The sequence below is a fragment of the Coregonus clupeaformis genome, unplaced genomic scaffold (genome assembly GCF_020615455.1).
Source record: "Coregonus clupeaformis isolate EN_2021a unplaced genomic scaffold, ASM2061545v1 scaf0108, whole genome shotgun sequence".
In the NCBI taxonomy this organism is placed as follows: Eukaryota; Metazoa; Chordata; class Actinopteri; order Salmoniformes; family Salmonidae; genus Coregonus; species Coregonus clupeaformis.
Window position 1 is genome coordinate 73,209 of NW_025533563.1, and position 72,089 is coordinate 145,297.

Below are 72,089 nucleotides of genomic sequence, written 5' to 3' on the forward strand. Positions count from 1 at the left end.
AAAAAACTGTGTATCCCTTCATATGCCGAACTAGTTGCATTGTGGATTTAGCCTAAAACATGATTTTAGAAAATATTCATTGAAAAAAGCTTTTTAAAAAATCACATTTGAAAACCCTTGTATATTGTATTCTACATATGTCCTTCTAGTGCTGAACGTAAAAAAAATATTTTAGACCCTTTTCATGCAAAATGTATAAAAATATTTTTCACGTTTGTTATAAAAAAACTGTGTATCCCTTCATATGCCGAACTAGTTGCATTGTGGATTTAGCCTAAAACATGATTTTAGAAAATATTCATTGAAAAAAGCTTTTTAAAAAATCACATTTGAAAACCCTTGTATATTGTATTCTACATATGTCCTTCTAGTGCTGAACGTTAAAAAAAATATTTTAGACCCTTTTCATGCAAAATGTATAAAAAATATTTTTCTCGTTTGTTATAAAAAAACTGTGTATCCCTTCATATGCCGAACTAGTTGCATTGTGGATTTAGCCTAAAACATGATTTTAGACAATAATCATTGAAAAAAGCTTTTTTTTAAATCACATTTGAAAACCCTTGTATATTGTATTCTACATATGTCCTTCTAGTGCTGAACGTAAAAAAAATATTTTAGACCCTTTTCATGCAAAATGTATAAAAAATATTTTTCTCGTTTGTTATAAAAAAAACTGTGTATCCCTTCATATGCCGAACTAGTTGCATTGTGGATTTAGCCTAAAACATGATTTTAGAAAATATTCATTGAAAAAAGCTTTTTTTTAAATCACATTTGAAAACCCTTGTATATTGTATTCTACATATGTCCTTCTAGTGCTGAACGTAAAAAAAATATTTTAGACCCTTTTCATGCAAAATTTATAAAAAATATTTTTCTTGTTTGTTATAAAAAAACTGTGTATCCCTTCATATGCCGAACTAGTTGCATTGTGGATTTAGCCTAAAACATGATTTTAGAAAATATTCATTGAAAAAAGCTTTTTAAAAAATCACATTTGAAAACCCTTGTATATTGTATTCTACATATGTCCTTCTAGTGCTGAACGTAAAAAAACATATTTTAGACCCTTTTAATGCAAAATGTATAAAAAATATTTTTCACGTTTGTTATAAAAAAAACTTTGTATCCCTTCATATGCCGAACTAGTTGCATTGTGGATTTAGCCTAAAACATGATTTTAGACAATATTCTTGGAAAACAGGTTTTTTTTAAATCACATTTGAAAACCCTTGTATATTGTATTCTACATATGTCCTTCTAGTGCTGAACGTTAAAAAAAATATTTTAGACCCTTTTCATGCAAAATGTATAAAAAATATTTTTCACGTTTGTTATAAAAAAAACTGTGTATCCCTTCATATGCCGAACTAGTTGCATTGTGGATTTAGCCTAAAACATGATTTTAGAAAATATTCATGGAAAAAAGGTTTTTTTTAAATCACATTTGAAAACCCCTTGTATATTGTATTCTACATATGTCCTTCTAGTGCTGAACGGAAAAAAAAATATTTTAGACCCTTTTCATGCAAAATGTATAAAAAATATTTTTCACGTTTGTTATAAAAAAACTGTGTATCCCTTCATATGCCGAACTAGTTGCATTGTGGGTTTAGCCTAAAACATGATTTTAGAAAATATTAATTGAAAAAAGCTTTTTTTTAAAATCACATTTGAAAACCCTTGTATATTGTATTCTACATATGTCCTTCTAGTGCTGAACGTTAAAAAAAATATTTTAGACCCTTTTCATGCAAAATGTATAAAAAATATGTTTCTTGTTTGTTATAAAAAAACTTTGTATCCCTTCATATGCCGAACTAGTTGCATTGTGGATTTAGCCTAAAACATGATTTTAGAAAATATTCATTGAAAAAAGCTTTTAAAAAAATCACATTTGAAAACCCTTGTATATTGTATTCTACATATGTCCTTCTAGTGCTGAACGTAAAAAAAATATTTTAGACCCTTTTCATGCAAAATGTATAAAAATATTTTTCTCGTTTGTTATAAAAAAACTGTGTATCCCTTCATATGCCGAACTAGTTGCATTGTGGATTTAGCCTAAAACATGATTTTAGAAAATATTCTTGGAAATAGGTTTTTTTTAAATCACATTTGAAAACCCTTGTATATTGTATTCTACATTTGTCCTTCTAGTGCTGAACGTTAAAAAAAATATTTTAGACCCTTTTCATGCAAAATGTATACAAAATATTTTTCACGTTTGTTATAAAAAAACTGTGTATCCCTTCATATGCCGAACTAGTTGCATTGTGGATTTAGCCTAAAACATGATTTTAGAAAATATTCATTGAAAAAAGCTTTTTAAAAAATCACATTTGAAAACCCTTGTATATTGTATTCTACATATGTCCTTCTAGTGCTGAACGTAAAAAAACATATTTTAGACCCTTTTAATGCAAAATGTATAAAAAATGTTTTTCTCGTTTGTTATAAAAAAAACTATGTATCACTTCATATGCCGAACTAGTTGCATTGTGGATTTAGCCTAAAACATGATTTTAGAAAATATTCATTGAAAAAAAGCTTTTTTAAAATCACATTTGAAAACCCTTGTATATTGTATTCTACATATGTCCTTCTAGTGCTGAACGTTAAAAAAAATATTTTAGACCCTTTTCATGCAAAATGTATAAAAAATATTTTTCACGTTTGTTAAATAAAAAACTGTGTATCCCTTCATATGCCGAACTAGTTGCATTGTGGATTTAGCCTAAAACATGATTTTAGAAAATATTCATTGAAAAAAGCTTTTAAAAAAATCACATTTGAAAACCCTTGTATATTGTATTCTACATATGTCCTTCTAGTGCTGAACGTAAAAAAACATATTTTAGACCCTTTTAATGCAAAATGTATAAAAAATGTTTTTCTCGTTTGTTATAAAAAAAACTATGTATCACTTCATATGCCGAACTAGTTGCATTGTGGATTTAGCCTAAAACATGATTTTAGACAATATTCTTGGAAAACAGGTTTTTTTTTAATCACATTTGAAAACCCTTGTATATTGTATTCTACATCTGTCCTTCTAGTGCTGAACGTAAAAAAAATATTTTAGACCCTTTTCATGCAAAATGTATACAAAATATTTTTCACGTTTGTTATAAAAAAACTGTGTATCCCTTCATATGCCGAACTAGTTGCATTGTGGATTTAGCCTAAAACATGATTTTAGAAAATATTCATTGAAAAAAGCTTTTTTTTAAATCACATTTGAAAGCCCTTGTATATTGTATTCTACATATGTCCTTCTAGTGCTGAACGTAAAAAAAATATTTTAGACCCTTTTCATGCAAAATGTATAAAAAATATGTTTCTCGTTTGTTATAAAAAAAACTGTGTATCCCTTCATATGCCGAACTAGTTGCATTGTGGGTTTAGCCTAAAACATGATTTTAGATAATATTAATTGAAAAAAGCTTTTTTTAAAATCACATTTGAAAACCCTTGTATATTGTATTCTACATATGTCCTTCTAGTGCTGAACGTTAAAAAAAATATTTTAGACCCTTTTCATGCAAAATGTATAAAAAATATGTTTCACGTTTGTTATAAAAAAACTTTGTATCCCTTCATATGCCGAACTAGTTGCATTGTGGATTTAGCCTAAAACATGATTTTAGAAAATATTCATTGAAAAAAGCTTTTTAAAAAATCACATTTGAAAACCCTTGTATATTGTATTCTACATCTGTCCTTCTAGTGCTGAACGTAAAAAAAATATTTTAGACCCTTTTCATGCAAAATGTATAAAAAATATTTTTCACGTTTGTAATAAAAAAAACTGTGTATCCCTTCATATGCCGAACTAGTTGCATTGTGGATTTAGCCTAAAACATGATTTTAGACAATATTCTTGGAAAACAGGTTTTTTTTAAATCACATTTGAAAACCCTTGTATATTGTATTCTACATCTGTCCTTCTAGTGCTGAACGTAAAAAAAATATTTTAGACCCTTTTCATGCAAAATGTATACAAAATATTTTTCACGTTTGTTATAAAAAAACTGTGTATCCCTTCATATGCCGAACTAGTTGCATTGTGGATTTAGCCTAAAACATGATTTTAGAAAATATTCATGGAAAAACAGGTTTTTTTTAAATCACATTTGAAAACCCTTGTATATTGTATTCTACATATGTCCTTCTAGTGCTGAACGTTAAAAAAAATATTTTAGACCCTTTTCATGCAAAATGTATAAAAATATTTTTCACGTTTGTTATAAAAAAAACTGTGTATCCCTTCATATGCCGAACTAGTTGCATTGTGGATTTAGACTAAAACATGATTTTAGAAAATATTCATTGAAAAAAGCTTTTTAAAATCACATTTGAAAACCCTTGTATATTGTATTCTACATATGTCCTTCTAGTGCTGAACGTTAAAAAAAATATTTTAGACCCTTTTCATGCAAAATGTATAAAAATATTTTTCACGTTTGTTATAAAAAAACTGTGTATCCCTTCATATGCCGAACTAGTTGCATTGTGGATTTAGCCTAAAACATGATTTTAGAAAATATTCTTTGAAAAAAGGTTTTTTTTAAATCACATTTGAAAACCCTTGTATATTGTATTCTACATATGTCCTTCTAGTGCTGAACGTTAAAAAAATATTTTAGACCCTTTTCATGCAAAATGTATAAAAAATATTTTTCACGTTTGTTATAAAAAAACTGTGTATCCCTTCATATGCCGAACTAGTTGCATTGTGGATTTAGCCTAAAACATGATTTTAGAAAATATTCATTGAAAAAAGCTTTTTTAAAATCACATTTGAAAACCCTTGTATATTGTATTCTACATTTGTCCTTCTAGTGCTGAACGTAAAAAAAAATATTTTAGACCCTTTTCATGCAAAATGTATACAAAATATTTTTCACGTTTGTTATAAAAAAACTGTGTATCCCTTCATATGCCGAACTAGTTGCATTGTGGATTTAGCCTAAAACATGATTTTAGACAATATTCATTGAAAAAAGCTTTTTTAAAATCACATTTGAAAACCCTTGTATATTGTATTCTACATATGTCCTTCTAGTGCTGAACGTAAAAAAAATATTTTAGACCCTTTTAATGCAAAATGTATAAAAAATATTTTTCACGTTTGTTATTAAAAAAACTTTGTATCCCTTCATATGCCGAACTAGTTGCATTGTGGATTTAGCCTAAAACATGATTTTAGACAATATTCATTGAAAAAAGCTTTTTTTAAATTACATTTGAAAACCCTTGTATATTGTATTCTACATCTGTCCTTCTAGTGCTGAACTTTAAAAAAAATATTTTAGACCCTTTTCATGCAAAATGTATAAAAAATATTTTTCTCGTTTGTTATAAAAAAAACTGTGTATCCCTTCATATGCCGAACTAGTTGCATTGTGGATTTAGCCTAAAACATGATTTTAGAAAATATTCTTGGAAAAACAGTTTTTTTTAAAATCACATTTGAAAACCCTTGTATATTGTATTCTACATATGTCCTTCTAGTGCTGAACGTTAAAAAAAATATTTTAGACCCTTTTCATGCAAAATGTATAAAAATATGTTTTCACGTTTGTTATAAAAAAACTGTGTATCCCTTCATATGCCGAACTAGTTGCATTGTGGATTTAGCCTAAAACATGATTTTAGACAATATTCATTGAAAAAAGCTTTTTAAAAATCACATTTGAAAACCCTTGTATATTGTATTCTACATCTGTCCTTCTAGTGCTGAACGTTAAAAAAAATATTTTAGACCCTTTTCATGCAAAATGTATAAAAAATATTTTTCTCGTTTGTTATAAAAAAACTGAGTATCCCTTCATATACCGAACTAGTTGCATTGTGGATTTAGCTTAAAACATGATTTTAGACAATATTCATTGAAAAAAGCTTTTTTTTAAATCACATTTGAAAACCCTTGTATATTGTATTCTACATATGTCCTTTTAGTGCTGAACGTAAAAAAATATTTTAGACCCTTTTAATGCAAAATGTATAAAAAATATTTTTCTTGTTTGTTATTAAAAAAACGGTGTATCCCTTCATATGCCGAACTAGTTGCATTGTGGATTTAGCCTAAAACATGATTTTAGACAATATTCTTGGAAAACAGGTTTTTTTTCAATCACATTTGAAAACCCTTGTATATTGTATTCTACATATGTCCTTCTAGTGCTGAACGTTAAAAAAAAATATTTTAGACCCTTTTCATGCAAAATGTATAAAAAATATGTTTCACGTTTGTTATAAAAAAACTGTGTATCCCTTCATATGCCGAACTAGTTGCATTGTGGATTTAGCCTAAAACATGATTTTAGACAATATTCATTGAAAAAAGTTTTTTAAATCACATTTGAAAACCCTTGTATATTGTATTCTACATATGTCCTTCTAGTGCTGAACGTTTAAAAAAAAATTTTAGGACCCTTTTCATGCAAAATGTATAAAAAATATGTTTCACGTTTGTTATAAAAAAACGTTGTATCCCTTCATATGCCGAACTAGTTGCATTGTGGATTTAGCCTAAAACATGATTTTAGAAAATATTCATTGAAAAGAGCTTTTAAAAAAAATCACGTTTGAAAACCCTTGTATATTTTATTCTACATATGTCCTTCTAGTGCTGAACGTTAAAAAAACATATTTTAGACCCTTTTCATGCAAAATGTATAAAAAATATGTTTCACATTTGTTATAAAAAAACGTTGTATCCCTTCTACATTGTGGATTTAGCCTAAAACATGATTTTAGAAAATATTCATTGAAAAAAGCTTTTTAAAAAATCACATTTGAAAACCCTTGTATATTTTATTCTACATATGTCCTTCTAGTGCTGAACGTTAAAAAAAATATTTTAGACCCTTTTCATGCAAAATGTATAAAAAATATTTTTCTTGTTTGTTATAAAAAACTGTGTATCCCTTCATATGCCGAACTAGTTGCATTGTGGATTTAGCCTAAAACATGATTTTAGAAAATATTCATTGAAAAAAGCTTTTTTTTAAATCACATTTGAAAACCCTTGTACATTGTATTCTACAATGTCCTTCTAGTGCTGAATGTTTCAAAAAAAAATGTTTACCCTTTTCATGCAAAATGTATCAAAAATATTTTTCTCGTTTGTTATATAAAAACGGTGTATCCCTTCATATGCCGAACTAGTTGCATTGTGGATTTTGCCCAAAACATGATTTTAGAAAATATTCATTGAAAAGAGCTTTTAAAAAAAATCACGTTTGAAAACCCTTGTATATTGTATTCTCATATGTCCTTCTAGTGCTGAACGTTAAAAAAATATTTTAGACCCTTTTCATGCAAAATGTATAAAACAATATTTTTCTTGTTCGTTATAAAAACACTGTGTATCCCTTCATATGCCGAACTAGTTGCATTTTGGATTTTGCCTAAAACAATTTTAGATAATATTCATGGAAAACAGTTTTTTTTATCACATTTGAAAACCCTTGTATATTGTATTCTACATCTGTCCTTCTAGTGCTGAACGTAAAAAAAATATTTTAGACCCTTTTCATGCTAAATGTATAAAAAATATTTTTCACGTTTGTTATTTAAAAAACTGTGTATCCCTTCATATGCCGAACTAGTTGCATTGTGGATTTTGCCCAAAACATGATTTTAGAAAATATTCATTGAAAAGAGCTTATAAAAAAAATCACGTTTGAAAACCCTTGTATTTCCTTCTAGTGCTGAATGTTTAAAAAAATATTTTTGACCCTTTTCATGCAAAATGTATAAAAAATATTTTTCTTGTTCGTTATAAAAAAACTGTGTATCCCTTCATATGCCGAACTAGTTTTATTTTGGATTTTGCCTAAAACAATTTTAGAAAATATTCATGGTAAAAACAGTTTTTTTTTTATCACATTTGAAAACCCTTGTATATTGGATTCAACATCTTTCCTTCTAGTGCTGAAGGAAAAAAAAATATTTTAGACCCTTTTCATGCAAAATGTATAAAATATATTTTTCACATTTCTTATTAAAAAACGGTGTATCCCTTCATATGCTGAACTAGTTGCATTGTGGATTCAGCCTAAAACATGATTTTAGAAAATATTCATTGAAAAAAGCTTTTTTAAAAAATCACATTTGAAAACCTTTGTTTATTGTATTCTACAATGTCCTTCTAGTGCTGAATGTTTCAAAAAAAATGTTTACCCTTTTCATGCAAAATGTATCAAAAATATTTTTCTCTTTTGTTATTAAAAAAACTGTGTATCCCTCCATATGCCGAACTAGTTGCATTGTGGATTTAGCCTAAAACATGATTTTAGAAAATATTCATTGAAAAAAGCTTTTTAAAAAATCACATTTGAAAACCCTTGTATATTGTATTCTACAATGTCCTTCTAGTGCTGAATGTTTCAAAAAAAAATGTTTACCCTTTTCATGCAAAATGTATAAAAAATATTTTTCTTATTCGTTATGAAAAAAACAGTTTATCCCTTCATATGCCGAACTAGTTTTATTTTGGATTTTGCCTAAAACAATTTTAGATAATATTCATGGACAACAGTTTTTTTTTATCACATTTGAAAACCCTTGTGTATTGGATTCTACATCTGTCTTTCTAATGCTGAACGTTAAAAAAATATATTTTAGACCCTTTTCATGCAAAATGTCTAAACATTTTTTTTCTTTTTGTTATAAAAATCTGTGTATCCCTTCATATGCCGAACTAGTTGCATTGTGGATTTAGCCTAAAACATGATTTTAGACAATATTCATTGAAAAAAGCTTTTTTTTAAATCACATTTGAAAACCCTTGTATATTGTATTCTACATATGTCCTTCTAGTGCTGAACGTAAAAAAAATATTTTAGACCCTTTTCATGCAAAATGTATAAAAAATATGTTTCACGTTTGTTATAAAAAAACGTTGTATCCCTTCATTTGCCGAACCAGTTGCATTGTGGATTTAGCCTAAAACATGATTTTAGAAAATACTCATTGAAAATAGCTTTTTAAAAAATCACATTTGAAAACCCTTGTATATTATATTCTACATATGTCCTTCTAGTGCTGAACGTTAAAAAAAATATTTTAGACCCTTTTCATGCAAAATGTATAAAAAATATTTTTCTCGTTTTTTATAAAAAAAACTGTGTATCCCTTCATATGCCGAACTAGTTGCATTGTGGATTTAGCCTAAAACATGATTTTAGAAAATATTCATTGAAAAGATCTTTTTAAAAAATCACATTTGAAAACCCTTGTATATTGTATTCTACATATGTCCTTCTAGTGCTGAACGTTAAAAAAAATATTTTAGACCCTTTTAATGCAAAATGTATAAAAATATTTTTCTCGTTTGTTATAAAAAAACTGTGTATCCCTTCATATGCCGAACTAGTTGCATTGTGGATTTAGCCTAAAACATGATTTTAGAAAATATTCTTGGAAAAAGGTTTTTTTTAATCACATTTGAAAACCCTTGTATATTGTATTCTACATCTGTCCTTCTAGTGCTGAACGTAAAAAAAATATTTTAGACCCTTTTCATGCAAAATGTATACAAAATATTTTTCACGTTTGTTATAAAAAAACTGTGTATCCCTTCATATGCCGAACTAGTTGCATTGTGGATTTAGCCTAAAACATGATTTTAGAAAATATTCATTGAAAAAAGCTTTTTTTAAATCACATTTGAAAGCCCTTGTATATTGTATTCTACATATGTCCTTCTAGTGCTGAACGTTAAAAAAAATATTTTAGACCCTTTTCATGCAAAATGTATAAAAATATTTTTCACGTTTGTTATAAAAAAACTTTGTATCCCTTCATATGCCGAACTAGTTGCATTGTGGATTTAGCCTAAAACATGATTTTAGAAAATATTCATTGAAAAAAGCTTTTTAAAAAATCACATTTGAAAACCCTTGTATATTGTATTCTACATATGTCCTTCTAGTGCTGAACGTAAAAAAAAATATTTTAGACCCTTTTCATGCAAAATGTATAAAAAATATTTTTCTCGTTTGTTATAAAAAAACTGTGTATCCCTTCATATGCCGAACTAGTTGCATTGTGGATTTAGCCTAAAACATGATTTTAGAAAATATTCTTGGAAAACAGGTTTTTTTTAAAATCACATTTGAAAACCCTTGTATATTGTATTCTACATATGTCCTTCTAGTGCTGAACGTAAAAAAAAATATTTTAGACCCTTTTCATGCAAAATGTATAAAAAATATTTTTCACGTTTGTTATAAAAAAACTGTGTATCCCTTCATATGCCGAACTAGTTGCATTGTGGATTTAGCCTAAAACATGATTTTAGAAAATATTCATGGAAAAAAGCTTTTTTTAATCACATTTGAAAACCCTTGTATATTGTATTCTACATATGTCCTCCTAGTGCTGAACGTTAAAAAAAAATATTTTAGACCCTTTTCATGCAAAATGTATAAAAAATATTTTTCTCGTTTGTTATAAAAAAACTTTGTATCCCTTCATATGCCGAACTAGTTGCATTGTGGATTTAGCCTAAAACATGATTTTAGAAAATATTCATTGAAAAAAGCTTTTTTAAAAAATCACATTTGAAAACCCTTGTATATTGTATTCTACATCTGTCCTTCTAGTGCTGAACGTAAAAAAACATATTTTAGACCCTTTTCATGCAAAATGTATAAAAAATATTTTTCACGTTTGTTATAAAAAAACTGTGTATCCCTTCATATGCCGAACTAGTTGCATTGTGGATTTAGCCTAAAACATGATTTTAGAAAATATTCATTGAAAAAAGCTTTTAATAAAATCACATTTGAAAACCCTTGTATATTTTATTCTACATATGTCCTTCTAGTGCTGAATGTTAAAAAAAATATTTTAGACCCTTTTCATGCAAAATGTATAAAAAATATTTTTCACGTTTGTTATAAAAAAACTTTGTATCCCTTCATATGCCGAACTAGTTGCATTGTGGATTTAGCCTAAAACATGATTTTAGACAATATTCATGGAAAAACAGCTTTTTTAAATCACATTTGAAAACCCTTGTATATTGTATTCTACATATGTCCTTCTAGTGCTGAACGTAAAAAAAATATTTTAGACCCTTTTCATGCAAAATGTATAAAAAATATTTTTCACGTTTGTTATAAAAAAACTGTGTATCCCTTCATATGCCGAACTAGTTGCATTGTGGATTTAGCCTAAAACATGATTTTAGAAAATATTCATTGAAAAAAGGTTTTTTTTAAAAATCACATTTGAAAACCCTTGTATATTGTATTCTACATATGTCCTTCTAGTGCTGAACGTTCAAAAAAAATTTTAGACCCTTTTCATGCAAAATGTATAAAAAATATTTTTCACGTTTGTTATAAAAAAACTGTGTATCCCTTCATATGCCGAACTAGTTGCATTGTGGATTTAGCCTAAAACATGATTTTAGAAAATATTCATTGAAAAAAGCTTTTTAAAAAAATCACATTTGAAAACCCTTGTATATTGTATTCTACATATGTCCTTCTAGTGCTGAACGTAAAAAAATATTTTAGACCCTTTTCATGCAAAATGTATAAAAAATATGTTTCACGTTTGTTATAAAAAAACTGTGTATCCCTTCATATGCCGAACTAGTTGCATTGTGGATTTAGCCTAAAACATGATTTTAGAAAATATTCATTGAAAAAAGCTTTTTTTTAATCACATTTGAAAACCCTTTTATATTGTATTCTACATATGTCCTCCTAGTGCTGAACGTAAAAAAAATATTTTAGACCCTTTTCATGCAAAATGTATAAAAAATATGTTTCACGTTTGTTATAAAAAAACTTTGTATCCCTTCATATGCCGAACTAGTTGCATTGTGGATTTAGCCTAAAACATGATTTTAGAAAATATTCATTGAAAAAAGCTTTTTTTTAAATCACATTTGAAAGCCCTTGTATATTGTATTCTACATATGTCCTTCTAGTGCTGAACGTTAAAAAATATATATTTTAGACCCTTTTCATGCAAAATGTATAAAAAATATGTTTCACGTTTGTTATAAAAAAACTTTGTATCCCTTCATATGCCGAACTAGTTGCATTGTGGATTTAGCCTAAAACATGATTTTAGACAATATTCATTGAAAAACAGCTTTTTTAAAATCACATTTGAAAACCCTTGTATATTGTATTCTACATATGTCCTTCTAGTGCTGAACGTTAAAAAAAATATTTTAGACCCTTTTCATGCAAAATGTATAAAAAATATTTTTCTTGTTTGTTATAAAAAAACTGTGTATCCCTTCATATGCCGAACTAGTTGCATTGTGGATTTAGCCTAAAACATGATTTTAGAAAATATTCATTGAAAAAATCTTTTTAAAAAATCACATTTGAAAACCCTTGTATATTGTATTCTACATATGTCCTTCTAGTGCTGAACGTTAAAAAAAATATTTTAGACCCTTTTAATGCAAAATGTATAAAAAATATTTTTCTCGTTTGTTATAAAAAAAACTGTGTATCTCTTCATATGCCAAACTAGTTGCATTGTGGATTTAGCCTAAAACATGATTTTAGACAATATTCATTGGAAAACAGGTTTTTTTTTAATCACATTTGAAAACCCTTGTATATTGTATTCTACATCTGTCCTTCTAGTGCTGAACGTAAAAAAAATATTTTAGACCCTTTTCATGCAAAATGTATAAAAAATATTTTTCTCGTTTGTTATAAAAAAACTGTGTATCCCTTCATATGCCGAACTAGTTGCATTGTGGATTTAGCCTAAAACATGATTTTAGACAATAATCATTGAAAAAAGCTTTTTTTTAAATCACATTTGAAAGCCCTTGTATATTGTATTCTACATATGTCCTTCTAGTGCTGAACGTAAAAAAAAATATTTTAGACCCTTTTCATGCAAAATGTATAAAAAATATGTTTCACGTTTGTTATAAAAAAACTGTGTATCCCTTCATATGCCGAACTAGTTGCATTGTGGATTTAGCCTAAAACATGATTTTAGACAATATTCATTGAAAAAAGCTTTTTAAAAAATCACATTTGAAAACCCTTGTATATTGTATTCTACATATGTCCTTCTAGTGCTGAACGTAAAAAAATATTTTAGACCCTTTTCATGCAAAATGTATAAAAAATATGTTTTCTCGTTTGTTATAAAAAAACTGTGTATCCCTTCATATGCCGAACTAGTTGCATTGTGGATTTAGCCTAAAACATGATTTTAGAAAATATTCATTGAAAAAGGGTTTTTTTTAAATCACATTTGAAAACCCTTGTATATTGTATTCTACATATGTCCTTCTAGTGCTGAACGTAAAAAAAATATTTTAGACCCTTTTCATGCAAAATGTATAAAAAATATGTTTTCTCGTTTGTTATAAAAAAACTGTGTATCCCTTCATATGCCGAACTAGTTGCATTGTGGATTTAGCCTAAAACATGATTTTAGAAAATATTCATTGAAAAAAGCTTTTTTTAATCACATTTGAAAACCCTTGTATATTGTATTCTACATCTGTCCTTCTAGTGCTGAACGTTAAAAAAAATATTTTAGACCCTTTTCATGCAAAATGTATAAAAAATATTTACACGTTTGTTATAAAAAAACTGTGTATCCCTTCATATGCCGAACTAGTTGCATTGTGGATTTAGCCTAAAACATGATTTTAGAAAATATTCATTGAAAAAAGCTTTTTTAAAAAATCACATTTGAAAACCCTTGTATATTGTATTCTACATCTGTCCTTCTAGTGCTGAACGTAAAAAAAATATTTTAGACCCTTTTCATGCAAAATTTATAAAAAATATTTTTCTTGTTTGTTATAAAAAAACTGTGTATCCCTTCATATGCCGAACTAGTTGCATTGTGGATTTAGCCTAAAACATGATTTTAGAAAATATTCATGGAAAACTGTTGTATAAATTAAGCCGAACTAGTTGCATTGTGGATTTAGCCTAAACATGATTTTAGAAAATATTCATTGAAAAAAGCTTTTTATTTAATCATATTTGAAAACCCTTGTATATTGAATTGTACATATGTCCTTCTAGTGCTGAACGTAAAAAAAAATATTTTAGACTCTTTTCATGCAAAATGTATAAAAAATATTTTTCACGTTTGTTATAAAAAAACATGTATCCCTTCATATGCCGAACTAGTTGCATTGTGGATTTAGCCTAAAACATGATTTTAGAAAATATTCATGGAAAAAACTTTTTAAAAAATCACATTTTAAAACCCTTGTATATTGTATTCTACATATGTCCTTCTAGTGCTGAACGTAAAAAAAATATTTTAGACCCTTTTCATGCAAAATGTATAAAAAATATTTTTCACGTTTGTTAATAAAAAAACTTTGTATCCCTTCATATGCCGAACTAGTTGCATTGTGGATTTAGCCTAAAACATGATTTTAGAAAATATTCATTGAAAAAAGCTTTTTAAAAAATCACATTTGAAAACCCTTGTATATTGTATTCTACATATGTCCTTCTAGTGCTGAACGTAAAAAAATATTTTAGACCCTTTTCATGCAAAATGTATAAAAAATATTTTTCTCGTTTGTTATAAAAAAACTTTGTATCCCTTCATATGCCGAACTAGTTGCATTGTGGATTTAGCCTAAAACATGATTTTAGAAAATATTCTTGGAAAAAAGGTTTTTTTTAAATCACATTTGAAAACCCTTGTATATTGTATTCTACATATGTCCTTCTAGTGCTGAACGTAAAAAAAATATTTTAGACCCTTTTCATGCAAAATGTATAAAAATATTTTTCACGTTTGTTATAAAAAACTGTGTATCCCTTCATATGCCGAACTAGTTGCATTGTGGATTTAGCCTAAAACATGATTTTAGAAAATATTCATTGAAAAAAGCTTTTTTTTAAATCACATTTGAAAGCCCTTGTATATTGTATTCTACATATGTCCTTCTAGTGCTGAACGTTAAAAAAAATATTTTAGACCCCTTTCATGCAAAATGTATAAAAAATATTTTTCTCGTTTGTTATAAAAAAACTGTGTATCCCTTCATATGCCGAACTAGTTGCATTGTGGATTTAGCCTAAAACATGATTTTAGAAAATATTCTTGGAAAAAATGTTTTTTTTTAAATCACATTTGAAAACCCTTGTATATTGTATTCTACATCTGTCCTTCTAGTGCTGAACGTAAAAAAAATATTTTAGACCCTTTTCATGCAAAATGTATAAAAAATATTTTTCACGTTTGTTATAAAAAAACTGTGTATCCCTTCATATGCCGAACTAGTTGCATTGTGGATTTAGCCTAAAACATGATTTTAGACAATATTCATGGAAAACAGGTTTTTTTTAAATCACATTTGAAAACCCTTGTATATTGTATTCTACATCTGTCCTTCTAGTGCTGAACGTAAAAAAAATATTTTAGACCCTTTTCATGCAAAATGTATAAAAAATATTTTTCACGTTTGTTATAAAAAAACTGTGTATCCCTTCATATGCCGAACTAGTTGCATTGTGGATTTAGCCTAAAACATGATTTTAGAAAATATTCATTGAAAAAAGCTTTTTTTAAATCACATTTGAAAGCCCTTGTATATTGTATTCTACATATGTCCTTCTAGTGCTGAACGTTAAAAAAAATATTTTAGACCCTTTTCATGCAAAATGTATAAAAAATATTTTTCACGTTTGTTATAAAAAAACTGTGTATCCCTTCATATGCCGAACTAGTTGCATTGTGGATTTAGCCTAAAACATGATTTTAGAAAATATTCATTGAAAAAAGCTTTTTAAAAAATCACATTTGAAAACCCTTGTATATTGTATTCTACATATGTCCTTCTAGTGCTGAACGTTAAAAAAAATATTTTAGACCCTTTTCATGCAAAATGTATAAAAAATATTTTTCACGTTTGTTATAAAAAAACTGTGTATCCCTTCATATGCCGAACTAGTTGCATTGTGGATTTAGCCTAAAACATGATTTTAGAAAATATTCTTGGAAAAAAGTTTTTTTTAAAATCACATTTGAAAACCCTTGTATATTGTATTCTACATATGTCCTTCTAGTGCTGAACGTAAAAAAAATATTTTAGACCCTTTTCATGCAAAATGTATAAAAATATTTTTCACGTTTGTTATAAAAAAACTGTGTATCCCTTCATATGCCGAACTAGTTGCATTGTGGATTTAGCCTAAAACATGATTTTAGAAAATATTCATTGAAAAAAGCTTTTTAAAATCACATTTGAAAACCCTTGTATATTGTATTCTACATATGTCCTTCTAGTGCTGAACGTTAAAAAAAATATTTTAGACCCTTTTAATGCAAAATGTATAAAAAATATGTTTCTTGTTTGTTATAAAAAAACTGTGTATCCCTTCATATGCCGAACTAGTTGCATTGTGGATTTAGCCTAAAACATGATTTTAGAAAATATTCATTGAAAAAAGGTTTTTTTTTAATCACATTTGAAAACCCTTGTATATTGTATTCTACATATGTCCTTCTAGTGCTGAACATAAAAAAATATTTTAGACCCTTTTCATGCAAAATGTATAAAAAATATTTTTCACGTTTGTTATAAAAAAACTGTGTATCCCTTCATATGCCGAACTAGTTGCATTGTGGATTTAGCCTAAAACATGATTTTAGACAATATTCATTGAAAAAAGCTTTTTTTTTAATCACATTTGAAAACCCTTGTATATTGTATTCTACATATGTCCTTCTAGTGCTGAACGTTTAAAAAAATATTTTAGACCCTTTTCATGCAAAATGTATAAAAAATATTTTTCACGTTTGTTATAAAAAAACTTTGTATCCCTTCATATGCCAAACTAGTTGCATTGTGGATTTAGCCTAAAACATGATTTTAGAAAATATTCATGGAAAACAGGTTTTTTTTAAAATCACATTTGAAAACCCTTGTATATTGTATTCTACATATGTCCTTCTAGTGCTGAACGTGAAAAAAATATTTTAGACCCTTTTCATGCAAAATGTATAAAAAATATTTTTCACGTTTGTTATAAAAAAACTTTGTATCCCTTCATATGCCAAACTAGTTGCATTGTGGATTTAGCCTAAAATATGATTTTAGAAAATATTTATTGAAAAAAGCTTTTTTAAAAATCACATTTGAAAACCCTTGTATATTGTATTCTACATATGTCCTTCTAGTGCTGAACGTTAAAAAAAATATTTTAGACCCTTTTCATGCAAAATGTATAAAAAATATTTTTCACGTTTGTTATAAAAAAACTGTGTATCCCTTCATATGCCGAACTAGTTGCATTGTGGATTTAGCCTAAAACATGATTTTAGAAAATATTCATTGAAAAAAGCTTTTTTAAAAAATCACATTTGAAAACCCTTGTATATTGTATTCTACATATGTCCTTCTAGTGCTGAACGTAAAAAAAATATTTTAGACCCTTTTCATGCAAAATGTATAAAAAATATTTTTCTCGTTTGTTATAAAAAAACTGTGTATCCCTTCATATGCCGAACTAGTTGCATTGTGGATTTAGCCTAAAACATGATTTTAGACAATATTCTTGGAAAACAGGTTTTTTTTAAATCACATTTGAAAACCCTTGTATATTGTATTCTACATCTGTCCTTCTAGTGCTGAACGTAAAAAAAATATTTTAGACCCTTTTCATGCAAAATGTATACAAAATATTTTTCACGTTTGTTATAAAAAACTGTGTATCCCTTCATATGCCGAACTAGTTGCATTGTGGATTTAGCCTAAAACATGATTTTAGAAAATATTCATTGAAAAAAGCTTTTTTTTAAATCACATTTGAAAACCCTTGTATATTGTATTCTACATATGTCCTTCTAGTGCTGAACGTTAAAAAAAAATATTTTAGACCCTTTTCATGCAAAATGTATAAAAAATATGTTTCACGTTTGTTATAAAAAAACTGTGTATCCCTTCATATGCCGAACTAGTTGCATTGTGGATTTAGCCTAAAACATGATTTTAGAAAATATTCATTGAAAAAAGCTTTTTAAAAAATCACATTTGAAAACCCTTGTATATTGTATTCTACATATGTCCTTCTAGTGCTGAACGTTAAAAAAAATATTTTAGACCCTTTTCATGCAAAATGTATAAAAAATATTTTTCACGTTTGTTATGAAAAAACTTTCTATCCCTTCATATGCCGAACTAGTTGCATTATGTATTTAGCCTAAAACATGATTTTAGAAAATATTCATGGAAAAACAGGTTTTTTTTAAATCACATTTGAAGACCCTTGTATGTTGTATTCTACATAAATCCTTCTAGTGCTGAACGTTAAAAAAAATGTTTTAGACCTTTTTCATGCAAAATGTATAAAAAATATGTTTCACGTTTGTTATAAAAAAACTGTGTATCCCTTCATATGCCGAACTAGTTGCATTGTGGATTTAGCCTAAAACATGATTTTAGACAATATTCATTGAAAAAAGCTTTTTAAAAAAATCACATTTGAAAACCCTTGTATATTGTATTCTACATATGTCCTTCTAGTGCTGAACGTTAAAAAAAATATTTTAGACCCTTTTCATGCAAAATGTATAAAAAATATTTTCTCGTTTGTTATAAAAAAACTGTGTATCCCTTCATATGCCGAACTAGTTGCATTGTGGATTTAGCCTAAAACATGATTTTAGAAAATATTCATTGAAAAAAGGTTTTTTTAAAAATCACATTTGAAAACCCTTGTATATTGTATTCTACATATGTCCTTCTAGTGCTGAACGTAAAAAAATATTTTAGACCCTTTTCATGCAAAATGTATAAAAAATATTTTTCTCGTTTGTTATAAAAAAACTGTGTATCCCTTCATATGCCGAACTAGTTGCATTGTGGATTTAGCCTAAAACATGATTTTAGAAAATATTCTTGGAAAAAAGGTTTTTTTTTAATCACATTTGAAAACCCTTGTATATTGTATTCTACATATGTCCTTCTAGTGCTGAACGTAAAAAAAATATTTTAGACCCTTTTCATGCAAAATGTATAAAAATATTTTTCACGTTTGTTATAAAAAACTGTGTATCCCTTCATATGCCGAACTAGTTGCATTGTGGATTTAGCCTAAAACATGATTTTAGAAAATATTCATTGAAAAAAGCTTTTTTTTAAATCACATTTGAAAGCCCTTGTATATTGTATTCTACATATGTCCTTCTAGTGCTGAACGTTAAAAAATATATATTTTAGACCCTTTTCATGCAAAATGTATAAAAAATATCTTTCACGTTTGTTATAAAAAAACTTTGTATCCCATCATATGCCGAACTAGTTGCATTGTGGATTTAGCCTAAAACATGATTTTAGAAAATATTCATTGAAAAAAGCTTTTTTTAAAATCACATTTGAAAACCCTTGTATATTGTATTCTACATCTGTCCTTCTAGTGCTGAACGTAAAAAAAATATTTTAGACCCCTTTCATGCAAAATGTATAAAAAATATTTTTCACGTTTTTAATTTAAAAAACGGTGTATCCCTTCATATGCCGAACTAGTTGCATTGTGGATTTAGCCTAAAACATGATTTTAGAAAATATTCATTGAAAAAAGCTTTTAAAAAAATCACATTTGAAAACCCTTGTATATTTTATTCTACATATGTCCTTCTAGTGCTGAACGTAAAAAAAATATTTTAGACCCCTTTTCATGCAAAATGTATAAAAAATATTTTTCTCGTTTGTTATAAAAAAACTGTGTATCCCTTCATATGCCGAACTAGTTGCATTGTGGATTTAGCCTAAAACATGATTTTAGAAAATATTCATTGAAAAACAGTTTTTTTTAAATCACATTTGAAAACCCTTGTATATTGTATTCTACATATGTCCTTCTAGTGCTGAACGTAAAAAAAATATTTTAGACCCTTTTCATGCAAAATGTATAAAAAATATTTTTCACGTTTGTTATAAAAAAACTGTGTATCCCTTCATATGCCGAACTAGTTGCATTGTGGATTTAGCCTAAAACATGATTTTAGAAAATATTCATTGAAAACAGCTTTTTTAAAATCACATTTGAAAACCCTTGTATATTGTATTCTACATCTGTCCTTCTAGTGCTGAACGTAAAAAAAATATTTTAGACCCTTTTCATGCAAAATGTATACAAAATATTTTTCACGTTTGTTATAAAAAAACTGTGTATCCCTTCATATGCCGAACTAGTTGCATTGTGGATTTAGCCTAAAACATGATTTTAGAAAATATTCATTGAAAAAAGCTTTTTTTTAATCACATTTGAAAGCCCTTGTATATTGTATTCTACATATGTCCTTCTAGTGCTGAACGTTAAAAAAAATATTTTAGACCCTTTTCATGCAAAATGTATAAAAAATATGTTTCACGTTTGTTATAAAAAAACTTTGTATCCCTTCATATGCCGAACTAGTTGCATTGTGGATTTAGCCTAAAACATGATTTTAGAAAATATTCATTGAAAAAAGCTTTTTTAAAAATCACATTTGAAAACCCTTGTATATTGTATTCTACATATGTCCTTCTAGTGCTGAACGTTAAAAAAAATATTTTAGACCCTTTTCATGCAAAATGTATAAAAAATATGTTTCTTGTTTGTTATAAAAAAACTGTGTATCCCTTCATATGCCGAACTAGTTGCATTGTGGATTTAGCCTAAAACATGATTTTAGACAATATTCTTGGAAAACAGGTTTTTTTTAAATCACATTTGAAAACCCTTGTATATTGTATTCTACATCTGTCCTTCTAGTGCTGAACGTAAAAAAAATATTTTAGACCCTTTTCATGCAAAATGTATAAAAAATATTTTTCACGTTTGTTATAAAAAAACTGTGTATCCCTTCATATGCCGAACTAGTTGCATTGTGGATTTAGCCTAAAACATGATTTTAGACAATATTCATTGAAAAAAGCTTTTTAAAAAATCACATTTGAAAACCCTTGTATATTGTATTCTACATATGTCCTTCTAGTGCTGAACGTTAAAAAAAATATTTTAGACCCTTTTAATGCAAAATGTATAAAAAATATGTTTCTTGTTTGTTATAAAAAAACTGTGTATCCCTTCATATGCCGAACTAGTTGCATTGTGGATTTAGCCTAAAACATGATTTTAGACAATATTCATGGAAAACAGGGTTTTTTTAAATCACATTTGAAAACCCTTGTATATTGTATTCTACATCTGTCCTTCTAGTGCTGAACGTAAAAAAAATATTTTAGACCCTTTTCATGCAAAATGTATAAAAAATATTTTTCACGTTTGTTATAAAAAAACTGTGTATCCCTTCATATGCCGAACTAGTTGCATTGTGGATTTAGCCTAAAACATGATTTTAGAAAATATTCATTGAAAAAAGCTTTTTTTTAAATCACATTTGAAAGCCCTTGTATATTGTATTCTACATATGTCCTTCTAGTGCTGAACGTTAAAAAATATATATTTTAGACCCTTTTCATGCAAAATGTATAAAAATATTTTTCACGTTTGTTATAAAAAAAACTGTGTATCCCTTCATATGCCGAACTAGTTGCATTGTGGATTTAGCCTAAAACATGATTTTAGAAAATATTCATTGAAAACAGGTTTTTTTTAAATCACATTTGAAAACCCTTGTTTATTGTATTCTACATATGTCCTTCTAGTGCTGAACGTAAAAAAATATTTTAGACCCTTTTCATGCAAAATGTATACAAAATATTTTTCACGTTTGTTATAAAAAACTGTGTATCCCTTCATATGCCGAACTAGTTGCATTGTGGATTTAGCCTAAAACATGATTTTAGAAAATATTCATTGAAAAAAGCTTTTTTTTAAATCACATTTGAAAGCCCTTGTATATTGTATTTTTATAAATACATTAAGCTGAAAAGGGTCTAAAATATTTTTTTATGTTCAACCATATGTGAATACAATACAGGGTTTTCAAATGTGATTTAAAAAAACTGTTTTTATATGCGAATATTGTCTAAAATCATGTTTTAGGCAAAATCCACAATTTAACTAGTTCGGCATATGAAGGGATACAAAGTTTTTTTTTAACAAACAAGACATATTTTTAATACATTTTGCATGAAAAGGGTCTAAAATAAAAAAAGTTACGTTCAGCACTAGAAGGACATATGTAGAAACAATATACAAGGGTTTTCAAATGTGATTTTTTAAAAAGCTTTTTACAATGAATATTTTCTAAAATCATGTTTTAGGCTAAATCCGCAATGCAACTAGTTCGGCATATGAAGGGATATAAAGTTTTTTTATAACAAACGAGAAAAATATTTGTTATATATTTTGCATGAAAAGGGTCTAAAATATTTTTTTTTACGTTCAGCACTAGAAGGATATATGTAGAATACAATATACAAGGGTTTTCAAATGTGATTTTTTAAATAGCTTTTTTCAATGAATATTTTCTAAAATAATGTTTTAGGCAACATCCACAATTTAACTAGTTCTTTATATGAAGGGATAAAACTTTTTATTATAACAAACGTGAAATTTTTTTTTTTTACATTTTGCATTAAAAGGGTCTAAAATATTTTTTTTACATTCAGCACTAGAAGGACATATGTAGAATACAACATACAAGGGTTTTCAAATGTGATTTAAAAAAAGCTATTTTCAATGAATATTTTCTTAAATCGTGTTTTAGGCTAAATCCACAATGCAACTAGTTCGGCATATGAAGGGATACACCGTTTTTATAACAAACAAGAAAAATATTTTTATACATTTCGCATGAAAAGGGTCTAAAATATTTTTTCTAACATTCAGCACTAGAAGGACATATGTAGAATACAACATACAAGCGTTTTCAAATGTGATTTTTTAAAAGCTTTTTTCAATGAATATTTTCTAAAATCATGTTTTAGGCAACATCCACAATATAACTAGTTCGGCATATGAAGGGATAAAACTTTTTTTTATAACAAACGTGAAAAAAAAAATGTTTTACATTTTGCATGAAAAGGGTCTAAAATATTTTTTTACATTCAGCACTAGAAGGACATATGTAGAATACAACATACAAGCGTTTTCAAATGTGATTTAAAAAAAAGCTATTTTCAATGAATATTTTCTAAAGTCATGTTTTAGGCTAAATCCACAATGCAACTAGTTCGGCATATGACGGGATACAAAGTTTTTTTATAACAAACGAGAAAAATATTTGTTATACATTTTGCATGAAAAGGGTCTAAAATATTTTTTTTAAGGTTAAGCACTAGAAGGACATATATAGAATAAAACATACAAGGGTTTTCAAATGTGATTTAAAAAAAAACTGTTTTACATAAATATTGTCTAAAATCATGTTTTTGGCAAAATCCACAATGCAACTAGTTCGGCATATGAAGGGATACACCGTTTTTTTTATAACAAACAAGAAAAATATTTTTTATACATTTCGCATGAAAAGTGTCTAAAATATTTGTTCTAACATTCAGCACTAGAAGGACATATGTAGAATACAACATACAAGGGTTTTCAAATGTGATTTTTTTAAAAGCTTTTTTCAATGAATATTTTCTAAAATCATGTTTTAGGCTAAATCCACAATGCAACTAGTTTGGCATATGAAGGGATACAACGTTTTTTTTATAACAAACGTGAAAAATATTTTTTTGACATTTTTATGAAAAGGGTCTAAAATATTTTTTTTACGTTCAGCACTAGACGGACAGATTTAGAATACAATATACAAGGGTTTTCAAATGTGATTAAAAAAAAAGCTGTTTTCCATTAATATTGTCTAAAATCATGTTTTAGGCAAAATCCACAATGCAACTAGTTCGGCATATGAAGGGATACACCGTTTTTTTATAACAAACAAGAAAAATATTTTTTATTCATTTCGCATGAAAAGGGTCTAAAATATTTGTTCTAACATTCAGCACTAGAAGGACATATGTAGAATACAACATACAAGGGTTTTCAAATGTGATTTTTTTAAAACCTTTTTTCAATGAATATTTTCTAAAATCATGTTTTAGGCTAAATCCACAATGCAACCAGTTCGGCATATGAAGGGATAAAAAGTTTTTTTCATAACAAACAAGAAAAATATTTTTATATATTTTGCATGAAAAGGGTCTAAAATATTTTTTTTTACATTCAGCACTAGAAGGACATATGTAGAAAACAACATACAAGGGTTTTCAAATGTGATTTCATAAAAGCTATTTTCAATGAATATTTTCTAAAATCATGTTTTAGGCAACTCCACAATTTAACTAGTTCGGCATATGAAGGGATAAAAAGTTTTTATAACAAACTTGAAAAAAAAATTTGTACATTTTGCATGAAAAGGGTCTAAAATATTTTTTTACATTCAGCAGTAGAAGGACATATGTAGAACACAACATACAAGGGTTTTCAAATGTGAATTTCTAAAAAGCTATTTTCAATGAATATTTTCTAAAATCATGTTTTAGGCTAAATCCACAATGCAACTAGTTCGGCATATGAAGGGATACCCAGTTTTTTTATAACAAACGAGAAAAATATTTTTTATTCATTTCGCATGAAAAGGGTCTAAAATATTTGTTCTAACATTCAGCACTAGAAGGACATATGTAGAATACAACATACAAGGGGTTTTCAAATGTGATTTTTTTAAAACCTTTTTTCAATGAATATTTTCTAAAATCATGTTTTAGGCTAAATCCACAATGCAACCAGTTCGGCATATGAAGGGATAAAAAGTTTTTTTCATAACAAACAAGAAAAATATTTTTTATATATTTTGCATGAAAAGGGTCTAAAATATTTTTTTTTACATTCAGCACTAGAAGGACATATGTAGAAAACAACATACAAGGGTTTTCAAATGTGATTTCATAAAAAGCTATTTTCAATGAATATTTTCTAAAATCATGTTTTAGGCAACTTCCACAATTTAACTAGTTCGGCATATGAAGGGATAAAAAGTTTTTTTATAACAAACTTGAAAAAAAAAATTTGTACATTTTGCATGAAAAGGGTCTAAAATATTTTTTTTACATTCAGCAGTAGAAGGACATATGTAGAACACAACATACAAGGGTTTTCAAATGTGAATTTCTAAAAAGCTATTTTCAATGAATATTTTCTAAAATCATGTTTTAGGCTAAATCCACAATGCAACTAGTTCGGCATATGAAGGGATACCCAGTTTTTTTATAACAAACGAGAAAAATATTTTTTATACATTTTGCATGAAAAGGGTCTAAAATGTTTTTTTTTTTAACATTCAGCACTAGAAGGATATATGTAGAATACAATATACAAGGGTTTTCAAATGTGATTTTTTAAAAAGCTTTTTTCAATGAATATTTTCTAAAATCATGTTTTATGCTAAATCCACAATGCAACTAGTTCGGCATATGAAGGGATACCCAGTTTTTTTTATAACAAACGAGAAAAATATTTTTTATACATTTTGCATGAAAAGGGTCTAAAATATTTTTTTTAACATTCAGCACTAGAAGGACATATGTAGAATACAATATACAAGGGTTTTCAAATGTGTTTTTTTTAAAAACTTTTTTCAATTAATAATGTCTAAAATCATGTTTTAGGCAAAATCCACAATGCAACTAGTTCGGCATATGAAGGGATACAAAGTTTTTTTATAACAAACGAGAAATATATTTTTTATACATTTTGCATGAAAAGGGTCTAAAATATTTTTTTAAAGGTTAAGCACCAGAAGGACATATGTAGAATACAACATACAAGGGTTTTCAAATGTGATTTAAAAAAAAGCTTTTCTCAATGAATATTGTCTAAAATCATGTTTTAGGCAAAATCCACAATGCAACTAGTTCGGCATATGAAGGATACAAAGTATTTTTATAACAAACGAGAATTTTTATAAAATACATTAAGCATGAAAAGGGTCTAAAATATTTTTTTTATGTTCAGCACTATACGGACATATGTAGAATACAATACACAAGGGTTTTCAAATGTGATTTTAAAAAAAAACTGTTTTATATGAATATTGTCTAAAATCATGTTTTAGGCAAAATCCACAATTTAACTAGTTCGGCATATGAAGGGATACACAGTTTTTTTTATAACAAACAAGACATTTTTTTAATACATTTTGCATGAAAAGGGTCTAAAATAAAAAAAAGTTACGTTCAGCACTAGAAGGACATATGTAGAAACAATATACAAGGGTTTTCAAATGTGATTTTTTAAAAAGCTTTTTTCAATGAATATTTTCTAAAATCATGTTTTAGGCTAAATCCGCAATGCAACTAGTTCGGCATATGAAGGGATACAAAGTTTTTTTTCATAACAAACAAGAAAAATATTTTTATATATTTTGCATGAAAAGGGTCTAAAATATTTTTTTTTACATTCGGCACTAGAAGGACATATGTAGAATACAACATACAAGGGTTTTCAAATGTGATTTTATAAAAAGCTATTTTCAATGAATATTTTCTAAAATAATGTTTTAGGCAACATCCACAATTTAACTAGTTCTTTATATGAAGGTATAAAACGTTTTTTTATAACAAACGTGAATTTTTTTTTTTTTACATTTTGCATTAAAAGGGTCTAAAATATTTTTTTTACATTCAGCACTAGACGGACATATGTAGAATACAACATACAAGGGTTTTCAAATGTGATTTAAAAAAAAGCTATTTTCAATGAATATTTTCTTAAATCATGTTTTAGGCTAAATCCACAATGCAACTAGTTCGGCATATGAAGGGATACACCGTTTTTTTATAACAAACAAGAAAAATATTTTTATACATTTCGCATGAAAAGGGTCTAAAATATTTTTTTCTAACATTCAGCACTAGAAGGACATATGTAGAATACAACATACAAGCGTTTTCAAATGTGATTTTTTAAAAAGCTTTTTTCAATGAATATTTTCTAAAATCATGTTTTAGGCAACATCCTCAATATAACTAGTTCGGCATATGAAGGGATAAAACTTTTTTTTATAACAAACGTGAAAATTTTTTTTTTAACATTTTGCATGAAAAGGGTCTAAAATATTTTTTTACATTCAGCACTAGAAGGACATATGTAGAATACAACATACAAGCGTTTTCAAATGTGATTAAAAAAAAAAGCTATTTTCAATGAATATTTTCTAAAGTCATGTTTTAGGCTAAATCCACAATGCAACTAGTTCGGCATATGACGGGATACAAAGTTTTTTATAACAAACGAGAAAAATATTTGTTATACATTTTGCATGAAAAGGGTCTAAAATATATTTTTAAGGTTAAGCACTAGAAGGACATATATAAAATAAAACATACAAGGGTTTTCAAATGTGATTTAAAAAAAACTGTTTTACATAAATATTGTCTAAAATCATGTTTTAGGCAAAATCCACAATTTAACTAGTTCGGCATATGAAGGGATACACAGTTTTTTTTATTACAAACAAGACTTTTTTTAAAATACATTTTGCATGAAAAGGGTCTAAATTAAAAAAAATTACGTTCAGCACTAGAAGGACATATGTAGAAACAATATACAAGGGTTTTCAAATGTGATATTTTAAAAAGCTTTTTTCAATGAATATTGTCTAAAATAATGTTTTAGGCAAAATCCACAATGCAACTAGTTCGACACATGAAGGGATACAAAACATTTTTCAACAAACGTGAAACATATTTTTTAGATGATTTGCATGAAAAGTGTCAAAAATATTTTTTTTAATATTCAGCACTAGAAGGACATATGTAGAATAGAACATACAAGGGGTTTTCAAATGTGATTTTTTAAAAACCTTTTTCTCAATGAATATTTTCTAAAATCATGTTTTAGGCTAAATCCACAATTCAACTAGTTCGGCATATGAAGGGATACAAAGTTTTTTTCATAACAAACGAGAAAAATATTTTTATACATTTTGCATGAAAAGGGTCTACAATATTTTTTAAGGTTAAGCACTAGAAGGACATATGTAGAATACAACATACAAGGGTTTTCAAATGTGATCAAAAAAAGCTTTTTCTCAATGAATATTGTCTAAAATTATGTTTTAGGCAAAATCCACAATGCAACTAGTTCGGCATATGAAGGATACAAAGTATTTTTATAACAAACGAGAATTTTTATAAAATACATTAAGCATGAAAAGGGTCTAAAATATTTTTTTTATGTTCAGCACTATACGGACATATGTAGAATACAATACACAAGGGTTTTCAAATGTGATTTTAAAAAAAAACTGTTTTATATGAATATTGTCTAAAATCATGTTTTAGGCAAAATCCACAATTTAACTAGTTCGGCATATGAAGGGATACACAGTTTTTTTTATAACAAACAAGACATTTTTTTAATACATTTTGCATGAAAAGGGTCTAAAATAAAAAAAAGTTACGTTCAGCACTAGAAGGACATATGTAGAAACAATATACAAGGGTTTTCAAATGTGATTTTTTAAAAAGCTTTTTTCAATGAATATTTTCTAAAATCATGTTTTAGGCTAAATCCGCAATGCAACTAGTTCGGCATATGAAGGGATACAAAGTTTTTTTCATAACAAACAAGAAAAATATTTTTTATATATTTTGCATGAAAAGGGTCTAAAATATTTTTTTTTACATTCGGCACTAGAAGGACATATGTAGAATACAACATACAAGGGTTTTCAAATGTGATTTTATAAAAAGCTATTTTCAATGAATATTTTCTAAAATAATGTTTTAGGCAACATCCACAATTTAACTAGTTCTTTATATGAAGGTATAAAACGTTTTTTTATAACAAACGTGAAATTTTTTTTTTTTACATTTTGCATTAAAAGGGTCTAAAATATTTTTTTTACATTCAGCACTAGACGGACATATGTAGAATACAACATACAAGGGTTTTCAAATGTGATTTAAAAAAAAGCTATTTTCAATGAATATTTTCTTAAATCATGTTTTAGGCTAAATCCACAATGCAACTAGTTCGGCATATGAAGGGATACACCGTTTTTTTTATAACAAACAAGAAAAATATTTTTTATACATTTCGCATGAAAAGGGTCTAAAATATTTTTTCTAACATTCAGCACTAGAAGGACATATGTAGAATACAACATACAAGCGTTTTCAAATGTGATTTTTTAAAAAGCTTTTTTCAATGAATATTTTCTAAAATCATGTTTTAGGCAACATCCTCAATATAACTAGTTCGGCATATGAAGGGATAAAACTTTTTTTTATAACAAACGTGAAAAAAATTTTTTTTAACATTTTGCATGAAAAGGGTCTAAAATATTTTTTTACATTCAGCACTAGAAGGACATATGTAGAATACAACATACAAGCGTTTTCAAATGTGATAAAAAAAAAAGCTATTTTCAATGAATATTTTCTAAAGTCATGTTTTAGGCTAAATCCACAATGCAACTAGTTCGGCATATGACGGGATACAAAGTTTTTTTATAACAAACGAGAAAAATATTTGTTATACATTTTGCATGAAAAGGGTCTAAAATATATTTTTTAAGGTTAAGCACTAGAAGGACATATATAAAATAAAACATACAAGGGTTTTCAAATGTGATTTAAAAAAAAAACTGTTTTACATAAATATTGTCTAAAATCATGTTTTAGGCAAAATCCACAATTTAACTAGTTCGGCATATGAAGGGATACACAGTTTTTTTTATTACAAACAAGACTTTTTTTTAAATACATTTTGCATGAAAAGGGTCTAAATTAAAAAAAATTACGTTCAGCACTAGAAGGACATATGTAGAAACAATATACAAGGGTTTTCAAATGTGATATTTTAAAAGCTTTTTTCAATGAATATTGTCTAAAATAATGTTTTAGGCAAAATCCACAATGCAACTAGTTCGACACATGAAGGATACAAAACATTTTTTCAACAAACGTGAAACATATTTTTTTAGATGATTTGCATGAAAAGTGTCAAAAATATTTTTTTTAATATTCAGCACTAGAAGGACATATGTAGAATAGAACATACAAGGGTTTTCAAATGTGATTTTTTAAAAACCTTTTCTCAATGAATATTTTCTAAAATCATGTTTTAGGCTAAATCCACAATTCAACTAGTTCGGCATATGAAGGGATACAAAGTTTTTTTCATAACAAACAAGAAAAATATTTTTTATATATTTTGCATGAAAAGGGTCTAAAATATTTTTTTTTTACATTCGGCACTAGAAGGACATATGTAGAATACAACATACAAGGGTTTTCAAATGTGATTTTATAAAAAGCTATTTTCAATGAATATTTTCTAAAATAATGTTTTAGGCAACATCCACAATTTAACTAGTTCTTTATATGAAGGTATAAAACGTTTTTTTATAACAAAGCGTGAATTTTTTTTTACATTTTGCATTAAAAGGGTCTAAAATATTTTTTTTACATTCAGCACTAGACGGACATATGTAGAATACAACATACAAGGGTTTTCAAATGTGATTTAAAAAAAGCTATTTTCAATGAATATTTTCTTAAATCATGTTTTAGGCTAAATCCACAATGCAACTAGTTCGGCATATGAAGGGATACACCGTTTTTTTTATAACAAACAAGAAAAATATTTTTTATACATTTCGCATGAAAAGGGTCTAAAATATTTTTTCTAACATTCAGCACTAGAAGGACATATGTAGAATACAACATACAAGCGTTTTCAAATGTGATTTTTTAAAAAGCTTTTTTCAATGAATATTTTCTAAAATCATGTTTTAGGCAACATCCTCAATATAACTAGTTCGGCATATGAAGGGATAAAACTTTTTTTATAACAAACGTGAAAAAAATTTTTTTTTAACATTTTGCATGAAAAGGGTCTAAAATATTTTTTACATTCAGCACTAGAAGGACATATGTAGAATACAACATACAAGCGTTTTCAAATGTGATTAAAAAAAAGCTATTTTCAATGAATATTTTCTAAAGTCATGTTTTAGGCTAAATCCACAATGCAACTAGTTCGGCATATGACGGGATACAAAGTTTTTTTATAACAAACGAGAAAAATATTTGTTATACATTTTGCATGAAAAGGGTCTAAAATATATTTTTTAAGGTTAAGCACTAGAAGGACATATATAAAATAAAACATACAAGGGTTTTCAAATGTGATTTAAAAAAAAACTGTTTTACATAAATATTGTCTAAAATCATGTTTTAGGCAAAATCCACAATTTAACTAGTTCGGCATATGAAGGGATACACAGTTTTTTTTATTACAAACAAGACTTTTTTTAAATACATTTTGCATGAAAAGGGTCTAAATTAAAAAAATTACGTTCAGCACTAGAAGGACATATGTAGAAACAATATACAAGGGTTTTCAAATGTGATATTTTAAAAAGCTTTTTTCAATGAATATTGTCTAAAATAATGTTTTAGGCAAAATCCACAATGCAACTAGTTCGACACATGAAGGGATACAAAACATTTTTCAACAAACGTGAAACATATTTTTTAGATGATTTGCATGAAAAGTGTCAAAAATATTTTTTTTAATATTCAGCACTAGAAGGACATATGTAGAATAGAACATACAAGGGTTTTCAAATGTGATTTTTTAAAAACCTTTTCTCAATGAATATTTTCTAAAATCATGTTTTAGGCTAAATCCACAATTCAACTAGTTCGGCATATGAAGGGATACAAAGTTTTTTTCATAACAAACGAGAAAAATATTTTTTATACATTTTGCATGAAAAGGGTCTACAATATTTTTTTAAGGTTAAGCACTAGAAGGACATATGTAGAATACAACATACAAGGGTTTTCAAATGTGATCAAAAAAAAAGCTTTTCTCAATGAATATTGTCTAAAATTATGTTTTAGGCAAAATCCACAATGCAACTAGTTCGGCATATGAAGGGATACAAAGTTTTTTTATAACAAACGAGAAAAATATTTGTTATACATTTTGCATGAAAAGGGTCTAAAATATTTTTTTTTACGTTCAGCACTAGAAGGACATATGTAGAAACAATATACAAGGGTTTTCAAATGTGATTTAAAAAAGCTATTTTCAATGAATATTTTCTTAAATCATGTTTTAGGCTAAATCCACAATGCAACTAGTTCGGCATATGAAGGGATACACCGTTTTTTTATAACAAACAAGAAAAATATTTTTATACATTTCGCATGAAAAGGGTCTAAAATATTTTTTCTAACATTCAGCACTAGAAGGACATATGTAGAATCCAACATACAAGCGTTTTCAAATGTGATTTTTTAAAAAGCTTTTTCAATGAATATTTTCTAAAATCATGTTTTAGGCAACATCCACAATATAACTAGTTCGGCATATGAAGGGATAAAACTTTTTTTATAACAAACGTGAAAAAAATTTTTTTTACATTTTGCATGAAAAGGGTCTAAAATATTTTTTTACATTCAGCACTAGAAGGACATATGTAGAATACAACATACAAGCGTTTTCAAATGTGATTTAAAAAAAAGCTATTTTCAATGAATATTTTCTAAAGTCATGTTTTAGGCTAAATCCACAATGCAACTAGTTCGGCATATGACGGGATACAAAGTTTTTTTTATAACAAATGAGAAAAATATTTGTTATACATTTTGCATGAAAAGGGTCTAAAATATTTTTTTAAGGTTAAGCACTAGAAGGACATATATAGAATAAAACATACAAGGGTTTTCAAATGTGATAAAAAAAAAAAACTGTTTTACATAAATATTGTCTAAAATCATGTTTTAGGCAAAATCCACAATTTAACTAGTTCGGCATATGAAGGGATACACAATTTTTTTATTACAAACAAGACATTTTTTAAAATACATTTTGCATGAAAAGGGTCTAAAATAAAAAAAATATGTTCAGCACTAGAAGGACATATGTAGAAACAATATACAAGGGGTTTTCAAATGTGATTTTTTAAAAAGCTTTTTTCAATGAATATTTTCTAAAATCATGTTTTAGGCTAAACCCACAATGCAACTAGTTCGGCATATGAAGGGATACAAAGTTTTTTTATAACAAACAAGAAAAATATTTGTTATACATTTTGCATGAAAAGGGTCTAAAATATTTTTTTTACGTTCAGCACTAGAAGGATATATGTAGAATACAATATACAAGGGTTTTCAAATGTGATTTTTTAAAAAGCTTTTTTTCAATGAATATTTTCTAAAATTATGTTTTAGGCTAAATCCACAATGCAACTAGTTCGGCATATGAAGGGATACAAAGTTTTTTTCATAACAAACGAGAAAAATATGTTTTATACATTTTGCATGAAAAGGGTCTACAATATTTTTTTTAAGGTTAAGCACTAGAAGGACATATGTAGAATACAACATACAAGGGTTTTCAAATGTGATCTAAAAAAAGCTTTTCTCAATGAATATTTTCTAAAATCATGTTTTAGGCTAAATCCACAATGCAACTAGTTCGGCATATGAAGGGATACAAAGTTTTTTTCATAACAAACGAGAAAAATATTTTTTATACATTTTGCATGAAAAGGGTCTACAATATTTTTTTAAGGTTAAGCACTAGAAGGACATATGTAGAATACAACATACAAGGGTTTTCAAATGTGATCTAAAAAAAGCTTTTCTCAATGAATATTGTCTAAAATTATGTTTTAGTCAAAATCCACAATGCAACTAGTTCGGCATATGAAGGGATACAAAGTTTTTTTCATAACAAACAAGAAAAATATTTTTTATACATTTTGCATGAAAAGGGTCTACAATATTTTTTTTTACGTTCAGCACTAGAAGGATATATGTAGAATACAATATACAAGGGTATTCAAATGTGATTTTTTTTAAAGCTTTTTTCAATGAATATTTTCTAAAATCATGTTTTAGGCTAAATCCACAATGCAACTAGTTCGGCATATGAAGGGATACAAAGTCTTTTTTCATAACAAACAAGAAAAATATTTGTTATACATTTTGCATGAAAAGGGTCTAAAATATTTTTTTAAGGTTAAGCACTAGAAGGACATATATAGAATAAAACATACAAGGGTTTTCAAATGTGATTTAAAAAAAAAACTGTTTTACATAAATATTGTCTAAAATCATGTTTTAGGCAAAATCCACAATTTAACTAGTTCGGCATATGAAGGGATACACAGTTTTTTTATTACAAACAAGACATTTTTTTAAATACATTTTGCATGAAAAGGGTCTAAAATAAAAAAAAATTATGTTCAGCACTAGAAGGACATATGTAGAAACAATATACAAGGGTTTTCAAATGTGATTTTTTAAAAAGCTTTTTTCAATGAATATTTTCTAAAATCATGTTTTAGGCTAAACCCACAATGCAACTAGTTCGGCATATGAAGGGATACAAAGTTATTTTATAACAAACAAGAAAAATATTTGTTATACATTTTGCATGAAAAGGGTCTAAAATATTTTTTTTTACGTTCAGCACTAGAAGGATATATGTAGAATACAATATACAAGGGTTTTCAAATGTGATTTTTTAAAAGCTTTTTTCAATGAATATTTTCTAAAATTATGTTTTAGGCTAAATCCACAATGCAACTAGTTCGGCATATGAAGGGATACAAAGTTTTTTTCATAACAAACGAGAAAAATATGTTTTATACATTTTGCATGAAAAGGGTCTACAATATTTTTTTTAAGGTTAAGCACTAGAAGGACATATGTAGAATACAACATACAAGGGTTTTCAAATGTGATCTAAAAAAAAGCTTTTCTCAATGAATATTTTCTAAAATAATGTTTTAGGCTAAATCCACAATGCAACTAGTTCGGCATATGAAGGGATACAAAGTTTTTTTCATAACAAACGAGAAAAATATTTTTATACATTTTGCATGAAAAGGGTCTACAATATTTTTTTAAGGTTAAGCACTAGAAGGACATATGTAGAATACAACATACAAGGGTTTTCAAATGTGATCTAAAAAAAAAGCTTTTCTCAATGAATATTGTCTAAAATTATGTTTTAGTCAAAATCCACAATGCAACTAGTTCGGCATATGAAGGGATACAAAGTTTTTTTCATAACAAACGAGAAAAATATTTTTATACATTTTGCATGAAAAGGGTCTACAATATTTTTTTAAGGTTAAGGACATATGTAGGATACAACATACAAGGGTTTTCAAATGTGATCTAAAAAAAGCTTTTCTCAATGAATATTGTCTAAAATTATGTTTTAGGCAAAATCCACAACGCAACTAGTTCGGCATATGAAGGGATACAAAGTTTTTTTATAACAAACGACAAAAATATTTGTTATACATTTTGCATGAAAAGGGTCTAAAATATTTTTTTTACGCTCAGCACTAGAAGGATATATGTAGAATACAATATACAAGGGTTTTCAAATGTGATTTTTTAAAAAGCTTTTTTCAATGAATATTTTCTAAAATCATGTTTTAGGCTAAATCCGCAATGCAACTAGTTCGGCATATGAAGGGATACAAAGTTTTTTATAACAAACAAGAAAAAATATTTGTTATACATTTTGCATGAAAAGGGTCTAAAATATTTTTTTTACGTTCAGCACTAGAAGGATATATGTAGAATACAATATACAAGGGTTTTCAAATGTGATTTTTTTTAAAGCTTTTTTCAATGAATATTTTCTAAAATCATGTTTTAGGCTAAATCCACAATGCAACTAGTTCGGCATATGAAGGGATACAAAGTCTTTTTCATAACAAACAAGAAAAATATTTTTTATATCTTTTGCATGAAAAGGGTCTAAAATATTTTTTTTACATTCAGCACTAGAAGGACATATGTAGAATACAACATACAAGGGTTTTCAAATGTGATTTTATAAAAGCTATTTTCAATGAATATTTTCTAAATTCATGTTTTAGGCAACATCCACAATTTAACTAGTTCGGCATATGAAGGGATAAAACGTTTTTTTATAACAAACGTGAATTTTTTTTTTTTACATTTTGCATTAAAAGGGTCTAAAATATTTTTTTACATTCAGCACTAGAAGGACATATGTAGAATACAACATACAAGCGTTTTCAAATGTGATTTAAAAAAAAGCTATTTTCAATGAATATTGTCTAAAATCATGTTTTAGGCAAAATCCACAATGCAACTAGTTCGACACATGAAGGGATACAATTTTTTTTTTAACAAACGTGAAACATATTTTTTTGATGTTTTGAATGAAAAGGGTCAAAAATATTTTTTTAACATTCAGCACTAGAAGGATATATGTAGATAACAATATACAAGGGTTTTCAAATGTGATATTTTAAAATGCTTTTTCAATGAATATTGTCTAAAATCGTGTTTTGGCAGAAAACCACAATGCAACTAGTTCGACACATGAAGGGATACAAAAAAAAATTAACAAACGTGAAACATATTTTTTAGATGTTTTGCAAGAAAAGGGTCAAAAAATATTTTTTTAACATTCAGCACTAGAAGGACTTATGTAGAATAGAACATACAAGGGTTTTCAAATGTGATTTTTTAAAACCTTTTTCAATGAATATTTTCTAAAATCATGTTTTAGGCTAAATCCACAATGCAACTAGTTCGGCATATGAAGGGATAAAACGTTTTTTTATAACAAACGTGAATTTTTTTTTTTTTTTACATTTTGCATTAAAAGGGTCTAAAATATTTGTTTTACATTCAGCACTAGAAGGACATATGTAGAATACAACATACAAGGGTTTTCAAATGTGATTTTAAAAATCTATTTTCAATGAATATTTTCTAAAATCATGTTTTAGGCTAAATCCACAATGCAACTAGTTCGGCATATGAAGGGGATACAAAGTTTTTTCATAACAAACGAGAAAAATATTTTTTATACATTTTGCATGAAAAGGGTCTACAATATTTTTTAGGTTAAGCACTAGAAGGACATATGTAGAATACAACATACAAGGGTTTTCAAATGTGATCAAAAAAAAAGCTTTTCTCAATAAATATTGTCTAAAATTATGTTTTAGGCAAAATCCACAATGCAACTAGTTCGGCATATGAAGGGATACAAAGTTTTTTTATAACAAACGAGAAAAATATTTGTTATACATTTTGCATGAAAAGGGTCTAAAATATTTTTTTTTACGTTCAGCACTAGAAGGACATATGTAGAAACAATATACAAGGGTTTTCAAATGTGATTTTAAAAAAAGCTATTTTCAATGAATATTTTCTTAAATCATGTTTTAGGCTAAATCCACAATGCAACTAGTTCGGCATATGAAGGGATACACCGTTTTTTTTATAACAAACAAGAAAAATATTTTTTATACATTTCGCATGAAAAGGGTCTAAAATATTTTTTCTAACATTCAGCACTAGAAGGACATATGTAGAATCCAACATACAAGCGTTTTCAAATGTGATTTTTTAAAAAGCTTTTTTCAATGAATATTTTCTAAAATCATGTTTTAGGCAACATCCACAATGTAACTAGTTCGGCATATGAAGGGATAAAACTTTTTTTTATAACAAACGTGAAAAAAATTTTTTTTTACATTTTGCATGAAAAGGGTCTAAAATATTTTTTTACATTCAGCACTAGAAGGACATATGTAGAATACAACATACAAGCGTTTTCAAATGTGATTTAAAAAAAAGCTATTTTCAATGAATATTTTCTAAAGTCATGTTTTAGGCTAAATCCACAATGCAACTAGTTCGGCATATGACGGGATACAAAGTTTTTTTATAACAAATGAGAAAAATATTTGTTATACATTTTGCATGAAAAGGGTCTAAAATATTTTTTTTAAGGTTAAGCACTAGAAGGACATATATAGAATAAAACATACAAGGGTTTTCAAATGTGATAAAAAAAAAAACTGTTTTACATAAATATTGTCTAAAATCATGTTTTAGGCAAAATCCACAATTTAACTAGTTCGGCATATGAAGGGATACACAATTTTTTTTATTACAAACAAGACATTTTTTAAAATACATTTTGCATGAAAAGGGTCTAAAATAAAAAAAAATATGTTCAGCACTAGAAGGACATATGTAGAAACAATATACAAGGGTTTTCAAATGTGATTTTTTAAAAAGCTTTTTTCAATGAATATTTTCTAAAATCATGTTTTAGGCTAAACCCACAATGCAACTAGTTCGGCATATGAAGGGATACAAAGTTTTTTTATAACAAACAAGAAAAATATTTGTTATACATTTTGCATGAAAAGGGTCTAAAATATTTTTTTTTACGTTCAGCACTAGAAGGATATATGTAGAATACAATATACAAGGGTTTTCAAATGTGATTTTTTAAAAGCTTTTTTCAATGAATATTTTCTAAAATTATGTTTTAGGCTAAATCCACAATGCAACTAGTTCGGCATATGAAGGGATACAAAGTTTTTTTCATAACAAACGAGAAAAATATTTTTTATACATTTTGCATGAAAAGGGTCTACAATATTTTTTTTAAGGTTAAGCACTAGAAGGACATATGTAGAATACAACATACAAGGGTTTTCAAATGTGATCTAAAAAAAAGCTTTTCTCAATGAATATTTTCTAAAATAATGTTTTAGGCTAAATCCACAATGCAACTAGTTCGGCATATGAAGGGATACAAAGTTTTTTTCATAACAAACGAGAAAAAATATTTTTATACATTTTGCATGAAAAGGGTCTACAATATTTTTTTAAGGTTAAGCACTAGAAGGACATATGTAGAATACAACATACAAGGGTTTTCAAATGTGATCTAAAAAAAAGCTTTTCTCAATGAATATTGTCTAAAATTATGTTTTAGTCAAAATCCACAATGCAACTAGTTCGGCATATGAAGGGATACAAAGTTTTTTTCATAACAAACAAGAAAAATATTTTTTATACATTTTGCATGAAAAGGGTCTACAATATTTTTTTTTACGTTCAGCACTAGAAGGATATATGTAGAATACAATATACAAGGGTATTCAAATGTGATTTTTTTTAAAGCTTTTTTCAATGAATATTTTCTAAAATCATGTTTTAGGCTAAATCCACAATGCAACTAGTTCGGCATATGAAGGGATACAAAGTCTTTTTTCATAACAAACAAGAAAAATATTTGTTATACATTTTGCATGAAAAGGGTCTAAAATATTTTTTTTAAGGTTAAGCACTAGAAGGACATATATAGAATAAAACATACAAGGGTTTTCAAATGTGATTTAAAAAAAAAACTGTTTTACATAAATATTGTCTAAAATCATGTTTTAGGCAAAATCCACAATTTAACTAGTTCGGCATATGAAGGGATACACAGTTTTTTTTATTACAAACAAGACATTTTTTTAAATACATTTTGCATGAAAAGGGTCTAAAATAAAAAAAATTATGTTCAGCACTAGAAGGACATATGTAGAAACAATATACAAGGGTTTTCAAATGTGATTTTTTAAAAAGCTTTTTTCAATGAATATTTTCTAAAATCATGTTTTAGGCTAAACCCACAATGCAACTAGTTCGGCATATGAAGGGATACAAAGTTATTTTATAACAAACAAGAAAAATATTTGTTATACATTTTGCATGAAAAGGGTCTAAAATATTTTTTTTTACGTTCAGCACTAGAAGGATATATGTAGAATACAATATACAAGGGTTTTCAAATGTGATTTTTTAAAAAGCTTTTTTCAATGAATATTTTCTAAAATTATGTTTTAGGCTAAATCCACAATGCAACTAGTTCGGCATATGAAGGGATACAAAGTTTTTTTCATAACAAACGAGAAAAATATGTTTTATACATTTTGCATGAAAAGGGTCTACAATATTTTTTTTAAGGTTAAGCACTAGAAGGACATATGTAGAATACAACATACAAGGGTTTTCAAATGTGATCTAAAAAAAAGCTTTTCTCAATGAATATTTTCTAAAATAATGTTTTAGGCTAAATCCACAATGCAACTAGTTCGGCATATGAAGGGATACAAAGTTTTTTTCATAACAAACGAGAAAAATATTTTTTATACATTTTGCATGAAAAGGGTCTACAATATTTTTTTTAAGGTTAAGCACTAGAAGGACATATGTAGAATACAACATACAAGGGTTTTCAAATGTGATCTAAAAAAAAGCTTTTCTCAATGAATATTGTCTAAAATTATGTTTTAGTCAAAATCCACAATGCAACTAGTTCGGCATATGAAGGGATACAAAGTTTTTTTCATAACAAACGAGAAAAATATTTTTTATACATTTTGCATGAAAAGGGTCTACAATATTTTTTTTAAGGTTAAGGACATATGTAGGATACAACATACAAGGGTTTTCAAATGTGATCTAAAAAAAAGCTTTTCTCAATGAATATTGTCTAAAATTATGTTTTAGGCAAAATCCACAACGCAACTAGTTCGGCATATGAAGGGATACAAAGTTTTTTTATAACAAACGAGAAAAATATTTGTTATACATTTTGCATGAAAAGGGTCTAAAATATTTTTTTTTACGCTCAGCACTAGAAGGATATATGTAGAATACAATATACAAGGGTTTTCAAATGTGATTTTTTAAAAAGCTTTTTTCAATGAATATTTTCTAAAATCATGTTTTAGGCTAAATCCGCAATGCAACTAGTTCGGCATATGAAGGGATACAAAGTTTTTTTATAACAAACAAGAAAAATATTTGTTATACATTTTGCATGAAAAGGGTCTAAAATATTTTTTTTTACGTTCAGCACTAGAAGGATATATGTAGAATACAATATACAAGGGTTTTCAAATGTGATTTTTTTAAAGCTTTTTTCAATGAATATTTTCTAAAATCATGTTTTAGGCTAAATCCACAATGCAACTAGTTCGGCATATGAAGGGATACAAAGTCTTTTTTCATAACAAACAAGAAAAATATTTTTTATATCTTTTGCATGAAAAGGGTCTAAAATATTTTTTTTTACATTCAGCACTAGAAGGACATATGTAGAATACAACATACAAGGGTTTTCAAATGTGATTTTATAAAAAGCTATTTTCAATGAATATTTTCTAAATTCATGTTTTAGGCAACATCCACAATTTAACTAGTTCGGCATATGAAGGGATAAAACGTTTTTTTATAACAAACGTGAATTTTTTTTTTTTACATTTTGCATTAAAAGGGTCTAAAATATTTTTTTACATTCAGCACTAGAAGGACATATGTAGAATACAACATACAAGCGTTTTCAAATGTGATTTAAAAAAAGCTATTTTCAATGAATATTGTCTAAAATCATGTTTTAGGCAAAATCCACAATGCAACTAGTTCGACACATGAAGGGATACAATTTTTTTTTTAACAAACGTGAAACATATTTTTTTGATGTTTTGAATGAAAAGGGTCAAAAATATTTTTTTAACATTCAGCACTAGAAGGATATATGTAGATAACAATATACAAGGGTTTTCAAATGTGATATTTTAAAATGCTTTTTTCAATGAATATTGTCTAAAATCGTGTTTTAGGCAAAACCACAATGCAACTAGTTCGACACATGAAGGGATACAAAAAAAAAATTAACAAACGTGAAACATATTTTTTAGATGTTTTGCAAGAAAAGGGTCAAAAATATTTTTTTTAACATTCAGCACTAGAAGGACTTATGTAGAATAGAACATACAAGGGTTTTCAAATGTGATTTTTTTAAAACCTTTTTTCAATGAATATTTTCTAAAATCATGTTTTAGGCTAAATCCACAATGCAACTAGTTCGGCATATGAAGGGATAAAACGTTTTTTTATAACAAACGTGAAATTTTTTTTTTTTACATTTTGCATTAAAAGGGTCTAAAATATTTGTTTTACATTCAGCACTAGAAGGACATATGTAGAATACAACATACAAGGGTTTTCAAATGTGATTTTTTAAAAATCTATTTTCAATGAATATTTTCTAAAATCATGTTTTAGGCTAAATCCACAATGCAACTAGTTCGGCATATGAAGGGATACAAAGTTTTTTTTATATTACAAACGAGAAAAATATTTGTTATACATTTTGCATGAAAAGGGTCTAAAATATTTTTTTAACATTCAGCACTAGAAGGATATATGTAGAATACAATATACAAGGGTTTTCAAATGTGATATTTTAAAAAGCTTTTTTCAATGAATATTGTCTAAAATAATGTTTTAGGCAAAATCCACAATGCAACTAGTTCGACACATGAAGGGATACAAAACATTTTTCAACAAACGTGAAACATATTTTTTAGATGATTTGCATGAAAAGGGTCAAAAATATATTTTTTAATATTCAGCACTAGAAGGACATATGTAGAATAGAACATACAAGGGTTTTCAAATGTGATTTTTTAAAAACCTTTTCTCAATGAATATTTTCTAAAATCATGTTTTAGGCTAAATCCACAATTCAACTAGTTCGGCATATGAAGGGATACAAAGTTTTTTTCATAACAAACGAGAAAAATATTTTTATACATTTTGCATGAAAAGGGTCTACAATATTTTTTTAAGGTTAAGCACTAGAAGGACATATGTAGAATACAACATACAAGGGTTTTCAAATGTGATCAAAAAAAAGCTTTTCTCAATGAATATTGTCTAAAATTATGTTTTAGGCAAAATCCACAATGCAACTAGTTCGGCATATGAAGGGATACAAAGTTTTTTTATAACAAACGAGAAAAATATTTGTTATACATTTTGCATGAAAAGGGTCTAAAATATTTTTTTTTACGTTCAGCACTAGAAGGACATATGTAGAAACAATATACAAGGGTTTTCAAATGTGATTTTTTTAAAAGCTTTTTTCAATGAATATTTTCTAAAATCATGTTTTAGTCTAAATCCGCAATGCAACTAGTTCGGCATATGAAGGGATACAAAGTTTTTTTATAACAAACAAGAAAAATATTTGTTATACATTTTGCATGAAAAGGGTCTAAAATATATATTTTTTTACGTTCAGCACTAGAAGGATATATGTAGAATACAATATACAAGCGTTTTCAAATGTGATTTTTTAAAAAGCTTTTTTCAATGAATATTTTCTAAAATCATGTTTTAGGCTAAATCCACAATGCAACTAGTTCGGCATATGAAGGGATACAAAGTTTTTTTCATAACAAACGAGAAAAATATTTTTTATACATTTTGCATGAAAAGGGTCTACAATATATTTTTTAAGGTTAAGGACATATGTAGAATACAACATACAAGGGTTTTCAAATGTGATCTAAAAAAAAGCTTTTCTCAATGAATATTGTCTAAAATTATGTTTTAGGCAAAATCAACAATGCAACTAGTTCGGCATATGAAGGGATACAAAGTTTTTTTATAACAAACGAGAAAAATATTTGTTATACATTTTGCATGAAAAGGGTCTAAAATATTTTTTTACGCTCAGCACTAGAAGGATATATGTAGAATACAATATACAAGGGTTTTCAAATGTGATTTTTTTAAAAAGCTTTTTTCAATGAATATTTTCTAAAATCATGTTTTAGGCTAAATCCGCAATGCAACTAGTTCGGCATATGAAGGGATACAAAGTTTTTTTATAACAAACAAGAAAAATATTTGTTATACATTTTGCATGAAAAGGGTATAAAATATTTTTTTTTACGTTCATCACTAGAAGGATATATGTAGAATATAATATACAAGGGTTTTCAAATGTGATTTTTTAAAAAGCTTTTTTCAATGAATATTTTCTAAAATCATGTTTTAGGCTAAATCCACAATGCAACTAGTTCGGCATATGAAGGGATACAAAGTCTTTTTTCATAACAAACGAGAAAAATATTTGTTATACATTTTGCATGAAAAGGGTCTAAAATATTTTTTTTTACGTTCAGCACTAGAAGGATATATGTAGAATACAATATACAAGGGTTTTCAAATGTGATTTTTTAAAAAGCTTTTTTCAATGAATATTTTCTAAAATTATGTTTTAGGCAAAATCCACAATGCAACTAGTTCGGCATATGAAGGGATACAAAGTTTTTTTATAACAAACGAGAAAAATATTTGTTATACATTTTGCATGAAAAGGGTCTAAAATATTTTTTTTTACGTTCAGCACTAGAAGGACATATGTAGAAACAATATACAAGGGTTTTCAAATGTGATTTTTAAAAAAGCTTTCTTCAATGAATATTTTCTAAAATCATGTTTTAGGCTAAATCCGCAATGCAACTAGTTCGGCATATGAAGGGATACAAAGTTTTTTTATAACAAACAAGAAAAATATTTGTTATACATTTTGCATGAAAAGGGTCTAAAATATTTTTTTTTACGTTCAGCACTAGAAGGATATATGTAGAATACAATATACAAGGGTTTTCAAATGTGATTTTTTAAAAAGCTTTTTTCAATGAATATTTTCTAAAATCATGTTTTAGGCTAAATCCACAATGCAACTAGTTCAGCATATGAAGGGATACAACGTTTTTTTCATAACAAACGAGAAAAATATGTTTTATACATTTTGCATGAAAAGGGTCTACAATATTTTTTTTAAGGTTAAGCACTAGAAGGACATACAGTGGGGAAAAAAAGTATTTAGTCAGCCACCAATTGTGCAAGTTCTCCCACTTAAAAAGATGAGAGAGGCCTGTAATTTTCATCATAGGTACACATCAACTATGACAGACAAAAAGAGAAAAGAAATTCCAGAAAATCACATTGTAGGATTTTTAATGCATTTATTTGCAAATTATGGTGGAAAATAAGTATTTGGTCAATAACAAAAAAGTTTCTCAATACTTTGTTATATACCCTTTGTTGGCAATGACACAGGTCAAACGTTTTCTGTAAGTCTTCACAAGGTTTTCACACACTGTTGCTGGTATTTTGGCCCATTCCTCCATGCAGATCTCCTCTAGAGCAGTGATGTTTTGGGGCTGTCGCTGGGAAACACAGATTTTCAACTCCCCTCCAAAGATTTTCTATGGGGTTGAGATCTGGAGACTGGCTAGGCCACTCCAGGACCTTGAAATGCTTCTTACGAAGCCACTCCTTCGTTGCCCGGGCGGTGTGTTTGGGATCATTGTCATGCTGAAAGACCCAGCCACGTTTCATCTTCAATGCCCTTGCTGATGGAAGGAGGTTTTCACTCAAAATCTCACGATACATGGCCCCATTCATTCTTTCCTTTACACGGATCAGTCGTCCTGGTCCCTTTGCAGAAAAAACATCCCCAAAGCATGATGTTTCCACCCCCATGCTTCACAGTAGGTATGGTGTTCTTTGGATGCAACTCAGCATTCTTTGTACTCCAAACACGACGAGTTGAGTTTTTACCAAAAAGTTATATTTTGGTTTCATCTGACCATATGACATTCTCCCAATCCTCTTCTGGATCATCCAAATGCACTTCAGACGGGCCTGGACATGTACTGGCTTAAGCAGGGGGACACGTCTCACATTGCAGGATTTGAGTCCCTGGCGGCGTAGTGTGTTACTGATGGTAGGCTTTGTTACTTTGGTCCCAGCTCTCTGCAGGTCATTCTCTAGATCCCCCCGTGTGGTTAGGCTAAATCCACAATGCAACTAGTTCGGCATATGAAGGGATACAAAGTTTTTTTCATAACAAACAAGAAACATATTTTTTAGATGTTTTGCATGAAAAGGGTCTAAAATATTTTTTTTACGTTCAGCACTAGAAGGACATATGTAGAATACAATATAAAAGGGTTTTCAAATGTTATTTTTTAAAAAGCTTTTTCAATGAATATTTTCTAAAATCATGTTTTAGAATAAATCCACAATGCAAAAAGTTTGGCATATGAAGGGATACAACTTTTTTTATTAACAAACGTGAAACATATTTTTTATGTTTTGCATGAAAAGGGTCTAAAATATTTTTTCTAACATTCAGCACTAGAAGGACATATGTAGAATACAACATACAAGGGTTTTCAAATGTGATTTTTTTAAAAGCTTTTTTCAATGAATATTTTCTAAAATCATGTTTTAGACTAAATCCACAATGCAACTATTTCGGCATATGAAGGGATACAAAGTTTTTTTTATAAGAAACGTGAAAATTATTTTTTTTACATTTTGCATGAAAAGGGTCTAAAATATTTTTTTTACGTTCAGCACTGGAAGGACAGGCGCGATCTACAATAGGCAAGGATTTTTAAGTCTGCAAGTACGTTTCAAGCTGAGTTCCATGAACATTGTCCAACATCATGTTTTAGGCAAAATCCACAATGCAACTAGTTCGGCATATGAAGGGATACACCGTTTTTTTATAACAAACGTGAAACATATTTTTTATACATTTTGTTTGAAAAGGGTCTAAAATATTTTTTTTACGTTCAGCACTAGACGGACAGATGTAGAATAGAATATACAAGGGTTTTCAAATGTGATTTAAAAAAAACCTGTTTACCATGAATATTCTCTAAAATCATGTTTTAGGCAAAATCCACAATGCAACTAGTTCGGCATATGAAGGGATACAAAGTTTTTTTTTAACAAACGTGAAACATTTTTTATATATTTTGCATGAATAGGGTCTAAAATATTTTTTTAACATTCAGCACTAGAAGGACATATGTAGAATACAACATACAAGGGTTTTCAAATGTGATTTTTTTAAAAGCTTTTTTCAATGAACATTTTCTAAAATCATGTTTTAGGCTAAATCCACAATGCAACTAGTTCGGCATATGAAGGGATACACAGGTTTTTTATAACAAACGAGAAAATTATTTTTCATACATTTTGCATGAAAAGGGTCTAAAATATTTTTTTAAACATTTAGCACTAGAAGGACATATGTAGAATACAACATACAAGGGTTTTCAAATGTGATTTAAAAAAAAGTTTTTTTCAATTAATATTGTCTAAAATCGTGTTTTAGGCAAAATCCTAAATGCAACTAGTTCGGCATATGAAGGGATACAAAGTTTTATTATAACAAACGTGAAACATATTTTTTATATATTTTTCATAAAAATGGTCTAAAATATTTTTTTAACGTTCAGCACTAGAAGGACATATGTAGAATACAATATAAAGGGTTTTCAAATGTTATTTTTTTAAAAGCTTTTTTCAATGAATATTTTCAAAATCATGTTTTAGGCTAAATCCACAATGCAACTAGTTTGACATATGAAGGGATACAAAGTTTTTTTTTAACAAACGTGAAACATATTTTTTATACATTTTTTATGAAAAGGGTCTAAAATATTTTTTTTATATTCAGCACTAGAAGGACATAAGTAGAATACAACATACAAAGGTTTTCAAATGTGATTTTTTTAAAAGCTTTTTTCAAATAATATTGTCTAAAATCATGTCTTAGGCAAAATCCACAATATAACTAGTTCAGCATATGAAGGGATGCAAAGTTTTTTTATAACAAACGTGAATTTTTTTAATTTTTAATTTTGCATGAAAAGGGTCTAAAATATTTTTTTTACGTTCAGCACTGGAAGGACAGGCGCGATCTACAATAGGCAAGGGTTTTTAAGTCTGCAAGTACGTTTTCAGATGAGTTCCATGAACATTGTCCAAAATCATGTTTTAGGCCAAATCCACAATGCGACCAGTTCAGCATATGACAGGAGACACTGTTTGAGTGTAACAAACGTGAAACATTTATTTTAGCCATTTCGCATGAAATCCGGGTCCAAAATCATTGGGTTTTTTTCAGCACTGTTAGAGTGTAACAAACGTGAAATATTTATTTTAGCCATTTCGCATGAAAACCGGGTCCAAAATCATTGGTTTTTGTTCAGCACTGGAAGGACAGGCAAGCTCTACAATAGGCAAGAGTTTTTTTCAATTAATATTGTCTAAAATCGTGTTTTAGGCAAAATCCTAAATGCAACTAGTTCGGCATATGAAGGGATACAAAGTTTTATTATAACAAACTTGAAACATATTTTTTATATATTTTTCATAAAAATGGTCTAAAATATTTTTTTAACGTTCAGCACTAGAAGGACATATGTAGAATACAATATAAAGGGTTTTCAAATGTTATTTTTTTAAAAGCTTTTTTCAATTAATATTTTCTAAAATCATGTTTTAGGCTAAATCCACAATGCAACTAGTTTGACATATGAAGGGATACAAAGTTTTTTTTAACAAACGTGAAACCTATTTTTTATACATTTTTTATGAAAAGGGTCTAAAATATTTTTTTTATGTTCAGCACTAGAAGGATATAAGTAGAATACAACATACAAGGGTTTTCAAATGTGATTTTTTTAAAAGCTTTTTTCAAATAATATTGTCTAAAATCATGTCTTAGGCAAAATCCACAATATAACTAGTTCGGCATATGAAGGGATGCAAAGTTTTTTTATAACAAACGTGAATTTTTTTTATTTTCAATTTTGCATGAAAAGGGTCTAAAATATTTTTTTTACGTTCAGCACTGGAAGGACAGGCGCGATCTACAATAGGCAAGGGTTTTTAAGTCTGCAAGTACGTTTTCAGATGAGTTCCATGAACATTGTCCAAAATCATGTTTTAGGCCAAATCCACAATGCGACCAGTTCAGCATATGACAGGAGACACTGTTTGGTCGCATTGTGGATTTGTTCTAAAAAATGATTTTGGACAATGTTCATGGAACTCAGATGAAAACAGACTTGCAGACTTGAAAACCCTTGCCTATTGTAGAGCTTGCCTGTCCTTCAAGTGCTGAACGAAAAACAATAATTTTGGACCCTGTTTTCATGCGAAATGGCTAAAATAATATGACAGGAGACACTGTTTGAGTGTAACAAACGTGAAATAATTATTTTAGCCATTTCGCATGAAAACAGGGTCCAAAATTATTGTTTTTCGTTCAGCACTTGAAGGACAGGCAAGCTCTAACATAGGCAAGAGTTTTCAAGTCTGCAAGTAAGTTTTCAGCTGAGTTCCATGAACATTGTCCAAAATCATTTTTTAGGCCAAATCCACAATGCGACCAGTTCAGCATATGACAGGAGACACTGTTTGAGTGTAACAAACGTGAAATATTTCTTTTAGCCATTTCGTATGAAAACAGGGTCCAAAATTATTGGTTTTCGTTCAGCACTGGAAGGACAGGCGCCTTCTACAATAGGCAAGGGTTTTCAAGTCTGCAAGTACGTTTTCAGCTGAGTTCCATGAACATTGTCCAAAATCATGTTTTAGGCCAAATCCACAATGCGACCAGTTCAGCATATGACAGGAGACACTGTTTGAGTGTAACAAACGTGAAACATTTATTTTAGCCATTTCGCATGAAATCCGGGTCCAAAATCAATGGGTTTTTTTCAGCACTGTTAGAGTGTAACAACGGAAATATTTCTTTTAGCCATTTCGCATGAAAACCGGGTCCAAAATCATTGGTTTTTGTTCAGCACTGGAAGGACAGGCAAGCTCTACAATAGGCAAGAGTTTTCAAGTCTGCAAGTACGTTTTCAGCTGAGTTGCATGAACATTGTCCAAAATCATGTTTTAGGCCAAATACACAATGCGACCAGTTCAGCATATGACAGGAGACACAGTTTGAGTGTAACAAACGTGAAACATTTATTTTAGCCATTTCGCATGAAATCCGGGTCCAAAATCATTGGTTTTTGTTCAAACACTGTTTGAGTGTAACAAACGTGAAATATTTCTTTTAGCCATTTCGCATGAAAACCGGGTCCAAAATCATTGGTTTTTGTTCAGCACTGGAAGGACAGGCAAACTCTACAATAGGCAAGAGTTTTCAAGTCTGCAAGTACGTTTTCAGCTGAGTTCCATGAACATTGTCCAAAATCATTTTATTGGCCAAATCCACAATGCGACCAGTTCAGCATAAGACAGGAGACACTGTTTGAGTGTAACAAACGTGAAATATTTATTTTAGCCATTTCGCATGAAAACAGGGTCCAAAATTATTGGTTTTCGTTCAGCACTGGAAGGACAGGCGCCTTCTACAATAGGCAAGGGTTTTCAAGTCTGCAAGTACGTTTTAAGATGAGTTCCATGAACATTGTCCAAAATCATGTTTTAGGCCAAATCCACAATGCGACCAGTTCAGCATATGACAGGAGACACTGTTTGAGTGTAACAAACGTGAAACATTTATTTTAGCCATTTCGCATGAAAACAGGGTCCAAAATTATTGGTTTTCGTTCAGCACTTGAAGGACAGGCAAGCTCTACAATAGGCAAGGGTTTTCAAGTCTGCAAGTACGTTTTCAGCTGAGTTCCATGAACATTGTCCAAAATCATGTTTTAGGCCAAATCCACAATGCGACCAGTTCAGCATATGACAGGAGACACTGTTTGAGTGTAACAAACGTGAAACATTTATTTTAGCCATTTCGCATGAAAACCGGGTCCAAAATCATTGGTTTTTGTTCAGCACTGGAAGGACAGGCAAGCTCTACAATAGGCAAGAGTTTTCAAGTCTGCAAGTCCGTTTTCAGCTGAGTTCCATGAACATTGTCCAAAATCATTTTTTTGGCCAAATCCACAATGCGACCAGTTCAGCATATGACAGGAGACACTGTTTGAGTGTAACAAACGTGAAATATTTATTTTAGCCATTTCGCATGAAAACAGGGTCCAAAATTATTGGTTTTCGTTCAGCACTGGAAGGACAGGCGCCTTCTACAATAGGCAAGGGTTTTCAAGTCTGCAAGTACGTTTTCAGATGAGTTCCATGAACATTGTCCAAAATCATGTTTTAGGCCAAATCCACAATGCGACCAGTTCAGCATATGACAGGAGACACTGTTTGAGTGTAACAAACGTGAAATATTTATTTTAGCCATTTCGCATGAAAACAGGGTCCAAAATTATTGTTTTTCGTTCAGCACTTGAAGGACAGGCAAGCTCTACAATAGAAAAGAGTTTTCAAGTCTGCAAGTCCGTTTTCAGCTGAGTTCCATGAACATTGTCCAAAATCATTTTTTAGGCCAAATCCACAATGCGACCAGTTCAGCATATGACAGGAGACACTGTTTGAGTGTAACAAACGTGAAACATTTCTTTTAGCCATTTCGCATGAAAACAGGGTCCAAAATTATTGGTTTTCGTTCAGCACTGGAAGGACAGGCGCCTTCTACAATAGGCAAGGGTTTTCAAGTCTGCAAGTACGTTTTCAGCTGAGTTCCATGAACATTGTCCAAAATCATGTTTTAGGCCAAATCCACAATGCGACCAGTTCAGCATATGACAGGAGACACAGTTTGAGTGTAACAAACGTGAAATATATATTTTAGCCATTTCGCATGAAAACAGGGTCCAAAATTATTGGTTTTCGTTCAGCACTGGAAGGACAGGCGCCTTCTACAATAGGCAAGGGTTTTCAAGTCTGCAAGTACGTTTTCAGCTGAGTTCCATGAACATTGTCCAAAATAATTTTTTAGGCCAAATCAACAATGCGACCAGTTCAGCATATGACAGGAGACACTGTTTGAGTGTAACAAACGTGAAACATTTATTTTAGCCATTTCGCATGAAAACAGGGTCCAAAATTATTGGGTTTTCGTTCAGCACTGGAAGGACAGGCGCCTTCTACAATAGGCAAGGGTTTTCAAGTCTGCAAGTACGTTTTAAGCTGAGTTCCATGAACATTGTCCAAAATCATGTTTTAGGCCAAATCCACAATGCGACCAGTTCAGCATATGACAGGGGACACTGTTTGAGTGTAACAAACGTGAAACATTTATTTAGCCATTTCGCAGAAATCGGTTCCAAAATCATTGGGTTTTTTACGGAAATATTTATTTTAGCCATTTCGCATGAAAACCGGGTCCAAAATCATTGGTTTTTGTTCAGCACTGGAAGGACAGGCAAGCTCTACAATAGGCAAGAGTTTTCAAGTCTGCAAGTACGTTTTCAGCTGAGTTGCATGAACATTGTCCAAAATCATGTTTTAGGCCAAATACACAATGCGACCAGTTCAGCATATGACAGGAGACACTGTTTGAGTGTAACAAACGTGAAATATTTATTTTAGCCATTTCGCATGAAAACCGGGTCCAAAATTATTGTTTTTCGTTCAGCACTTGAATGACAGGCAAGCTCTACAATAGGCAAGAGTTATAAAGTCTGCAAGATCGTTTTCAGCTGAGTTCCATGAACATTGTCCAAAATCATTTTTTAGGTTAAATCCACAATGCGACCAGTTCAGCATATGACAGGAGACACTGTTTGAGTGTAACAAACGTGAAATATTTCTTTTAGCCATTTCGCATGAAAACATGGTCCAAAATTATTGGTTTTCGTTCAGCACTTGAAGGACAGGCAAGCTCTACAATAGAAAAGAGTTTTCAAGTCTGCAAGTTCGTTTTCAGCTGAGTTCCATGAACATTGTCCAAAATCATTTTTTAGGCCAAATCCACAATGCGACCAGTTCAGCATATGACAGGAGACACTGTTTGAGTGTAACAAACGTGAAACATTTCTTTTAGCCATTTCGCATGAAAACAGGGTCCAAAATCATTGGTTTTCGTTCAGCACTGGAAGTACAGGCGCGCTGTACAATAGGCAAGGGTTTTCAAGTCTGCAAGTACGTTTTAAGCTGAGTGTAACGATCCCGGCAGTCTGAGTCGGGTCCTGTCTGGTGACTAGTTTTTGTGTTTCGTAGTCTCCAGTTTCCCGAGGGTTCGGGAACGCTCCGGGGAGCTCTCTTGTTTTCCGCACCTGCATCCCGTCAGCAATCTGCACACCTGGCCCTCATCATCACCCTTTTTAGGCTCTGGCCAAACATCCAGTTCCTGCCGGATCGTTAGCCATGAACAGTAGGTGTACTGTGTATCAGTTCAGAGTATCTTGCGTGAGTTTGTTGTTTTGTACTTTGTTGAGTTTTTGTGTCCTTACCTCCGTTTTTGTTCCACCTGCAGTCACACGTCCGGAACCTTCACCCCACCTCTGCCTGATGGTCGGCGGCTGCCGAGCCATCACTGGACCTAGTGCTGCACCCCCAACTACTCATCCACGCCGCCCGCTCTGTCCCTGGATTACTCTGCACCTTTTGTTGTTATCCGAATAAACCCTCACTTTCGTTCGACTCTCCTTGTCCTGGTCTGCTTCTGGGTTCTGGCTGAGGGAACTGTGACAGAACGATCCGGCCAATTATGAACCCAGCGGACCTGGACTCAGTTCGCCATGCCATTACCCAGCAGGAGAAGATGTTGGGCCATCATAGCACGGTACTACAGGAGATCGCGTTGTCAGTTCGGAACCTTTCTACCGGCCTGATGGAGGTCCAGAACCAACGCCAGTGTCCGGTGGAGGATCCACTACCGGTTTCACCCATCTCGCCTGCCGCTTCTGAAGTTGTGTCCCTCCGTGAGCCCAAGGTTCCGACGCCGGATAAATATGAGGGGGAGCTGGGAGGATGCCGTTCCTTCCTGATGCAGTGTGGATTAGTGTTCGATCTACAGCCCTACTCTTATGCCACAGACAAGGCTAGGATAGCCTTTGTGATTGAGTTGCTGCGTGGTCGAGCGCTGGAGTGGGCTTCAGCCGTTTGGGAACGACAGGATCCCTGCATGGCTTCATACCAGGGGTTCACGGCCGAGATGAGGAAGCTCTTCGACCATTCCGTCCGAGGGAGGGACGCAGCTAGGCGCCTGTTTTCTCTTCACCAAGGAACTCGCAGCGTGGCCGACTTCGTGATCGAGTTCAAGACGTTGGCTGTGGAGAGTGGGTGGAACGAGGAGTCTTTGCAAGCGGCCTTTTACCAGGGTCTGTCGGAGCAGCTCAAGGATGAGTTGATCTCCTATCCGGAGCCTAGTGACCTGGACAGCTTGGTAGCCTTGTCTATTCGGGTGGATAATCGAGTCCGAGAGCGAAGGAGGGAGAAGCAATGGGGTCCGTCCAATCGATCAGCTTCTCAGTTCCCAGTCGGGTCGGGTGGTGGACCAGAACACGTCGATCATTCTCCACCACAAAGGATTAGTGGAGAGGACCTCACTCCCGATTCTGAACCCATGCAAGTGGGGCGGCACGGGTTAACCAAGGAGGAGCGTCAACATAGACGTAGGACCAACTGCTGCCTCTACTGTGGTCGCCCGGGACATTACATCTCCACTTGCTCCCGGCGGTCGTCAAACTGCCCGGCTCGCTAAAGTTGGGAGGACTTTTAGCGAGCCAGTTTCAACCTCTCAGTACCTCTGTCAGACCCCGCTTCCGGCTACCCTTGTGAACAGGAATCAGAGCTTAGCGCTTAACGCTTTATCGATTCAGGTGCCGATGGAAGCTTTCTTGATGCCGAGTTGGTGGAACAGCTGGGGCTTTCCAAGGAGCAATTGCCGGAAGCCATTGAAGCGACCACTCTGAACGGCAGTAGTCTGGCACGTATCACGATGAGGACTGAACCGGTTAAGATGCGGTTGTCAGGGAATCATTCTGAGATGATTTCATTTTTCATTCTGCCGTCTTCCCATGTTCCTCTGGTCCTTGGTTACCCCTGGCTGAAGGAACACAATCCCACGTTCGATTGGGTGACGGGCAAGGTAACGAGTTGGAGCCTGGATTGTCATGCTAACTGTCTCAAGACTGCCTGCCCCCATTCGGTTCCCAGTCAGGTGATTGAGGCTAAACCTCCAGATTTGTCCCTGGTTCCCGAGACATATCACGATTTGGGGGAAGTTTTCAGTAAGCAGAAGGCTCTGTCACTCCCTCCCCACCGACCATATGATTGTGCCATCAACCTGGTTCCTGGAGCTGTCTACCCCAAGGGGAAGGTTATACAGTATCTCCCGACCTGAACGTGAGGCGTTGGAGACCTACATCAAGGAGTCCCTAGCTGCTGGTCTCGTTCGTCCCTCGTCATCACCCCTGGGGGCTGGATTCTTCTTTGTGGGAAAGAAGGATGGCTCTCTTCGACCGTGTATTGATTATCGGGGGTTGAATGACATCACGGTCAAGAACAAGTATCCCCTGCCCTTGATGAGTTCTGCCTTCGACTCCTTACAGGGTGCTACGGTGTTCACCAAGCTAGACCTACGCAATGCGTATCACCTGGTCCGGATCAGAGAGGGGGACGAGTGGTTGACGGGTTTCAATACACCGATGGGTCACTTCGAGTATCAGGTGATGCCGTTTGGACTGACCAATGCTCCAGCGGTATTCCAGAGTATGGTGAACGACGTCCTGAGAGATATGATCGGTCTCTTCGTGTTTGTTTACCTGGATGACATTCTGATCTTCTCGAAGGAACCTTCCGACCACGTCCAGCATGTCCGGCAGGTTCTGCAGCGATTGTTGGAGAATCGCCTGTTCGTGAAGGCCGAGAAGTGCGAGTTTCACGCCCACACTACATCCTTTCTCGGGTACATCATCTCCAGGGGTGAGATTAGGATGGATCAGGAGAAGGTTAGAGCGGTTCTGGAATGGGCCCAGCCCGTACGCAGATTGCAACTCCAGAGATTTTTGGGGTTTGCGAATTTCTACCGCAGATTCATCCGGGGATTACAGCCGTGTGGCCGCTCCGTTAACTGCCTTGACTTCCAGTATCAGGACCTTCAAGTGGAATCCGGAGGCGGATCGAGCGTTTCTGGATTTGAAGAGGCGATTCACCAACGCACCGATTCTCTCTCAACCGGACACGGCCCGTCAGTTCGTCGTTGAAGTGGACGCGTCTGATGTGGGAGTTGGCGCCATCCTGTCGCAGCGATGCTCCACGGACAGTAAACTCCATCCCTGCGCCTACTACTCGTCGCCTTTCGCCTGCAGAGAGGAATTACGATGTGGGTAACCGGGAGCTTCTCGCGGTGAAACTTGCCTTGGAGGAGTGGCGCCACTGGTTGGAGGGGCGGAGCAACCGTTTATTGTCTGGACTGACCACAAGAATCTTGCTTACGTGCAATCGGCTAAACGTTCTCAACTCCCGCCAGGCCAGGTGGGCGTTGTTTTTCGGACGATTCAAGTTTGCCCCTGACGTTCCGACCTGGATCTAAGAACGGCAAGGCGGACGCCTTGTCCCGGATGTTCTCCAAGACGGAGGAGAGTGGGTCCAAGACCGAGACTATTCTCCCCCGGAACTGCGTCGTGGGAGCAGTGATGTGGAAGATTGAGGAGGAGGTGCTGGCGGCCCTTCGGACTCAGCCCGGTCCCGGTAACGGTCCACCCGGTCGGTTGTTTGTGCCTGAGTCGGTTCGTCCTGCTGTCCTCAAATGGTCCCACGCCAGCAAGATGGCTTGTCACCCTGGCGTGGCTCGGACAATGGCGTTTCTTCGCAGACGTTTTTGGTGGCCTGCCATGGCCGAGGATACTCGGGGTTTTGTTGCTGCCTGTCCAGTGTGTGCGCAGAATAAGAGTACCAATCGGTCCAGCTCTGGACTACTTCACCCCCTTCCTATTCCCCGGCGTCCATGGTCGCATCTGGCCCTGGACTTCGTCACGGGGTTGCCCGCTTCTGAGGGGAACACGGTCGTTCTGACTATCGTGGACAGATTCAGCAAGTTCGCCCACTTTGTGCCTATTGCCAAGCTTCCCTCTGCCTCGGAGACGTCCGAGATCCTGGTTAGGGAGGTTTTCAGGGTCCACGGTTTGCCCAGTGATATCGTTTCCGACCGTGGCCCTCAGTTTACCTCTGCTGTCTGGAAGTCCTTCTGTTTGGCCATTGGAGCTACAGTCAGTCTCACATCTGGTTTTCACCCCCAATCCAATGGTCAGGCGGAGAGAGCCAACCAGAAGATGGAATCCACGCTACGCTGTCTGGTCTCTTCCAACCCCACCTCCTGGGCCTCTCAGTTGCCTTGGGTTGAGTATGCCCACAATACTCTCCCTACATCTGCCACTGGGATGTCTCCCTTCCAGTGCCTGTATGGCTACCAACCTCCCCTGTTCCCTTCTCAGGAGAAGGAGCTCTCAGTGCCTTCTGTTCAGGCTCATATTCGTCGTTGCCACCGGACCTGGCATCGGGCCAGAAAGGCACTCCTTAGAGGTTCGGATCGGTATCAGCTCCAGGCGAATCGTCGCCGGATCCCCGCCTCCCACCTATACCATTGGAGATAGGGTTTGGTTGGCCACACGGGATCTTCCGTTACGGACTGAGTCTAGGAAGTTGTTACCGAAGTTCATTGGTCCGTTTGTGGTGGAGAAGGTGATCAATCCGGTGGCAGTTCGACTCAAACTACCGAGGACGCTCAGAGTCCATCCCACCTTTCATGTCTCCTGCCTCAAGCCTGTCTTCCTCAGTCCTCTGTTGCCTCCTCCGCCTCCTCCTCCTCCTCCTCGGATGATCGGAGGTGGTCCTGCCTACACGGTGCGTCGCATCATGGATGCCAGACGGCGGGGCCGGGGTTTCCAGTATCTCGTGGACTGGGAGGGGTATGGTCCTGAAGAGAGGAGTTGGATTCCGCGGCGACAGGTCCTTGATGCTGACCTCATCAGGGATTTTTACCGCCTCCATCCTGGCGCTCCGGGAGGTCCGCCCGGTGGCGTTCGTCGGAGGGGGGGTACTGTAACGATCCCGGCAGTCTGAGTCGGGTCCTGTCTGGTGACTAGTTTTGTGTTTCGTAGTCTCCAGTTTCCCGAGGGTTCGGGAACGCTCCGGGGAGCTCTCTTGTTTTCCGCACCTGCATCCCGTCAGCAATCTGCACACCTGGCCCTCATCATCACCCTTTTTAGGCTCTGGCCAAACATCCAGTTCCTGCCGGATCGTTAGCCATGAACAGTAGGTGTACTGTGTATCAGTTCAGAGTATCTTGCGTGAGTTTGTTGTTTTGTACTTTGTTGAGTTTTTGTGTCCTTACCTCCGTTTTTGTTCCACCTGCAGTCACACGTCCGGAACCTTCACCCCACCTCTGCCTGATGGTCGGCGGCTGCCGAGCCATCACTGGACCTAGTGCTGCACCCCCAACTACTCATCCACGCCGCCCGCTCTGTCCCTGGATTACTCTGCACCTTTTGTTGTTATCCGAATAAACCCTCACTTTCGTTCGACTCTCCTTGTCCTGGTCTGCTTCTGGGTTCTGGCTGAGGGAACTGTGACAGTTTTAGGCCAAATCCACAATGCGACCAGTTCAGCATATGACAGGAGACACTGTTTGAGTGTAACAAACGTGAAATATTTATTTTAGCCATTTCGCATGAAATCCGGGTCCAAAATCATTGGGTTTTTTTCAGCACTGTTAGAGTGTAACAAACGTGAAATATTTATTTTAGCCATTTCGCATGAAAACCGGGTCCAAAATCATTGGTTTTTGTTCAGCACTGGAAGGACAGGCAAGCTCTACAATAGGCAAGAGTTTTCAAGTCTGCAAGTACGTTTTCAGCTGAGTTGCATGAACATTGTCCAAAATCATGTTTTAGGCCAAATACACAATGCGACCAGTTCAGCATATGACAGGAGACACAGTTTGAGTGTAACAAACGTGAAACATTTCTTTTAGCCATTTCACATGAAATCCGGGTCCAAAATCATTGGTTTTTGTTCAGCACTGGAAGGACAGGCGAACTCTACAATAGGCAAGGGTTTTCAAGTCTGCAAGTACGTTTTTAAGCTGAGTTCCATGAACATTGTCCAAAATCATGTTTTATTGGCCAAATCCACAATGCGACCAGTTCAGCATATGACAGGAGACACTGTTTGAGTGTAACAAACGTGAAACATTTCTTTTAGCCATTTCGCATGAAAACAGGGTCCAAAATCATTGGTTTTCGTTCAGCACTGGAAGGACAGGCGCGCTCTACAATAGGCAAGGGTTTTCAAGTCTGCAAGTACGTTTTAAGCTGATTTCCATGAACATTGTCCAAAATCATGTTTTAGGCCAAATCCACAATGCGACCAGTTCAGCATATGACAGGAGACACTGTTTGAGTGTAACAAACGTGAAACTTGCATGCATGAAAATTGGTAATGTATTTTTTTAGCCATTTCGCATGAAAACAGGGTCCAAAATCATTGGTTTTTGTTCAGCACTGGAAGGACAGGCACGCTCTACAATAGGCAAGGGTTTTCAAGTCTGCAAGTACGTTTTAAGCTGAGTTCCATGAACATTGTCCAAAATCATGTTTTAGGCCAAATCCACAATGCGACCAGTTCAGCATATGTCAGGAGACACTGTTTGAGTGTAACAAACGTGAAACATTTCTTTTAGCCATTTCGCATGAAAACAGGGTCCAAAATTATTGGTTTTCGTTCAGCACTGGAAGGACAGGCGCGCTCTACAATAGGCAAGGGTTTTCAAGTCTGCAAGTACGTTTTCAGCTGAGTTCCATGAACATTGTCCAAAATCATGTTTTAGGCCAAATCCACAATGCGACCAGTTCAGCATATGACAGGAGACACTGTTTGAGTGTAACAAACGTGAAACATTTATTTTAGCCATTTCGCATGAAAACAGGGTCCAAAATCATTGGTTTTTCGTTCAGCACTGGAAGGACAGGCGCGCTCTACAATAGGCAAGAGTTTTCAAGTCTGCAAGTACGTTTTAAGCTGAGTTCCATGAACATTGTCCAAAATCATGTTTTAGGCCAAATCCACAATGCGACCAGTTCAGCATATGACAGGAGACACTGTTTGAGTGTAACAAACGTGAAACATTTCTTTTAGCCATTTCGCATGAAAACAGGGTCCAAAATCATTAGTTTTCGTTCAGCACTGGAAGGACAAGCGCTCTACAATAGGCAAGGGTTTTCAAGTCTGCAAGTACGTTTTCAGCTGAGTTCCATGAACATTGTCCAAAATCATGTTTTAGGCCAAATCCACAATGCGACCAGTTCAGCATATGACAGGAGACACTGTTTGAGTGTAACAAACGTGAAACATTTATTTTAGCCATTTCGCATGAAAACAGGGTCCAAAATCATTGGTTTTCGTTCAGCACTGGAAGGACAGGCGCGCTCTACAATAGGCAAGGGTTTTCAAGTCTGCAAGTACGTTTTCAGCTGAGTTCCATGAACATTGTCCAAAATCATGTTTTAGGCCAAATCCACAATGCGACCAGTTCAGCATATGACAGGAGACACTGTTTGAGTGTAACAAACGTGAAACATTTCTTTTAGCCATTTCGCATGAAAACAGGGTCCAAAATCATTGGTTTTTCGTTCAGCACTGGAAGGACAGGCGCTCTACAATAGGCAAGGGTTTTCAAGTCTGCAAGTACGTTTTAAGCTGAGTTCCATGAACATTGTCCAAAATCATGTTTTTAGGCCAAATCCACAATGCGACCAGTTCAGCATATGACAGGAGACACTGTTTGAGTGTAACAAACGTGAAACATTTCTTTTAGCCATTTCGCATGAAAACAGGGTCCAAAATCATTGGTTTTCGTTCAGCACTGGAAGGACAGGCGCGCTCTACAATAGGCAAGGGTTTTCAAGTCTGCAAGTACGTTTTAAGCTGAGTTCCATGAACATTGTCCAAAATCATGTTTTAGGCCAAATCCACAATGCGACCAGTTCAGCATATGACAGGAGACACTGTTTGAGTGTAACAAACGTGAAACATTTATTTTAGCCATTTCGCATGAAAACAGGGTCCAAAATCATTGGTTTTCGTTCAGCACTGGAAGGACAGGCGCTCTACAATAGGCAAGGGTTTTCAAGTCTGCAAGTACGTTTTAAGCTGAGTTCCATGAACATTGTCCAAAATCATGTTTTAGGCCAAATCCACAATGCGACCAGTTCAGCATATGACAGGAGACACTGTTTGAGTGTAACAAACGTGAAATATTTCTTTTAGCCATTTCGCATGAAAACAGGGTCCAAAATCATTGGTTTTTCGTTCAGCACTGGAAGGACAGGCGCGCTCTACAATAGGCAAGGGTTTTCAAGTCTGCAAAGTACGTTTTAAGCTGAGTTCCATGAACATTGTCCAAAATCATGTTTTAGGCCAAATCCACAATGCGACCAGTTCAGCATATGACAGGAGACACTGTTTGAGTGTAACAAACGTGAAACATTTCTTTTAGCCATTTCGCATGAAAACAGGGTCCAAAATCATTGGTTTTTCGTTCAGCACTGGAAGGACAGGCGCGCTCTACAATAGGCAAGGGTTTTCAAGTCTGCAAGTACGTTTTAAGCTGAGTTCCATGAACATTGTCCAAAATCATGTTTTTAGGCCAAATCCACAATGCGACCAGTTCAGCATATGACAGGAGACACTGTTTGAGTGTAACAAACGTGAAACATTTATTTTAGCCATTTCGCATGAAAACAGGGTCCAAAATCATTGGTTTTCGTTCAGCACTGGAAGGACAGGCGCCTTCTACAATAGGCAAGGGTTTTCAAGTCTGCAAGTACGTTTTCAGCTGAGTTCCATGAACATTGTCCAAAATCATGTTTTAGGCCAAATCCACAATGCGACCAGTTCAGCATATGACAGGAGACACAGTTTGAGTGTAACAAACGTGAAACATTTATTTTAGCCATTTCGCATGAAAACCGGGTCCAAAATCATTGTTTTTCTTCAGCACTTGAAGGACAGGCATGCTCTACAATAGGCAAGAGTTTTCAAGTCTGCAAGTACGTTTTCAGCTGAGTTCCATGAACATTGTCCAAAATCATGTTTTAGGCCAAATCCACAATGCGACCAGTTCAGCATATGACAGGAGACACTGTTTGAGTGTAACAAACGTGAAACATTTCTTTTAGCCATTTCGCATGAAAACAGGGTCCAAAATCATTAGTTTTCGTTCAGCACTGGAAGGACAAGCGCTCTACAATAGGCAAGGGTTTTCAAGTCTGCAAGTACGTTTTCAGCTGAGTTCCATGAACATTGTCCAAAATCATGTTTTAGGCCAAATCCACAATGCGACCAGTTCAGCATATGACAGGAGACACTGTTTGAGTGTAACAAACGTGAAACATTTCTTTTAGCCATTTCGCATGAAAACAGGGTCCAAAATCATTGGTTTTCGTTCAGCACTGGAAGGACAGGCGCCTCTACAATAGGCAAGGGTTTTCAAGTCTGCAAGTACGTTTTCAGCTGAGTTCCATGAACATTGTCCAAAATCATGTTTTTAGGCCAAATCCACAATGCGACCAGTTCAGCATATGACAGGAGACACTGTTTGAGTGTAACAAACGTGAAACATTTATTTTAGCCATTTCGCATGAAAACAGGGTCCAAAATCATTGGTTTTCGTTCAGCACTGGAAGGACAGGCGCGCTCTACAATAGGCAAGGGTTTTCAAGTCTGCAAGTACGTTTTAAGCTGAGTTCCATGAACATTGTCCAAAATCATGTTTTAGGCCAAATCCACAATGCGACCAGTTCAGCATATGACAGGAGACACTGTTTGAGTGTAACAAACGTGAAACATTTATTTTAGCCATTTCGCATGAAAACAGGGTCCAAAATCATTGGTTTTCGTTCAGCACTGGAAGGACAGGCGCGCTCTACAATAGGCAAGGGTTTTCAAGTCTGCAAGTACGTTTTCAGCTGAGTTCCATGAACATTGTCCAAAATCATGTTTTAGGCCAAATCCACAATGCGACCAGTTCAGCATATGACAGGAGACACTGTTTGAGTGTAACAAACGTGAAACATTTATTTTAGCCATTTCGCATGAAAACAGGGTCCAAAATCATTGGTTTTTGTTCAGCACTGGAAGGACAGGCGCGCTCTACAATAGGCAAGGGTTTTCAAGTCTGCAAGTACGTTTTAAGCTGAGTTCCATGAACATTGTCCAAAATCATGTTTTAGGCCAAATCCACAATGCGACCAGTTCAGCATATGACAGGAGACACTGTTTGAGTGTAACAAACGTGAAACATTTCTTTTAGCCATTTCGCATGAAAACAGGGTCCAAAATCATTGGTTTTCGTTCAGCACTGGAAGGACAGGCGCGCTCTACAATAGGCAAGGGTTTTCAAGTCTGCAAGTACGTTTTAAGCTGAGTTCCATGAACATTGTCCAAAATCATGTTTTAGGCCAAATCCACAATGCGACCAGTTCAGCATATGACAGGAGACACTGTTTGAGTGTAACAAACGTGAAACATTTTTTAGCCATATGAAAGGGAAAAATGGTTTAAAACGTTTGAGGTAACAAACGGAAACATTTCTTTTAGCCATTTCGCATGAAAACCGGGTCCAAAATCATTGGTTTTCGTTCAGCACTGGAAGGACAGGCACGCTCTACAATAGGCAAGGGTTTTCAAGTCTGCAAGTACGTTTTAAGCTGAGTTCCATGAACATTGTCCAAAATCATGTTTTAGGCCAAATCCACAATGCGACCAGTTCAGCATATGACAGGAGACACTGTTTGAGTGTAACAAACGTGAAACATTTCTTTTAGCCATTTCGCATGAAAACAGGGTCCAAAATCATTGGTTTTCGTTCAGCACTGGAAGGACAGGCGCTCTACAATAGGCAAGGGTTTTCAAGTCTGCAAGTACGTTTTAAGCTGAGTTCCATGAACATTGTCCAAAATCATGTTTTAGGCCAAATCCACAATGCGACCAGTTCAGCATATGACAGGAGACACTGTTTGAGTGTAACAAACGTGAAACATTTCTTTTAGCCATTTCGCATGAAAACAGGGTCCAAAATCATTGGTTTTTCGTTCAGCACTGGAAGGACAGGCGCTCTACAATAGGCAAGGGTTTTCAAGTCTGCAAGTACGTTTTAAGCTGAGTTCCATGAACATTGTCCAAAATCATGTTTTAGGCCAAATCCACAATGCGACCAGTTCAGCATATGACAGGAGACACTGTTTGAGTGTAACAAACGTGAAACATTTCTTTTAGCCATTTCGCATGATAACAGGGTCCAAAATCATTGGTTTTCGTTCAGCACTGGAAGGACAGGCGTCCTCTACAATAGGCAAGGGTTTTCAAGTCTGCAAGTACGTTTTAAGCTGAGTTCCATGAACATTGTCCAAAATCATGTTTTAGACCAAAGCCACAATGCGACCAGTTCAGCATATGACAGGAGACACTGTTTGAGTGTAACAAACGTGAAACATTTCTTTTAGCCATTTCGCATGAAAACAGGGTCCAAAATCATTGGTTTTCGTTCAGCACTGGAAGGACAGGCGCGCTCTACAATAGGCAAGGGTTTTCAAGTCTGCAAGTACGTTTTAAGCTGAGTTCCATGAACATTGTCCAAAATCATGTTTTAGGCCAAATCCACAATGCGACCAGTTCAGCATATGACAGGAGACACTGTTTGAGTGTAACAAACGTGAAACATTTCTTTTAGCCATTTCGCATGAAAACAGGGTCCAAAATCATTGGTTTTCGTTCAGCACTGGAAGGACAGGCGCGCTCTACAATAGGCAAGGGTTTTCAAGTCTGCAAGTACGTTTTAAGCTGAGTTCCATGAACATTGTCCAAAATCATGTTTTAGGCCAAATCCACAATGCGACCAGTTCAGCATATGACAGGAGACACTGTTTGAGTGTAACAAACGTGAAACATTTCTTTTAGCCATTTCGCATGAAAACAGGGTCCAAAATCATTGGTTTTCGTTCAGCACTGGAAGGACAGGCGCGCTCTACAATAGGCAAGGGTTTTCAAGTCTGCAAGTACGTTTTAAGCTGAGTTCCATGAACATTGTCCAAAATCATGTTTTAGGCCAAATCCACAATGCGACCAGTTCAGCATATGACAGGAGACACTGTTTGAGTGTAACAAACGTGAAACATTTATTTTAGCCATTTCGCATGAAAACAGGGTCCAAAATCATTGGTTTTCGTTCAGCACTGGAAGGACAGGCGCGCTCTACAATAGGCAAGGGTTTTCAAGTCTGCAAGTACGTTTTAAGCTGAGTTCCATGAACATTGTCCAAAATCATGTTTTAGGCCAAATCCACAATGCGACCAGTTCAGCATATGACAGGAGACACTGTTTGAGTGTAACAAACGTGAAACATTTCTTTTAGCCATTTCGCATGAAAACAGGGTCCAAAATCATTGGTTTTCGTTCAGCACTGGAAGGACAGGCGCGCTCTACAATAGGCAAGGGTTTTCAAGTCTGCAAGTACGTTTTAAGCTGAGTTCCATGAACATTGTCCAAAATCATGTTTTAGGCCAAATCCACAATGCGACCAGTTCAGCATATGACAGGAGACACTGTTTGAGTGTAACAAACGTGAAACATTTCTTTTAGCCATTTCGCATGAAAACAGGGTCCAAAATCATTGGTTTTCGTTCAGCACTGGAAGGACAGGCGCGCTCTACAATAGGCAAGGGTTTTCAAGTCTGCAAGTACGTTTTAAGCTGAGTTCCATGAACATTGTCCAAAATCATGTTTTAGGCCAAATCCACAATGCGACCAGTTCAGCATATGACAGGAGACACTGTTTGAGTGTAACAAACGTGAAACATTTCTTTTAGCCATTTCGCATGAAAACAGGGTCCAAAATCATTGGTTTTCGTTCAGCACTGGAAGGACAGGCGCGCTCTACAATAGGCAAGGGTTTTCAAGTCTGCAAGTACGTTTTAAGCTGAGTTCCATGAACTTTGTCCAAAATCATTTTTTAGGCCAAATCCACAATGCGACCAGTTCAGCATATGAAAGGAGACACTGTTTGAGTGTAACAAACGTGAAACATTTCTTTTAGCCATTTCGCATGAAAACAGGGTCCAAAATCATTGGTTTTCGTTCAGCACTGGAAGGACAGGCGCGCTCTACAATAGGCAAGGGTTTTCAAGTCTGCAAGTACGTTTTAAGCTGAGTTCCATGAACATTGTCCAAAATCATGTTTTTAGGCCAAATCCACAATGCGACCAGTTCAGCATATGACAGGAGACACTGTTTGAGTGTAACAAACGTGAAACATTTCTTTTAGCCATTTCGCATGAAAACAGGGTCCAAAATCATTGGTTTTCGTTCAGCACTGGAAGGACAGGCGCGCTTCTACAATAGGCAAGGGTTTTCAAGTCTGCAAGTACGTTTTAAGCTGAGTTCCATGAACTTTGTCCAAAATCATGTTTTAGGCCAAATCCACAATGCGACCAGTTCAGCATATGACAGGAGACACTGTTTGAGTGTAACAAACGTGAAACATTTCTTTTAGCCATTTCGCATGAAAACAGGGTCCAAAATCATTGGTTTTCGTTCAGCACTGGAAGGACAGGCGCGCTCTACAATAGGCAAGGGTTTTCAAGTCTGCAAGTACGTTTTAAGCTGAGTTCCATGAACTTTGTCCAAAATCATGTTTTAGGCCAAATCCACAATGCGACCAGTTCAGCATATGACAGGAGACACTGTTTGAGTGTAACAAACGTGAAACATTTCTTTTAGCCATTTCGCATGAAAACAGGGTCCAAAATCATTGGTTTTCGTTCAGCACTGGAAGGACAGGCGCGCTCTACAATAGGCAAGGGTTTTCAAGTCTGCAAGTACGTTTTAAGCTGAGTTCCATGAACTTTGTCCAAAATCATGTTTTAGGCCAAATCCACAATGCGACCAGTTCAGCATATGACAGGAGACACTGTTTGAGTGTAACAAACGTGAAACATTTCTTTTAGCCATTTCGCATGAAAACAGGGTCCAAAATCATTGGTTTTCGTTCAGCACTGGAAGGACAGGCGTGCTCTACAATAGGCAAAGGGTTTTCACGTCTGCAAGTACGTTTTAAGCTGAGTTCCATGAACTTTGTCCAAAATCATGTTTTAGGCCAAATCCACAATGCGACCAGTTCAGCATATGACAGGAGACACTGTTTGAGTGTAACAAACGTGAAACATTTCTTTTAGCCATTTCGCATGAAAACAGGGTCCAAAATCATTGGTTTTCGTTCAGCACTGGAAGGACAGGCGCGCTCTACAATAGGCAAGGGTTTTCAAGTCTGCAAGTACGTTTTAAGCTGAGTTCCATGAACATTGTCCAAAATCATGTTTTAGGCCAAATCCACAATGCGACCAGTTCAGCATATGACAGGAGACACTGTTTGAGTGTAACAAACGTGAAACATTTCTTTTAGCCATTTCGCATGAAAACAGGGTCCAAAATCATTGGTTTTCGTTCAGCACTGGAAGGACAGGCGCCTCTACAATAGGCAAGGGTTTTCAAGTCTGCAAGTACGTTTTAAGCTGAGTTCCATGAACATTGTCCAAAATCATGTTTTAGGCCAAATCCACAATGCGACCAGTTCAGCATATGACAGGAGACACTGTTTGAGTGTAACAAACGTGAAACATTTCTTTTAGCCATTTCGCATGAAAACAGGGTCCAAAATCATTGGTTTTCGTTCAGCACTGGAAGGACAGGCGCGCTCTACAATAGGCAAGGGTTTTCAAGTCTGCAAGTACGTTTTAAGCTGAGTTCCATGAACATTGTCCAAAATCATGTTTTAGGCCAAATCCACAATGCGACCAGTTCAGCATATGACAGGAGACACTGTTTGAGTGTAACAAACGTGAAACATTTCTTTTAGCCATTTCGCATGAAAACAGGGTCCAAAATCATTGGTTTTCGTTCAGCACTGGAAGGACAGGCGCGCTCTACAATAGGCAAGGGTTTTCAAGTCTGCAAGTACGTTTTAAGCTGAGTTCCATGAACATTGTCCAAAATCATGTTTTAGGCCAAATCCACAATGCGACCAGTTCAGCATTTGACAGGAGACACTGTTTGAGTGTAACAAACGTGAAACATTTCTTTTAGCCATTTCGCATGAAAACAGGGTCCAAAATCATTGGTTTTCGTTCAGCACTGGAAGGACAGGCGCGCTCTACAATAGGCAAGGGTTTTCAAGTCTGCAAGTACGTTTTAAGCTGAGTTCCATGAACATTGTCCAAAATCATGTTTTAGGCCAAATCCACAATGCGACCAGTTCAGCATATGACAGGAGACACTGTTTGAGTGTAACAAACGTGAAACATTTACTTTTAGCCATTTCGCATGAAAACAGGGTCCAAAATCATTGGTTTTCGTTCAGCACTGGAAGGACAGGCGCGCTCTACAATAGGCAAGGGTTTTCAAGTCTGCAAGTACGTTTTAAGCTGAGTTCCATGAACTTTGTCCAAAATCATGTTTTAGGCCAAATCCACAATGCGACCAGTTCAGCATATGACAGGAGACACTGTTTGAGTGTAACAAACGTGAAACATTTCTTTTAGCCATTTCGCATGAAAACAGGGTCCAAAATCATTGGTTTTCGTTCAGCACTGGAAGGACAGGCGCGCTCTACAATAGGCAAGGGTTTTCAAGTCTGCAAGTACGTTTTAAGCTGAGTTCCATGAACTTTGTCCAAAATCATGTTTTAGGCCAAATCCACAATGCGACCAGTTCAGCATATGACAGGAGACACTGTTTGAGTGTAACAAACGTGAAACATTTCTTTTAGCCATTTCGCATGAAAACAGGGTCCAAAATCATTGGTTTTCGTTCAGCACTGGAAGGACAGGCGCGCTCTACAATAGGCAAGGGTTTTCAAGTCTGCAAGTACGTTTTAAGCTGAGTTCCATGAACTTTGTCCAAAATCATGTTTTAGGCCAAATCCACAATGCGACCAGTTCAGCATATGACAGGAGACACTGTTTGAGTGTAACAAGCGTGAAACATTTCTTTTAGCCATTTCGCATGAAAACAGGGTCCAAAATCATTGGTTTTTCGTTCAGCACGAAGGCGGAAGGACAGGCGCGCTCTACAATAGGCAAGGGTTTTCAAGTCTGCAAGTACGTTTTAAGCTGAGTTCCATGAACATTGTCCAAAATCATGTTTTAGGCCAAATCCACAATGCGACCAGTTCAGCATATGACAGGAGACACTGTTTGAGTGTAACAAACGTGAAACATTTCTTTTAGCCATTTCGCATGAAAACAGGGTCCAAAATCATTGGTTTTCGTTCAGCACTGAAAGGACAGGCGCGCTCTACAATAGGCAAGGGTTTTCAAGTCTGCAAGTAAGTTTTTAAGAAGAGTTCCATGAACTTTGTCCAAAATCATGTTTTAGTTCAAATCCACAATGCGACCAGTTCAGCATATGACAGGAGACACTGTTTGAGTGAAACAAACGTGAAACATTTGTTTTAGCCATTTCGCATGAAAACAGGGTCCAAAATCATTGGTTTTCGTTCAGCACTGGAAGGACCGGCGCGCTCTACAATTGGCAAGGGTTTTCAAGTCTGCAAGTACGTTTTAAGCTGAGTTCCATGAACATTGTCCAAAATCATGTTTTAGGCCAAATCCACAATGCGACCAGTTCAGCATATGACAGGAGAAACTGTTTGAGTGTAACAAACGTGAAACATTTCTTTTAGCCATTTCGCATGAAAACAGGGTCCAAAATCATTGGTTTTCGTTCAGCACTGGAAGGACAGGCGCGCTCTACAATAGGCAAGGGTTTTCAAGTCTGCAAGTACGTTTTAAGCTGAGTTCCATGAACATTGTCCAAAATCATGTTTTAGGCCAAATCCACAATGCGACCAGTTCAGCATATGACAGGAGACACTGTTTGAGTGTAACAAACGTGAAACATTTCTTTTAGCCATTTCGCATGAAAACAGGGTCCAAAATCATTGGTTTTCGTTCAGCACTGGAAGGACAGGCGCGCTCTACAATAGGCAAGGGTTTTCAAGTCTGCAAGTACGTTTTAAGCTGAGTTCCATGAACATTGTCCAAAATCATGTTTTAGGCCAAATCCACAATGCGACCAGTTCAGCATTTGACAGGAGACACTGTTTGAGTGTAACAAACGTGAAACATTTCTTTTAGCCATTTCGCATGAAAACAGGGTCCAAAATCATTGGTTTTCGTTCAGCACTGGAAGGACAGGCGCGCTCTACAATAGGCAAGGGTTTTCAAGTCTGCAAGTACGTTTTAAGCTGAGTTCCATGAACTTTGTCCAAAATCATGTTTTAGGCCAAATCCACAATGCGACCAGTTCAGCATATGACAGGAGACACTGTTTGAGTGTAACAAACGTGAAACATTTCTTTTAGCCATTTCGCATGAAAACAGGGTCCAAAATCATTGGTTTTCGTTCAGCACTGGAAGGACAGGCGCGCTCTACAATAGGCAAGGGTTTTCAAGTCTGCAAGTACGTTTTAAGCTGAGTTCCATGAACATTGTCCAAAATCATGTTTTAGGCCAAATCCACAATGCGACCAGTTCAGCATTTGACAGGAGACACTGTTTGAGTGTAACAAACGTGAAACATTTCTTTTAGCCATTTCGCATGAAAACAGGGTCCAAAATCATTGGTTTTCGTTCAGCACTGGAAGGACAGGCGCGCTCTACAATAGGCAAGGGTTTTCAAGTCTGCAAGTACGTTTTAAGCTGAGTTCCATGAACATTGTCCAAAATCATGTTTTAGGCCAAATCCACAATGCGACCAGTTCAGCATATGACAGGAGACACTGTTTGAGTGTAACAAACGTGAAACATTTCTTTTAGCCATTTCGCATGAAAACAGGGTCCAAAATCATTGGTTTTCGTTCAGCACTGGAAGGACAGGCGCGCTCTACAATAGGCAAGGGTTTTCAAGTCTGCAAGTACGTTTTAAGCTGAGTTCCATGAACATTGTCCAAAATCATGTTTTAGGCCAAATCCACAATGCGACCAGTTCAGCATTTGACAGGAGACACTGTTTGAGTGTAACAAACGTGAAACATTTCTTTTAGCCATTTCGCATGAAAACAGGGTCCAAAATCATTGGTTTTCGTTCAGCACTGGAAGGACAGGCGCGCTCTACAATAGGCAAGGGTTTTCAAGTCTGCAAGTACGTTTTAAGCTGAGTTCCATGAACTTTGTCCAAAATCATGTTTTAGGCCAAATCCACAATGCGACCAGTTCAGCATATGACAGGAGACACTGTTTGAGTGTAACAAACGTGAAACATTTCTTTTAGCCATTTCGCATGAAAACAGGGTCCAAAATCATTGGTTTTCGTTCAGCACTGGAAGGACAGGCGCGCTCTACAATAGGCAAGGGTTTTCAAGTCTGCAAGTACGTTTTAAGCTGAGTTCCATGAACTTTGTCCAAAATCATGTTTTAGGCCAAATCCACAATGCGACCAGTTCAGCATATGACAGGAGACACTGTTTGAGTGTAACAAACGTGAAACATTTCTTTTAGCCATTTCGCATGAAAACAGGGTCCAAAATCATTGGTTTTCGTTCAGCACTGGAAGGACAGGCGCGCTCTACAATAGGCAAGGGTTTTCAAGTCTGCAAGTACGTTTTAAGCTGAGTTCCATGAACATTGTCCAAAATCATGTTTTAGGCCAAATCCACAATGCGACCAGTTCAGCATTTGACAGGAGACACTGTTTGAGTGTAACAAACGTGAAACATTTCTTTTAGCCATTTCGCATGAAAACAGGGTCCAAAATCATTGGTTTTCGTTCAGCACTGGAAGGACAGGCGCGCTCTACAATAGGCAAGGGTTTTCAAGTCTGCAAGTACGTTTTAAGCTGAGTTCCATGAACATTGTCCAAAATCATGTTTTAGGCCAAATCCACAATGCGACCAGTTCAGCATATGACAGGAGACACTGTTTGAGTGTAACAAACGTGAAACATTTCTTTTAGCCATTTCGCATGAAAACAGGGTCCAAAATCATTGGTTTTCGTTCAGCACTGGAAGGACAGGCGCGCTCTACAATAGGCAAGGGTTTTCAAGTCTGCAAGTACGTTTTAAGCTGAGTTCCATGAACATTGTCCAAAATCATGTTTTAGGCCAAATCCACAATGCGACCAGTTCAGCAATTGACAGGAGACACTGTTTGAGTGTAACAAACGTGAAACATTTATTTTAGCCATTTCGCATGAAAACAGGGTCCAAAATCATTGGTTTTCGTTCAGCACTGGAAGGACAGGCGTGCTCTACAATAGGCAAGGGTTTTCAAGTCTGCAAGTACGTTTTAAGCTGAGTTCCATGAACTTTGTCCAAAATCATGTTTTAGGCCAAATCCACAATGCGACCAGTTCAGCATATGACAGGAGACACTGTTTGAGTGTAACAAACGTGAAACATTTCTTTTAGCCATTTCGCATGAAAACAGGGTCCAAAATCATTGGTTTTCGTTCAGCACTGGAAGGACAGGCGCGCTCTACAATAGGCAAGGGTTTTCAAGTCTGCAAGTACGTTTTAAGCTGAGTTCCATGAACTTTGTCCAAAATCATGTTTTAGGCCAAATCCACAATGCGACCAGTTCAGCATATGACAGGAGACACTGTTTGAGTGTAACAAACGTGAAACATTTCTTTTAGCCATTTCGCATGAAAACAGGGTCCAAAATCATTGGTTTTCGTTCAGCACTGGAAGGACAGGCGCGCTCTACAATAGGCAAGGGTTTTCAAGTCTGCAAGTACGTTTTAAGCTGAGTTCCATGAACATTGTCCAAAATCATGT